The 60,948-nt window shown below is 41.7% G+C and overlaps 1 protein-coding gene across 1 annotated transcript; it reads right to left on the bottom strand.

Annotated features, from left to right (window-relative positions):
* Nucleotides 1-8,456: 8,456 nt before the first annotated feature.
* Nucleotides 8,457-33,987, bottom strand: LOC122119619 (vomeronasal type-2 receptor 116-like). The gene is made up of 9 exons (XM_042693625.1): nt 33,921-33,987; nt 22,267-22,398; nt 22,005-22,075; nt 21,525-21,646; nt 16,188-16,476; nt 14,986-15,795; nt 12,549-12,776; nt 11,433-11,556; nt 8,457-9,376 (listed from the first exon to the last, which is right to left on the bottom strand). The coding sequence occupies exons 1-9, from the start codon at nt 33,985-33,987 to the stop codon at nt 8,457-8,459; spliced, it is 2,763 nt and encodes a 920-aa protein (XP_042549559.1).
* Between the last annotated feature and the right edge of the window lie 26,961 nt (nt 33,988-60,948).

The raw sequence follows: 60,948 nt of genomic DNA, 5'->3' as shown, positions 1-60,948 counted from the left end.
CTGCAACAGATTAACATCGTGCTCTTAAATTCTTAAACAAAGAAGAGAGAATGAGAGATTTTCTAGTAAAATACACTCAGTTATATAGAAAAATAGAAAATATGTGAACAGAAATGTGGAGAGCTGCAGGAGCCGACCAAAGATGGCGCGGCCGCATGGCACGTCCAAGCCAAAGATGGCGCTGGCTTCCACCTTCCGCCTTCCCGATGGCGAGTGCTCTCTGTGAAAAACAACTCCTTATATGGCTATGGCTTGGCTGCTGGCTTGCTTCCGTGTTTGCGACCCTATTGGTATATGCCACGTGGCACCTCGGGATTGGCCATCCAGGAGGCTTATAACCAGAGTGCGGGTGCGGGGCGAGAGAGAAGCTAATAATCAAGGTTCCTGAATAAACTGCTTTGAGAAGAATCCCGGGTCGTGTCTTCCTTGCTGGTCGAGGTGGATGCGACAAGTGGTGGCCCGTAAGGGGACCTAACTCCACAAGGGATCCAGAACTCTTGGCAGTCAGGGCGGTGCACCGGTAAGTTCCCAGGTAAGTGGGAATCTGCGATTAAAGCAGGCATAATACAGGGCTCTTCTCTGTATATAAAGAGAGAGCGGAAACCCGGGAAAAAATAAAGACCTAAAGTGAAAGTCAGAATATAAATATAAAAAATAAAAAAGGGAGTAAAAAAAGATAAAATTTTTATAACGAAGATGGGCGCCGTGACGTCTCATCCAATTTTTCTGGCCCTGAATGAACTCCTACGCTCAAAAGGACTAAAGTTTAAGAAGGGTGTTTTACAGAGTTTCCTTGAAGAATGCAACATTGTAGCTCCTTGGTTCATAGTGTCCGGGAGCCTTACAGTAGCCTCGTGGGAAAAATTAGGGAGGGATTTGGACTTTGCCTATGAACAGGGCACATTAAAGGCAGGAGTCCGCACCATTTGGAAACTGATAAGGGGCTGCCTGGAGGACCAGCGCTGCTGTGAGGTTATAGAAAATGGACAGTCAGCACTGGAGCAGTTACAGGAGGAGAGGTCAGAGAAGGCGATCAGTGAAAAGGGAGACAGTAAACAGGGCAAAAGGGGGCAACTATACCCAGATCTGTCTGAGCTGAAATGGGAAAGAGAAAGTTCCAGCGAGCTAGAGGAGGAAGAAGTGAGAGCACTTATTCAACAGATGAAAAGGAGTCGTATAAAAAAGGGAAAACATAAGCTAAGCCAATCTGTGCTTAATGAGGATGTGGAAAGAACTTTTGGTCAGGCCCCTTTAGATGACGTAAAAGGAACTTCCGGTCAAGTCCCCTTAGGTCCTCCTCCATATCAACATGGAGCCAATGGGCATACCTTTTGCCCGGATACTTGGCGGACTGCCCGAGCAGAACTTGCCTTCCCAGTTTTTCAAGATGGTAATCAACAGAGATTTCATGAGCCTCTAGAATTTAAAGTAATTAAGTCCCTGGCTGAATCTGTTCGGACGTATGGGATTACAGCCTCTTTTACTATAGCTCAAGTGGAGGCTATAAAGAGATACTGCATGACTCCCTCTGATTGGGCAAGCCTAGCATGGGCATGTTTGAGTCCAGGCCAGTACTTGGATTGGAGGGCATTTATGCTGGAATTTTGTAGTGAACAGGCAGCCATCAATCAAGTAAACGTTAACCCGGCTTGAGACAGAGATATGCTCTTGGGACAAGGTCGCTTTGCTAATGCTCAGATAGGATATCCCCCTGAAGTGTATCAACAGATAAATGATGTTTGCATTAGGGCGTGGAAATCACTACCAAATAAAGGGGAAGTTAGTGGCAATCTCACCAAGATCCTGCAGGGGGCTACGGAGCCTTTTTCAGATTTTGTGGCCAGAATGGTGGAAGCAGCAGGCAAAATTTTTGGGGACCCTGACATGGCCATGCCTCTTATAAAACAATTAGTCTATGAGCAATGTACCAAAGAATGTAAAGCCACCATTACCCCACATAAACATAGAGGGTTGGAGGCCTGGATGAAAGTGTGCAGAGAGCTGGGAGGACCTCTAACTAATGCAGGCCTTGCCGCTGCAGTACTACAGTATTCAAATAGGCGGGGGAGAAACTCTGGAGCGACATCTGGAGTATGCTTCAGGTGTGGCAAGGCTGGTCATCTCAAGAGAGATTGCCCAGAGAGAAAAGGACCCGAAAGAGTTGGAGGAGTTACAACAGGTAAACAGCCAGGGCTGTGCCCCAGATGTAAAAAAGGAAAGCATTGGGCCAATGAATGTAGATCAGTCAAAGATGCTAATGGCCAGCCCTTGGGCCTCATCACGCAGCCAAAAAACGGGCAGAGGGGCCCCCGTCCCCAGGGCCCGCAAATGTATGGGGCAATGGAGAGCTCAAACGAGGAAATTCCCCAAGAAGGATGGCCCACCCTGAGGCATCCCAAGAACCGCGGAGAGCCACTACAGGCTCAGCGGGACTGGACCTCCGTGCCACCACCAGACTCGTACTGACCCCACAAATGGGTGTTCAGTTAATAGAGTCAGATTTTCAAGGTCCTTTAGAACGGGGCACGGTGGGGTTACTAATTGGCCAGTCTTCTGTTGCCCTTAGAGGGCTTAAAATTCACCCAGGAGTTATTGACCCAGATTATACAGGTATAGTTAAAATTATGGTAGAAGCCCCAAAAGGCATTGTAGCAATTTCCCCTGGAGATAGAATTGCCCAATTGTTACTCTTACCTAGCCTACATGAAAAATTTCCTGCCATACAGTCTGAGAGAGGTGAAAAGGGTTTTGGCTCCTCCGGAATTTAGTCAGAGTACCTAGCTCTGGATTTAGATCAGAGACCCATGCTTGAGCTGGAGATTGAAGGAAAAAAGATTATAGGACTGTTAGACACAGGGGCCGATTGTAGCATTATTGCAAAAAAGGATTGGCCAAAAGGGTGGCCATTACAGGCCTCAGAACAAACCCTGAGAGGGCTAGGCTATGCCAAAGCTCCTGACTTAAGTGCAAGACCCCTCAACTGGAAGGATGGAGAAGGACACTCTGGAAACATCCAGCCTTATGTTTTAGAATTGCCTGTCTCCCTGTGGGGTAGAGATTTACTAAAAGAGATGAGGTTTTGCCTTAGTAATGAATATTCTCCCACCTCAAAGGAAATGATGTTACAAATGGGCTACTGCCCAGGGCAAGAACTGGGAAAAAACTTGCAAGGCTGTAAAGAGCCTATTGATGTCCACCAAAAACTTGATAGACATGGGCTGGGTTTTTCATAGGGGCCACTGAGGATCAAATTCCCACTACCTGGAAGACGGAGGAACAGGTATGGGTAGCTCAGTGGCCTCTATCCTCCGAAAAGCTTTTAGCCGCTCATATACTGGTAGAAGAACAAGTAGCCCTGGGTCATGTGAGACCCTCAGTTTCACCATGGAATACTCCAATATTTGTGATAAAGAAAAAGTCAGGTAAATGGCGATTACTTCATGATTTGCGTGCCATAAACACACAGATGCAAATTATGGGCCCTGTACAAAGAGAGTTACCTTTGCTTTCTGCACTTCCTGCTCATTGGCCTATTATGGTAATAGACATAAAAGATTGTTTCTTTTCTATCCCCTTGCATTTGGCTGATTGTGAGCGCTTTGCTTTTACTGTGCCCTCTTGTAACCATGAGGAACCTGACCAAAGATATGAGTGGGTCGTGCTGCCTCAGGGTATGGCCAACAGCCCCACTATGTGTCAGTTGTTTGTCGGCAGGGCTATAGCTCCTGTTAAAAAAAGGCATCCAAAACTCAGGGTGGTCCATTATATGGATGACATTTTGTTAGCTCATAAGGAGGAGGCTGGATTACAAAAGGCCTATGCAGAATTGGTTTTTGCCTTAAGAAAACAGGGTCTTTATCTGGCGCCAGAAAAAACACAAACAGGCAGAGTGGTGGAGTATCTGGGAGCTAAGATACATCCCAGGTCGATTGTGCCTCAAAAATTGACCCTGAGAAAAGATAACTTAAAGACTTTAAATGATTTTCAAAAATTGTTGGGGGATATTAATTGGATAAGGGGGTATTTAAAATTGCCAAATTATGAATTAAAACCCTTATTTGACATGCTAAAAGGAGATATAGATTTAAACTCCCCACGAGACCTGACTGAGAGTGCCCGATTTGCTCTCAAAAGGGTGGAGGAGGCTTTAAGTGCCGCCTGTTTAAACAGGCTACAAGATGGCCAACTTTTTGATTTATGCATTCTTCCTACTGAAGCCCAACCAACTGGGGTACTTTGGCAAAAGGGGCCGTTGATGTGGTTACATTCTCATGTTTCCCCCGGAAAGGCGCTGGAATATTACCCTGAGGCAGTAGCGGGCTTAGCTCTACAAGGAATTCAACAGAGTTTACAATTTTTTGGAGTTTATCCACACTCCATCATTGTTCCTTACAATGCCTACCAAGTTCAGACTTTATGTGCCACTATTGATAATTGGTCCATTTTGAGATGCATGTTTCCAGGAGTTATTGATAATCATTTGCCCAAAGACCCCCTACTAAGATTTGTAAAGGAACATCCAGTGATTTTTCCAAAGGTAACTGCCCAAAAGCCTATTAGAGGGGCTATAAACATATTTACGGATGGCTCCAAAACAGGATGAGGGGGAATATGTTGCAGGTAACCAAGACCCCGTGCAGCATCAATTTGTCCCCGGTAACCCACAGATTGTTGAGTTGATGATTGTAATTGAAGTATTTAAAGCTTTCCCCTGTCCTTTTAATTTAATATCAGATTCAGCCTATGTAATAAATGCTTTAAAAATATTGGAAGCGGTTGGTACAATAAAGGCTACCAGTTCTGTTCTAGCTCCCTTTACCTTGTTACAATCCCTTATATGGAAACGCAAGGAACCCTTTTTTCCAATGCATATTCGAGCACATACGGGTCTCCCAGGGCCACTGACAAAAGGTAATGCCTTGGCTGATGCGTACACTCGTGCTGAGTGGGCGCTCCATGCTTCTTCTGTTGACTTAGCAAAATATTTTCATGCCAAATTACATGTAAATGCCAGGACTTTACAAAGTCGCTTTTCCCTTTCTAGAGCGGATGCACGTCAAGTGATAAAGGAGTGCCCCCAATGTATTATTTACCATCAACCCCCTACGTTTGGAGTTAATCCACGTGGTTTAAGACCCTTACAAGTATGGCAGATGGATGTAACTCATGTATCTGAATTTGGCCGTTTAAAATATCTACATGTTTCTGTTGACACCTTTTCGGGTGTTGTATTTGCCACCCCCTGTCAGGAGAAAAGGCTACTGATGTAATATCTCACTGCTTGGAAGCGTGGGCAGCCTGGGGAATGCCAAAACAGCTAAAAACTGATAATGGTCCAGCCTATACTGGGCAGCGCTTTGCTTCTTTTTGCACACAAATGGGTGTTTCCCTGGTGCATGGACTGCCCTATAACCCTCAAGGGCAAGGAATTGTGGAAAGAGCTCATCGCACTATCAAGGAAATGTTACAAAAACAAAAAGGGGGAGCTGGACCCCTGATGGCTACGGCAAGACAAAGAATAGCCATGACACTATTCACCCTAAATTTTCTGAATTTGGATAACGCTGGTCGCTCAGCGGCGGATAGGCACAACAGTTCCACTCCTTCGGCCTTAGGATCGGCTTTGTGGAAGGATGTGCTCACCGGGCTCTGGAACGGGCCTGACCCCGTGCTGGTATGGGCACGAGGATCTGTTTGTGTTTTTCCTCAGAATCGTTCAGATCCAGTGTGGGTGCCTGAACGACTTGTGCGGCGAGTCCAAGATGAACGAAACCCGGAAGAAACAAAAGATTGCGTTGCTGATCATACAGCTCCTGATGATCCAACAGGGACAGGCGGTACTAGGTGGGGGATACTGTCTGCATTCCCGGGGCCCATGCCCGTGAGACATGACGCCTCTCTTTTCCCTAAGTTTTTCACCACAAATAAGACTCTTAACCTTCCCTTTTACCCAGAGGATAAAGAAATGGCAGGGGTTGGTGAAGCTAGAAAAATTAACTTGATGGGCACGTTATGCTTTCGCTTAAGTGATGTGACCCTTAATGGTAGTTGCATAGCCTTGACTCATTCCCCAGCTGCTTATGTTAGATATTGGTATGGAAATCCGAGATCAACTGAGGCTTGGACAAATGCTACTGGATTCGTTGGTACTGTTTTAGGCAGATATTATGAAAGTTTAAAGTTAAGCAGAGACCCGTGGCCTGTAAAACAACCTAAATGGGCCCCTTTTTGCCTGCCTGACCGTATGGGGGAGGCTTGGCCCTGGACAGGTTGCCAATCACGACAGGTTATTTGGGCTGATGAGTCTGAGCATTTTTCATTTTCCCCTAGTGTCTTGTCTGATGCTAGTGTACAATTTAGGGCTGGAATTAATCCCTTTAATAATTGGCTGTTATGTGGTCTTAATGGAAGTTGCTTGCAGGCTGAACCTATAGTTATGCTGCAAGGGGGTCACTTTTTTATAGCAAACATGACTTGTAATTTGATTAGTACTGCCCATACTATAGGTGCCAATTGTCGTTTCAGTAAAAATTATACGGTAATCAGCTATCAGCCTACCCCCGTGTGTGTGGTTTCCCCTTTTGTGTTTTTGGTAATTAACAACATCTCTATATGCTCAGATGATGTGTGTGCTTGTACTAATGAAACCTGCTATTATGCTACCTGCTGGAGTTCTCAGTATCCGTTAGCCATAGTTACACGCATTCCGCGTTGGGTGCCTGTGCCAGTAGATGCTTCTCAAGCTGTAACCTTGTTTAGACATAAGAGAGATTTTGGCATCACAGTGGCCATTGTAACTGCTATAGCTGTGGCTGCTGCGGGTGCGACGGCTGCCGCTGTCGCCATGTCACATACTGTGCAGATGGCTCAAACTTTAAATAACTTGTCGGCTACTACAGCCAGAGCTCTGGATTTACAACAAGTGGCCTTTGCACAATTAAAAGGAGGACTGATGCTGTTAAATCAAAGGATTGATCTTGTGCAGGAACAGGTTGATATCATGTGGCAGTTGGCTCAGCTGGGATGTATTCAAAAATATGAAGGGCTTTGTATCACTGCTATTCAGTACTATAACTATACTCAGGCAGCAAATTTGTCTAAACAACTGTCAAGTTATCTTTTAGGCAACTGGACGGGAGAATTCGACCAATTGATGTTGCAGCTACGATCGGCCATTGTCGTGGTAAACTCCACCCGGATGGATGATGCCCTGTTACAAGATGTTTCCTCCTGGATTTTGACAGCTGTGGATCATTTGAAGGAGTGGGCGGGATTAGGCTCCCTTATCGGTATCCTGGCATTGGTGATCTTGCTGTGCCTGTGGTGCATATGCCGGATTAGGAACTCGCAGCGCAGGAGTATGGCTATGGTGGTCCAGGCTTTCACTGCCATTGAGGCCGGACAGTCCCCCCACGCGTGGCTTGCCACGTTAACGGAATAGCACAGGGTGTGAGGCAAACGCACTGCACTTGGGCAAACGCACTGCACATGGGAATCACTTCCTGGCGTGAGCCCAAGAAGAGCATGTTGGGTTGCAAGTGGGTTGATGCCCAAGGTCCCACCTCTGCAAAAAAGGCATCGGACGGGCCTGGTCGTCACTGGGGAAGGCGCCCCTCAGGCGAAGACCAGTGCAAGGTCCTTTCATTAATGTTTTAGACAGAGGCCCAACCTCTACTCTTACCTGTCGCTTAATAAAACAAAAAGGGGGAGCTGTGGAGAGCTGCGGGAGCCGACCAAAGATGGCGCGGCCGCATGGCACGGCCAAGGCAAAGATGGCGCTGGCTTCCGCCTTCCGCCTTCCCGATGGCGAGTGCTCTCTGTGAAAAACAACTCCTTATATGGCTATGGCTTGGCTGCTGGCTTGCTTCCGTGTTTGCGACCCTATTGGTATATGCCACGTGGCACCTCGGGATTGGCCATCCAGGAGGCTTATAACCGGAGTGCGGGTTCGGGGAGAGAGAGAAGCTAATAATCAAGGTTCCTGAATAAACTGCTTTGAGAAGAATCCCGGGTCGTGTCTTCCTTGCTGGTCGAGGTGGACGCGACACAGAAATATACAGTTAGGTCAGAGAATGGACTTGAGTTACCATAATGAAAACATGGAAATGTTCAACTTCCTATACTAGTAGCTTAGCAATATAGTGATATTCAAGCAGTGATATATGATAGGTAGAAAGAATAATTGAGACAGGAAAGAGAAAGGAAAAAGCACAGTAGATAATGTACTCATTAGGAAGTATGATAGTATAAAGGACAGATTACTCTGGAGGAATCACAAAATATCCATTAGAATGCAAATGTAGGAGGACTTGTTGGGAATGTGCTATGTCTCTAACATAACCAGAGAAATGAATAAGAGAAACTTGTTTGTTCAAAGAAGTCCTCACATTAAACTAAGATGTGATACAGATTGCTCTCAGAGCTTCTAAACATTCTAGGCAACATCTATGTTTATCTTAACATTTGTTTCTTCCAGAACCTGATCTCTCCCTGAACCTGGAGAAAGAATTTCTCTCAGGTCTTATCAGGATGATGTAGCACTTGGGGGCAAAGATGCAACCTAGGAGACCTGCACTGGAGGCCAAAATGGAGAAGACCTCCATGGCCACCATGGCCTTCCCCTTGGTGCTGTGGTAGACAGGCAGGAAGGTGAGCCACACACTGCAGAACACCAGCATGCTGAAGGTCAGGAACTTGGCCTCATTAAAGGTGTCAGGCAGGTTTCTGGCCAGAAAAGCCACGGTGAAGCTGGCCAGGGCCAGAGAGCCAAGGTATCCCAGGACACAGTAGAAGGCAGTGAGGGAGCCCATGTTGCATAAGATGATGATGTACCCATGTTCAGATTGTGCATCTTTGTCCACAAAGGGAGGAGCGATTTGCAGCCAGAGGCCACAGAGGGTCACCTGGATGAGAGTGCAGATGGGGATGAGGAGGTTAGGAAGCCAGAACAGCAGCCACTGTCGCGTGCTTCTCCCTGGAGCAGTGAGTGTGAAGGCCAGAACTACAGTGATGGTCTTGGCCAGGACCGTGGAGACAGCCACAGTGAAGACCACTGCGAATATGGTGTGCTGCAGGATGCAGGAGGCTGTGTGGGGACGGCCAAGGAAGAGTAAGGAGCAGAGGAAGCAGCAGATGAGGGAGATGAGCAGGATGTAGCTGAGGGCCCAGTTATTGGCCTTGACAATGGGGGTGTCTTGGTGCTTGATAAACACCCCAAGAACAGCTGCTGTGAGTGCAGAGCAGCAAAGAGCTGTGCAAGCCAGAGCCATACCCAAGGGGTCTTCATAAGCCAGGAAGCCCTCAGTTTTCCTCAGGCAGTGATTTCTCTGGATGTTGGCAAACTGATGATCTGCACACCTGACACACTGCTCCATGTCTGGTGAGGTGTGAGAATCACTATTAGTTTGTGGTCAGTATTTGTTTTTCTTCTCAACCCCCTTCATTCAAGTAGCTAGCTCATTTTCCCTGATTCACCAGTTGACCTGTATTGAGTTCAATATCAATAGAGTAACTCTCTATATCAAAATGCTTTAGCGTCTAATCTCTTTCTCACATTTCTTCTTCTTTCCCTCCTCTCTTTCCGTTTTTATGTTTTTCTTTTTTCTTTTCTTTTCTTTCCTTCCTTCCTTCCTTTCTTTCTCTCTTTCTTCCTCTCCTTCCTTCCTCCTTCCTTCCCTCCTTCCTTTCCTCTCTCCCTCCGTCCCTCCCGCCCTTCTTCACTTCTTCCTTCTCTAGTTCCTTCCTTCCTTACATCTGTCTGTCTTTCGTCCAGTGCTTGAACTTTGGCCATGGGATGTTTTCCAGAGTATTCATGCTCAAAACTACCACTCTACCCCTTGAGCCACAGCTCCAATTACAGCTTTTATGGTGCTTATTGGTAACAAAGAATCTTACTGAGTTTCCTGTACATCATTACATTGAAGCTCCATCTTCAAATCTCAACTGCCTGAATCGCTTGGATTACAGGTGTAATATATAATTACCAGCATTATGTGTTGCATTCTTGACAGGTCATATCACTCTGGCTCTCTGCTACTCATTCAAGACATAATGGAGAATAGAGAATCAGCCCAACCACTTCACTTTGTACAAGAGGGTCTAATCCAAACCTCAATCTCCTCATTACACCAAACACAAACTTCTGGAGCATTTGCTCTGTGTCAAGAACAGTGCTCCTCCACTGATATGATAAGGTCTGGGAAAGATCAGCTGGAGGAGGGAGAAGAGAAATGAAATGGAGATGATAAAGTACTTCGGAATCTTTTATATTTGAAGAATTGCTAGTCAGCCTAGTGCCAGTGTCAGACATGGAGTGACCATAACAAAGCCCCTTGTATTATTAGTGCATGCTAAATAGAAAATAAAATTTAATTAGAAATGAGCAGCAATAGGCACTCAGAAATGAAAGGCTGTATTACATCCACAATTCCATGATGATTTGCATATCATTTCATAGATCAACAACTGGTCCTTGATATTTTCTTTTTTTCAGTGTTTAGCTCTTATTTTCTCCATTTCTCCCTTGTTTATTAAATATGTTTTTATTGTAAAGATACTGTACAAAGTGGCTACAGTTATATGATTAAGGTAATGAGTACTTTTCCTATCGAGCATTGTTCTCCCTTTTTTGTTTTTTTATTTTTTTATTGTAGAAATACTGTACAGTGTAGTTACAGTTACATGAGTAAGGTAGTGTACATTTCTTATCTAGCATTGTTGCCTCCTCCTTTGTTTTTCCCTTACCATCCCCTCCTTGTCCACCTCCCCAAGAACTCCCCCGACAATGCCAAAGTTGTAAAGTTCTTTTTCAATATAGTGTCTTGTACATCTACTGGTTAAAATGGGTCAAGCTGTATCCCTATTTAAGCAGTTTGTTTTTTCCTTGCCCTCCCCAAATTAGGAAAATATATATACAAGATTCAGGGCACCAGAACCCAATACATTGAAAACAGGGGTTTAACCATGGGGGTGGAACATACCAAAGTAACAAAAAATCACATGGTCATTATAAATACATTAAAAAAGAAAGAAAAACCACTAGTGTTCCTATCTTGGTGTTCATTTCGCTTAACATCAACTTATATGGTCATAAGTACATAGCTTTCAACCTTTTCTGCTTCCCCTAGACATATAGTAGTTATTACAAATAATGGAAACCATGGGTTCTTTAAATACAAAAAATGCGATTGAGGAGAGGGGAACATGTGTATTCTCAAGATGAAGCCTGTAATAGATTAGAAAATACAATCAGAGACATAATGGAGGTGCAGTGGGTGTTTCTTCTAAGGAGAAGTATGGTTAACGGTAGCCTTGGAACTCTGCATGAGGGTGCATGTGTGTTCCTGCCATGTTACTGTAGATCACTCCACTGGCTTGCATGGACTGAAGTTTAGGAAGGAGAGATGGGGAATTTCTCTAACTAACAGACTCACCTGTCACATTAGAAATCTCATTCTCTGGGCAAGGAGTGCAATCAAAACAACAGGTAGCATTTCCCTCCAGAGAGGTCTTTCTGAATCCAGGACCACAGCTCTCACTGCACACAGACTGAGGAGTCTGAGAATATTCAGATGAAAGTTAGTGACCATTTATGCTTTTACCTGACATCTGAGCTACTCCAGTGATTTAGGGGAAATGATCATCAAAACACATAATATTTATATGCATACAGAAAATGAATTTACTGAATCTTCTTACAGTTTCATCTGACATGAGCTGAAGAACATGTGGGGCCTGAACACCCAGCACTCATACTATCGGGAAGTCATGGAGCCTTGAAGTGTTGGATGTTAATTCTAGGAAATTAGGAAATGGAAGTTAATCCTGCATCCTATTCTTGAATTCAGGTGATCTGTTTACAGATGAATAAGAGCATGAGAAGAAAATCACTCAGGGAAATTTCAAACCCACGCTCTAAAGCATGGCTAATTGCTTTGGAGGTGCTGCTGTACCCAGGGCCATTGACATCACTCTTGGCTTCCTAACTGTCATGAAGTGGGTTAATTTTTCTGGCAGATGCTCCTTTCATTACATCCTGTCTCACTAGACTAAGAAGCAACAATCTATCCAACCATGGTCTGAAATCTCCAGGCAGAAGCAAAGCAAGCCCTTCTGCCTTCTCATTTGATTCCCTCAGATATTTTGTCACAGTGCTGGAATGATGATTCACAGGGGTCATTTCACTTTTATGATATTCACTATGCAAACATAGAACAACATATTGGTCATGATATGTTCCCCTGTTCCCTCCATGAATCTGTTAGTAAGAAACTTCCAGAAACAGAAAGTTTTGAAATGTACACCACTGAGCCATAGTTTCATTGAAGAAACTTTAAAACAGGATAAGCTTATTGCTCATTTATATATAGATCATGCCATTATGGTTAGAAAAGACTGACCCTGGGGGAGAAATAAGGATGTGGTGACATTGCCTACAAGCATTGTGATCATAACTTGACTTAGGGAATTGTAAGCTCTTCCTACAACTACTTCCTAATAACAATACATTTTTTTTAAAGGAGAGAGTTCCAAAAGTAGAAATGACCCACCTTGGTAATTCCTATGGGCCACTCTATCAGATTTTCAAACAAAATCAGTTGTTGACCATGTGGCCTAGAGGGAGAAAACTTGCCAACTTTCACCTTTTGTCCCAGACCTTCTGGAAAATTCCAAAAGCTCTTAATGTCATACTCTGCCTCCAATTTCCTTTCCTCATTCAAAACCACTTGATCTCCAACAGGATTGGTAAATTGGATCTTCTTCAAAAAGGGATGCAGCTAAAAGGGACACATTACAGTATGGTGAAGTGCTTCCCAGTGTTATCACAGAACCCCAGAACAATGGATTACTCTTCATTCCCTTCCCCTTATTCACACACCACAGGAATCCAACCAACTGTATCAAATGCAGGCCCACAGCAGACTAAAGTGTTACCAAGTTCTAAAACCTGAGTATCCAGGATGGGATGCAGAAACTCAATTTCAAGGGAATGAAACTGCAGCCATAACCAACCAAATAATGAATTATCATATGATAGACCTCAACGGACTCTCTAAATTGCATTCCAATCACTTATTTTGTGATTCTGATAAGAGAATCAGTCTGAAATATGGGTAAATAATAAACTAAGTAGTATCATAGAATATTTGTGACAACTATGAAAGATTACCTTAATCGACTTAGTTCACTGCATGTGCGTGTATGTGTGTGTGTGTGTGTGTGTATGTGTGTGTGTGTGTGTGTGTGTGTGTGTGTGTGTCTGTGTCTGTGTCTGTGTCTATGTGTGTATGCCTTCCCTGTGGTGGGACCTCACAGCTTAGGCACTCAACTCTTTTTTTTTCTGTTCTTTTCAAAGTAATCATTCTGTCCATTGAGCCACAGCTCCCCCTCTGTCTTTTTGGTAGTTAATTTTAGTCATGAGTGAGCCACAGGTGTGAGCCACTTGTGTCTAGGCAATATTAGGTTTCCAAGAACCAGTCACCGTTAGAGAAGATCTTCACTAGCCATACAATGGACAAGTATATCTAAAATATACTTGGAACTCAAAAGTTAAATACCTCAACAACAAATCCTCAAAGAAACAACTGCCCAATAAATAAGTGGGCTAAAGATTTAAAGAGAAGCTTCTCTGAAGAGGAAAGAAGGATGGCCAATAGACACATGAAGAAATGCTCAACCTCCCTATCACTAAAATGAATGTAAATCAAAACAACGTTGAGATACCACTTCACTCCAGTTAAAATGGCTAAAATAAAGAACTCTAATAACAACAGATGCTGGAGGCGATGTGGACAGTAGGGAACCTTACTGTATTGTTGGTGGGAGTGCAAACATGTTTAACCACTTTGGAAAGTAGAATGGAGGTTCCTCAAAAGACTCCACATAGAGCTCCCCTATGACCCAGCAATCCCACTTTTGGGCATTAACCCAAATGTTTACAAACAAGATCACTCTAAAGCTACTAGCATGACTATGTTTATTGCAGCATTATTTACTATAGCTAAGATGTGGAACCAACCCAGATGCCCATCAGTAGATGAATGGATCAAGAAAATGTGTTATATATGCAAAACGGAACTCTATACCTCCATCAGAAAGAATGACATTGCCCAATTTGTTAGGAAATGGAAAGGCTTGGAAAAAATTATATTAAGTGAAATAAGCCAGGCCCAAAGATACATGGGTTCCATGGTTTCCCTAATTAGCAATACCTAGTATATGTATGAGTCAAGCAGAAAAGGTAAGATAAGGTGATGTTAGGGAAATGAACACTAAGATATGAATTCAAACTTTTTTTCTTTCATGTGATTGTTTCTATCACATTTATAAGATTATTTCTTTGTTGCTTTGTATGTTCCTCCCCCACAGTATAACCCCTGCTTTCACTGTATTTGATGTTAGTATATTTTTTGGAGAGGAAGGGGAAAAACAATCGTTTAAATAGGGATACAGGTGGACCCATTGCAACAATGAGATGTACAAGTCGTTATGTCGAAAACGAACTTCACAGCTTTGGTTTGGGGGCGGGAAGGATAGGATAGGGAAGACAGGGGGGTGGTCGATGGGAAGGGATGGGAAGGGGAAACAAAGGAGGAGGCTACAATGATTGGTAATGAATGTACTCATTATCTTGTCCATGTTATTGTAACCCCTCTGTACAGTATTTTCACAATAAAAAAAACTAGTCACCCTTCATCGGTTATTATAAAAAGGTGAAAGGAGAATTTGAATATATCCTATTGAAAAGGGGATCGCTTTTTCCACACATAGTGAGGATGGGGACAGAAGACACAGCACTTCCTTGTCATGGATGCAGTGTTCTTCAAGAATATTGTCTTCACAGCTCTACTGTCACTTCATGGAGAGCACAACAGACTTTCTTGTATTTGCCAAAATTGTGCCAGACAACCTAGTAGCATCTGCTATGAAAGCTTATATAGAAGTTCTGCATGCCTAGAGTAGGTCACCCAAAAGCAAAGCCATTACCTGTGAAGAGAGAAATGCTGTGAGTTGCCCATTGTGCACTCTTGGCTCTTCCATGAAATGAAGAAACATCTGGTGGAGGGCATGAGCCACAGCATACACAGCATTGTAGATATTGTAACTCTCATCTGACATGGTCATGTCAAAAATGTGCCTCAGCAGCCAATGCAGTGTGGCATTGTATGAACAGTGCCCCAAGTCTCTGCAGTCAGACTTAATCAGTAGGCTATAAACAGACTGAATCCATGACCTGGGAAGGGAGTTATTTGCTGAGTTCTTGGAGAAGGCCTCTGTCAGAATAAAATTGGTGAACTCAGCAGTGTTTCTATGATGGTGAGAGAAGATAAGAGGTGCATGGAAAGAGTCAATCAGAAAATGCCTTTTAGCAATAGTCACATCATCATAGGGTGAGTTCATGACCCAGACTTTGCCTGTAAATACAAAGTGCCTAAATTTAAGAATGAAGCCCAGTAGAAATTTACTGTCCGCATAAATGATAATCACATTGGTTGATAAGTCCATTAGCTGGCGCTGCATCGATAGATCATTTGAGTAATCTGAAAGGACACTGTAAGTGATCATGTTCTCAAAGGCAAAGCAGACTCTACTCTTGCCCATCTCTTCTCTCAATTCTGAGAGGAACCACACATTATAGTTTTCTTCAGTGATGAATAGTCCCACCCAGTTCCAGCTGAAATGAAGCATCAAGGAGACCATGGCCAGGGCTAGACCTGAGTCCTTGGCAGCCATCTGATAGACAGTACCAAACTTTCCATGGTCACTCAGGAGAGGATCAAAAGCCCCAAAGGTGAACTACAGGGAACAAATGGAAACAGCATCAGGAAGAGGATGGTCATAGGCAAATCTCAGTCCTAATGTGAACGACATAACAACTGGTAGTACAGTGGTGGGAAGAAAAGTTTGCTTATCCCATTTGCAAAGTCATCTCCCATGTTCTGAAGTCTTTGTAGACATGTACAGATAAGGCTCAGAACTTTGGGTCATCTTTTCCTCTCTTAACAACCCTCCTTTTATTTGCAGCAATGAAAACGTGTATGTCCCACCCACTTTTGGAGGCTTCTCCCTGTGAGATTATGCATTTGGAAGGGTTTGTGATACCACCTCCTCTTCAGCCTGTTGAGGACTGTGAGATATGGAGTCACTGTGGATATGGCTTCACATCTGCCCACCCCTCCCAGCCTCACCTGTGGAAGTTTGTAGAGGTCCAGCAGTGTCCCTATTGGGACAAATGTGCTTGAGGTTCCTGTGAGTGCCGCTATAGCTTTGCTGTCTCTTCTGCAGGTGTAATTAGGGATGTTTTTATTCCTCCCAGACAGCCAGGTGAGTGGATCCTCTAACAGATCAGTACCTGAGTAATGTACAGTATAGATCTCAAACCCCAGAGTCATGTTGGGTAGCAGATGGGGATTCTTGTTGATCTCTTCCACAGCCAGCAGCAGGGTGTGAAGCAATTGGTATTTCTTTAAGTTGATCCTGCACAGAAATCACCAAATTTGGGTAGGTATACAAGTATTACAAATGATTAACTGCAAATCTCATGACTTTGTTGAATCAAATGTTGATTTCTACACACAGTAATATGTATAGATCCAACGGGATGGCATTCTAATTTGGAGTCTAAGAAAAGTTCTTAGAATTCGGAGAGTTCCTGAACAGGTCTTGATCAGCATACATGAGATGACTATTCTTTTGAGATTGTAGAAGAGAGAGGGAGGGGGGAAGGAGCAAGCTGGCTTTTCCTCTCTGCCCTGTATGGATATGTGAACAACACTGCTGTCTGCTGTGACATAGGAGCAGGCCCAGATCACATGCCAAATCATTTAGTACCTTAAATTAGCTGTGCATATGGAAAAACTCTTAAGAAATACAATTCCAATTGGGAGTAGATTGTCCACCTGAGTTCAAGCAGTATGAGCAGAGAGGCAGGGCCTGCTGTGTTAGGAGTAAATAGGAAAGCAGGCTGCTTTGTTTCTGTGCTCGCTTGCCACATATTTGCCAATGGTGCATCCTTCTGCAAAGAAGTGAATCTTGCCTTGTGAGGAAAGTAAAGAAATCACAGAAGTACAATTAATGGCATGTGATAGAGGCACATTAAGCTGACTCAGAGAATGTCATCATTCAAGGGTATTCCCCAGAAGCAGAGCAGGATGGCAGCCTAGAAAGCTACAACGTAAAGATTGCCTCACTCTACAAAGAACAGATGAGAGTCAGGGAGTGTGGACTGGAGGATACTTCTCTAGTCAAACAAACAACAGCAAAGGATGTGTGAGAAAAGGGGGAAGACGCCATCTCCCTGTTCCTCCCCATTACCAGCCTTAGTTGCTCATTATTTGTAGAAACCCTCTGACATTGCATGGAGGGAGAGAATTAAAGTTAAATCTCAGCACCATCCCCATACACTCAGACCAGTGCTGGGCAAGTGCTTATAGTCTCTACTTTTGGGTATAGACCTTAAATTGTGCCTCTGGAACTAGTTTAGGACAGAGAAGGAAGACACTGCCACAACCTCCCTCCTCCAATCTTGTGAACGACAACAGGTATGGGTACAACCTCCTAGTGATCAGGGCAGAAGATTGGGTCAGAGTTTTTCTTAGAACTCTTTGTCAGGCCTGTCATGAATGACCAATAATCCAGAATAAACTGGAGGCACTCTTTGGTGCTAGCACCACAGCTTCCATTAGAATCTTTCAGGAGGTTTTGGAAGGTCGCTGAGGCAGACCAAATGCCTTCTGCATCAGTTTCCACCATGGATGGAGTAGGCTGACATCTGTCTTCCTACTTAACCTGGTGAAGGCACTGTGGCTATGTGACTCTTTTGTCATCTGGCTCAGTCCAGTCTCGTTGCACAGTGAATAATTTCAGGGAACACTGACCTAGAAGGACAGTGCTCAAGATGGCACCAGGCAGAAACTGAAGTCGCTCTAGGAATCCAGTGTGCATTTGTCTATAGCCGCATAAGCTAGAGTGTAGCTGAAGGGTAGCCACATGACAGTTTGGGCTTTGGGGGTGCTAGATAGCCTGTGTAGATGGTGCTGTTCACCAAGATGGTCCTGTGGCTTGCTTTTTTTTTTTTTGTTGGTTGTGGGGTTTGAACTCTCGGCCTGGTGTCTGACTTCAGCTTAAGACTAGCTCTCTAGCACTTGAGGCACAGCGCCTCAAGTGGCTTTCTTTTGTTTTACTGGAGATAAAAGTCTCACAGACTTTTCTGCCTGGGCTGTCATTGAACCCCTGTCCTCAGTTCTCAGCCTCCTAAGTAGCTAGAATTCTAGGCATCAGCCACCCATGCCCAGCTGTGGCTTCCTTTACAAAACTTACCATGCTGCTGTAGCATTGCATGGTTTTCCATCCCAATTATAATAGGTAAGACAGGGAAGTAAGATGGTGATATTGTCCTACAGCTTAGTGTGGGCTAAGTAATAGCATTAGAACTCTGCCATGACCTTATAGCGAGGACAGCCTCTGGCAGACTCTGTAATCACTCAAAACCTGAGAGAGTCATCTACCACCAGACAATCTGAATTCTATATTAGCTATCACTAATTGTGTATGGTTGTGGGCATCTTGGCTCATGAGTACACCTCTACCACATTCAACCTGAGTCAATCTTAGTTCTCATCCAGCACTGTATTGCTCTTGATTGCAGTGGACTGAGGATGCTGTACTCAGGCAGGATAGACTAAGGAAAATGAGGCCTGGTTAATGCAAGCTCAAAGCTTGTCCATCTACTTCCCTTAATATTAAGGGAATGAAGTCATTTAGGGGAAAATAGAGAAGAATAGATTAGTAAAAAATGAGGTATGGGAAACTCACAGCAAACAGAGAGCTATTCATCCATCTACATAACTTAAGATTAAGGGACCAAAGTCATTGAGCACAAAAAGAAGCTGGATAAATTAAGGAAAAAAATGAGTCCTAGAGAAGGCAACTCAAAACATGTGATTTAGAAACAGGGCCACCATCTTTACTTTAAAGAGAGGCAACAGTTTGCATTGCTTCCTGAAAGATGCATTTCTCATCATATGAATTAACAGTTGTCTTGTAGGGCAAATGCCTTCCCCCCAAGATGCTTCCCCAAAACTTAAGCAACATCCTACCCCAAATATAGACAACAGCACGCCTTCCTTCCCTCAAGGATAATTATCTGTAAAGAATGGCCAAAACATACAGAAACTCAGAAAGTGAAACACTAGGTGTGATTAGAGCAAAGATGACAAACCTATGTTTGTGTATCTTTGAAGTCAGACGTCCTGCATTTACCATCTGAATACCTATGGCAGCCCAAGAGCTGTGTGTCTCTCCTCAGAGTGTGTCTTTGCCTTTCTGTTTCCTGTTTGTCTACCTACTTGTTTGTTTGCTGCCTTACTCAAGAAAGCTCTGCCACATTTTCTTCCTGTTGTGACTTGTCTAGAATTTCTTCTACTGCAATCAAAGTCCAGGATCCCAAGTGCCTACTTTTAGAGGGAAACTTCATTAACCATTAACTGTCATCTGTTTTGGTGATCCTGCTGTTTGGTATTCCAGGTGTAGTAGAGTTCTGGTGGCCACAGATGTGTCTAACGCCTGTTCCAGCACACAGATCTTGCTATTGTAAGGCAGAATCCATGCACAAGGCCATTCCCTGTGGATGAGGCATATGGGCCCCCTGTGCACCCAGAAGAAGGCATATTTGGACCCATGACTCATTGGGGTTCTCGTGAGGTTGTTACAACCACAGACTTTTTGTCACTAAAATTGCCTTTGGTTTTCTCTGGTACTGAAGTGGTTTATTGCCTCACAGCTGACTTCTCACAGGTCCTTGGCTCCCACTAGTGTTGACATTGTGGAAGTCACTACAGACTCAGGAACACTGACGCCGGCCTGGAATTTCTGGAAAGACAGGCACAAAGCCAGACCAGTCAGACTGTTATAATTTGGAGACATTTCAAAGGCCAGATGGTATCACATGCCAATATGAATCAAGAATGTTCCAGAACAATGAGTTCTCCTAGCATTCAATATAATCATTTTAGGGAAATTCTCATAGAGAGAATCTCAACTCTCATGGATGTTTGCTGATGTCATTGTGTACAATGTAACTGAGGCTTGACATTTAGAATGTCAGTAATACTAAACATGAATTGGGAACTGGTGGCTCAGGCCTGCAATTATAACTACTAAGGAGGATGATATAGGAGAATTATGTTTTGTAGTCACTTTGGGCAGTAATGTCTGTGACAAATTTTATGTGCAAGCAACTCCATGGAAACTGGTGCAGAGCTGTAGGTCAAGTGGTAGAGTGCCAGTCATAGCAGAAAAAATGCTAAGGGACAGCCATCAGGACTTGAGATGATGCATGAGTACCAGAGTGTATGTGAACTTGCACACACAGACACACAGACACACAGACACACAGACACACACACACACACACACACACACACACACAGCTCAATTAGAGAATAGACAGAGAAGAGGATAGCTGTGACATCTCCCTCCTCACATGGGTTACCTTTCTAATGCTGGGTTTACACATGAGCCCCATCTTTCTCACTCACCTCCTCACCACATTAATTTGGATTCAATATCTCTCATAAATCTCTCATGGAATAAAGTATTCCTCTCCTGAACAAACCCCATACAGGGTGTTTCCACACAACTTGTCTGAGAAGATTCATCCATGACTTCCCTAGTTTACAGAGAATTCTATAGATCTGACAGTAGTGAGCTCACCTGGGTAAAATGCATGAATGAAAGTGTGTATAAAACATATGAAAAAGCCAGGTACCTTTGCTCATGCCTGTCATCCTATCTACTCAGGAGGCTGAGATCTGAGGATCAGGGTTCAAAGCCAACGAGGGCAGAAGAGTCCATGAGACTCTTATCTGCAATAAACCACTAGAAAATTGGAAATGACACTGTAGCACCAGCAATCGTGCACTTGTCTTAAGCTGAATACCACAGGGACAGCATCCAAGCCTAGAGTTCAAGACCCATTACTGACACTATATATGAAAAAAAACATTCAAATCTAGTTTAGGAAGTAATGAGCAGGGAAAAATAAATAAGTCTAGAAACATGTTAGAGAACAAGGAATGGAAACAGAGTTTCTGGGAATGACATAGGAGACAGGCCAAGACATGGATAGCAGGACAGAAGCTTACTTACATTAGTGAAGGGGAAAAAATCAAATCTGTCATCCATCTCTTATTACTGATCTGTCCAGCAGCTCCCCATTCCCACAGCTTTGCTGACATGAAATAACCCCAGAAGCAGAAAGTGCATGTCTATCCTAAGAAACATTGCCCTGAAGGCGGTCCAAACATTGGTCCTGTTTTGAAAAGTATAAAGAACAGAATGGATTGAAGATTCCCTGGTCTTTGCCCTATGGATGGGGACATTGCACTTTAGTGTCTTTGTATGCACTCTTGGTCACCCCAGTGACCCTGAGTAACAGTGATGAGTGGAGGAGTCACAGTGATGGTGGGGTGGTCGGACATCTCTGGAAGGGGAGTGGAATGGAAGACAGACAGAAAACTCTGTACCCTTGGAAGAAAGAAAAATATTCATTGGGAACACCTGAAATGAAGTAGAGCTGTTGTAGTGAGGGCAGTGTAGAAGATGCAGAGCACATCAGTGATTGTGTCCAAACTTTCCCCACCTCTGACTGTAACACAAAGAGAAAATTCAAAATTTAAGAAAATCCAAGAAATCACTTACTGAATATTCTGTTGCTGCAGGGTAGGGTCATCCAAGCCTTGAACGACCAATTCCCAAGAATAGAGGGAGTAAAATCCAGCAATGACCACATCTCCCCTGCTGCATGCCACAGATTTGTCTGTGCAAATGCGTCTGCCATCTTCAGAGAAAGTGATCAGGAGAGGATGCTGGAGGAGAAGCAGTGTCAGAGCCACAGGGAACATTGCTGCTGCTTTGACATGGAGCTGTGATTCTGTATGCAGACTGTGCCTGCAGCGTCAGGGTGGTGTCTAAATGGATCTTCAGTTTTTGTGGCTTCTTGTTACCTGGAAGGCCTCCACTGTCCTAGAGGAATACAGAGCCTGTTCTGCCCTCTGGCTCTGCATCTGGGGCCCAGCTTCAAGGTCAAAACAGAAGTTAGAAAACATGTGAACAATCTTCCTCTCCACATCGTCAAGACCATGATTTCATCCAAGACTGTAGATAATGAAACTCCAGGGATGGATTCCTCTCTTGTTGAGTTGTTCACACACTTGTGTGAAAGCAAAACGTTGAAAAGAAAAAAAAGCACAACCAATCAAGGGTCACTAGGGATGATGGGAATTGATGACAGCAGTGGATGCCATGTGAAGATCAAATGATCATAGAGCGCCATGGCCAGCAAAGGTCCAGTCAGAGTTATTGGAGCACTGTGAAAGATGATAATTGGGAGGCCAAAACCTAGGGAAAAGGGAGACACAGAAGTTTGGTGAAATGACCCATTAGGTTTTTATACCAACTGCACATGCACAAGAATCCAGAGGAGCTAAATGTATTTATTTACTGCTGCTGGTGTTACCAACAGTGTCCTGGAATTCTACCATTACAGACCAGTACTTCAAGGTCAATGCACATATCCAATAAGAAATTTGTGCTGTGAACCTTGAACTTCTTCAGTGCTTGCATGTTGTTGACCATCATTCTGTACCTATCAATATATTGGCAGTCCATTGTTAAAGAGAGATGTTCTATGATCTATGACTTTCTGGGAATGTAGCAGGCCTGCATACTGAGGATCCTGGTAGCTGTGGGTGTATGGATGGGTCTTGCTCTGCTGTGTCCACATCATTTCCTGAGTGCTCCGGGAATTCTTGTTCCCACTTGGACAGCTGTGTGGTGCCAGCACCCAGGCCCAGAGTTTAAGACCCGAGACTGACAAAAAAATAACAGCATCAATGATATTATTCAGAACTTCCTATTTTTGTCAAGCTATGATCTCTGTCTTCTGTGTTGTTATTTCTATTTCATATCCTTCATCTTTCTGTACTTCACAGTGAATTTCCAGCTTGGCCACCTAAAGAAATGAAAATGAGCTGATGTTCTTATGGGTTTTGTTTATTTGGTGCTGGTTCTGATAATTGAAGCCAGGGTCTGGGTGTTGTTTCTGAGCATTGTTTTTGTGTAAAGTGAGTGCTCTGCCACTTGAACCACCTATATATTCTGACTTTTGTTGGTTTACTGGAGATAAAAGACTCATGAACTTTCCTTCCCAGGATGGCTTTGAACCATCATCCTCACATATCAGCTCTCTGAGGAGCTAAGCTTACAGGCCTAAGGCACTGGTACTCAGCTAAGTGTGAGCAATTTTAATGTAACTTGTGACTGTTTAAACACAAACTGTTACAACTGTGTTTGCATTGGGCTCGCTGCTCAGGGCAAAAGACATGAGATCAGAATCATTCTGGTACGTTGTCCTCTTTGACAAAGTAAACATTCATTTTATTTTGCTGAGAATCCAGGAACAGGTGCCTTATATCTTAGACTTTTTCCTTAGAAATTACTTTATACTAACTTCCTTTACTATTGGAGTATGATGAATGTATAAGGGCAACTACCTATTCATTATTAGCCCCAAATTGTAAGTTTATACTCAATAAAGGGCAAAAAGTTATTGGATTTGAAGTTTCCTTTTCTCTAGTGGGTAACTGATCAGAGACTTCATACAGTTTGATGTAGACATTTGATATGTCAGTCTAACACCCATTCGCTTTATTTAGTTAGGCTGTTTTGGTTCTCCATGAAGCTTTATTGTAGTAAAATTCATTAACATCCCTGTGTTGAATACATAGTTGTCCAACAATAGCAGCCATTACATAAGTACCTACAGAACAGTGAGCACTCTCTTCTTTGAGTCATTGTAAATGGAATAATCTGTTGGGCTTCCAGACATTTCTATCTTTGTGCAGATACTTTTCTGTTTTTCAGGAATGGCCCAGCAGAATTAGAGACAACACTGTGTGTGTTTCTGTCATGCATGTGTGGGTGACATCACTCCACTGAGCCACAGCTACAGCATTGAATGATGTCAAGATCTCTGCACTCAGAGATATGGGCCTGCTTGTCCGTTAGACTCCTGACTGTATAACACAGTGGTGGCCTGACAATACTCCCACTTCAAGCTCCTCAACACTTTTGATGTCTTAAGGGACTCTTCTGAATCATTCTTGTTCTCATAGAATTGTAAAGAACACTGAAAGACATGGAGTCTGGCGTATCAAATGTTTTTGTCCTCTCTTTCGGGATCTTTTTCTCTTCTTATAAGTGATTCCATTTCTCTATCCCGAACAGTACATTAAAAAAAGGAGAGAATGAAGATGTATAAATGACCCACCTTGGTAATTCCCATGGGTCACTCTATCAGATTTTCAAACAAAATCAGTTGTTGGCCATGTGGCCTAGTTGGAGAAAACTGGTGAACTTTCACCCTTTGTCCCAGACTTTCTGGAAAATTCTAAAAGCTCATAATGTCATACTCTGCCTCCAATTTCCTTTCTTCATTCAAAACCACTTGGTGTCCAACAGGATTGGTAAATTGGATCTTCTTCAAAAAGGGATGCAGCTAAAAGGGACACATTACAGTATGGTGAAGTGCTTCCCAGAGTTATCACAGAATCCCAGAACAATGGATACACAGAGATTATCCTTCATTCCCACCACATGATTCACACACACCACAGGAATCCAATCAACTCTAACAAATGCAGGTATACGGTGGAATAACTTGTTAAGAAGTTTCTAAAACCTGGTTATCCAAAATGGAATGGAGATACTCAATTTCAAGGGACTGAAACACCAGCCACATCCAACCAAATATCATTATTTGGTTAGAATTTATATTAGAATTCATTTCTAATATGACAGACTTCTATCACCTCTTTATAATGGATTCTTATCACTTATTTTATGATTGTGATCAGAGAGTCAGTCTGAAAAATAGATAAACAATAAACTAAGTAAATTATAAAATATTTATGACAACTGAAAGATTAAAGAAGACTTAGTTCATTGTGTGTGTGTGTGTGTGTGTGTGTGTGTGTGTGTGTGTGTGTGTGTGTGCCTACCTTGTGCCTCAACCACAGGGCCAAGGCACTCAACTTAAGGTGTTTTTCTTTTTCTTTCAAAATAAGCATTCTATCCATTGAGCCACAATTCCACCTCTTTCTATTTGGTTTTTAATTGTAGTCAGGAGTAAACCACAGGTGTGAGCAACTTGTGTCCAGACAATCTTAGCTTTTCAAGAACCAGTCTCCCTTGATCAGTTATTTTAAAAAGGTACAAGGAGTATTTGGATATATGCTATTGAAAGGGGATAGTTATTCCCCACAGAATGAGGATTGAGACAGAAGGCACAGCATTTCCTTGTCACGGATGCAGCGATCTTCAAACCATTGTCTTCATAGTTCTACAGTCATTTCATGGTCAGCACTATAGGCCCAGTGTCTCTGGTATTTTCCAAAATGGAGCCAGATGACCTAGTGCTATCTGCGATGAAACCTTCAATAGAAAGTCTACATGCCTAGAGCAGATCACCCAAAAGCAATGCCATTACCTGTGAAGAGAGAAATGCCCTTGTTTGTGCATTGTCCACTCATGGCTCTTCCATGTGATGAAGAAATATGTGGTGGAGGGCATGGGCCATGGCATACATAGCATTATAGATGTGGTAACTCTCATCTGACATGGTTATGTCAAAAATATGCCTCAGAAATAAATGAAATGTGGCATTGTATGAACAGGGCCCCAAGTCTCTGCAGTCAGACTTAATCAGTAGGCTATAAACAGACTGAATCCATGACGAGGAAGGGAAATTATCTCCTGAGTTCTTGCACAAGGTCTCTGTCAGAATAAAATTGGTGAACCCAGAGGAGTTTCTAGGATGGTGAAAGAAGATGAGAGGAGCATGGAAAGAATTAGATTTGCATATGAAGAAACTCTCAAGAAATACAATTCAGTTTGAGAGCAGATTGTCCACCTGAGTTCAACCAATATCAGCAGAGATGCAGGGCCTGCTGTGTTAGGAGTAAATAGGAAAGCAGGCTGCCTTGTGTCTGTGTTCAATTGCCACACTTTTGCCAATGAGGTACGCATCTGCAAAGAAGTAAATCTTCCCTTTTGAGGAAAGTAAAGAAAACAAAGAAGAGCTGGGAAGGTGGCTCACTGGTAGAGTGCTTGCCTTGTATGTGGTCCTGGGCTCAACTCTTCAGCACACATAAGCAGAAAAAGATGGAATTGGTGCTGTGGCTCAAGTGGTAGAGTGCTATCCTTGAGCTGAAGAGCTGAGGGACAGCAACCAGGCCCAGAGTTCAGGCCCCACAACTGGCAAATAAGGAAAACAAAGAAATACAATTCATGTCATGTAGTAGAGGCACACTAAGCTGACTCAGAGAATGTCATCATTCAAGAGGATTCCCCAGAAGCAGAGCAAGATGGCAGCTGACAACGAGAGAATATAAAGATTGCACCACCCAACAAAGAACATATGAGAGTCAAGTGGTGTGGACCAGAGAGTACTTCTCTAGTAGAACAAAACAACAGGAAAGGATGTATGAGAAAAGGTGGAAGAAGTTATCACCATGTCCTCCCCATCAACAGCATTAGTAGCTCATTATGGACAGAAACCCTCCAACATTGTAGGGAGGGAGAGAATTAAAGTTCAATCTCAGCACCATCCCTGTATCCTGGGACTAGTGCTGGGGAAGTGGTTGTAGTCTCTACTCTTGTGTCCAGACCTTTAGATTGTGCCTCTGGAACTGGTTTAGGACAGAGAAGGAAGACACTGCCACAACTTCCCTCCTCCAATCTTGTGAACAACAGCAGGTATGGGATACAACCTCCTAGTGAAGAGGGCATAAGAGTGGGTCAGGGTTTTTCTTAGAACCCTGTGTCAGGCATGTCATGTTTGGACCGAATAATCCAGAATAAACTAGAGGCATTGTTTGGTCATGGCACCCCAGCTTCCATTGGAATCTTTCAGGAGGTGTTGGAAGGTCCCTGAGGCAGAACCAAATGCCATCTGCATCAGTTTCCACCATGGGTGGAGTAGGCTGACACCTGCCTTCATGCTTAGCCTTGTAAAACCACTATTTCTGTGTGACTCTGTTAACACCTGGCTCAGTTCCAGTCTTGTTGGGCAGTGAATCATCTCAGGCACCATTGCCCTAGAAGGACTGTGCTCAAGATGGAATCAGGATGAAACTTAGGTTGCTCTAGGAATCCAGTGTGCATTGGTCTACAACAGCACAAGCTAGAGTGAGGCCTCAGTGTATCCACATGACTGTTTGGGCTTTCTGGATGGGATATTAAGCCTGAGTGCATGGCAGTATTCACTAAAGTGGTCCTGTGGCTTTTTTGCTGTTGGTTGTGGGGCTTGAACTCTAGGCCTGGGATCTGACCCTGAATCCTTCAGGTCAAGGCTAGCTCTTTTACACTTGAGCCACAGTTCCACCACCAGTTTTCTTATGTTTTAGTGGAGATAAAAGTCTCTCAGCCTTTTCTGTCTGGACTGGCTTTCAACCCTAATCCTCCAATCTCCGCCTTCTAAGTAGCTAGGATTACAGGTGTCTGCCACCGGTGCAAAGATTGTGACTTACCTGACAAAACTTTCCATGCTGTTGTAACACATCCATGTTCTCCATCCCACTTGTCATGGGTAGGACAGGGAAGCAAGATGGTGATATTGTCCCACAGTTTAGTGTGCCCCAGGAGATAGCACCAGACTTGTGCCATGACCTCATAGCAAGGACAGCCTCTGGGAGAGCTCTGTAATCATCTCAGAACCTGGGAAAGTCATCTACCACCAGAGAATCGGAGTTCTACTCTAGCTATCACTAATTGCATATGGTTGGGGCAATCTTGGCCCATGAGCCCACCTCTACCACATACAACCTGGGAATATCTTAGGGCTCACCCAGGGCTGTCCGGTCTTTTTTTTATTGTGAAAATACTGTACAGAGAGGTTACAATTACATGGGCAAGATAATGAGTACAATTCTTATCACCCCCTGACCTCTCCCCACCAAAGTTGTAGTTTGTTTTTGACATAACGACTTCTACATCTAATTGTTGCAATTGGTCCACCTGTATCCCTAGTTAAACGGTTTGTTTTTCCCCCTTCCCCTCCACAAATTATATGGACATCAAATACAGTGAAAGCAGGGGTTATACTGTGCGGGAGGGACATACAAAGCAACAAAGAAATAATCTTATAAATGTGTTAGAAACAATCTCATGAAAGAAAAAACATTTGAATACATATCTTAGGGTTCATTTCCCCAACATCAACTTATCTGACCTTTTCTGCTTGACTCAGACATATACTAGTTATTGTAAATAAGGGAAACCATGGGACATAGGTTTGTTTGGACCTGGCTTACTTCAATTAATATAATTTTTTCCAAGCCTTTCCATTTCCTAACAAATGGGCAATGTCATTCTTTCTGGTGGATGCATAGAATTCCATTGTGTATATATACCACATTTTCTTGATCCATTCATCTACTGAAGGGCATCTGGGTTGGTTCCATATCTTAGCTATGATAAATAATGCTGCAATAAACAGAGTCGTGCTGGTTGCTTTAGTGTGGTCTTGTTTGTGAACATTTGGGTAAATGCCTAAAAGTGGGATTGCTGGGTCATAGGGGAGCTCTATGTGGAGTCTTTTGAGGAACCTCCATACTGCTTTCCAAAGTGGTTGAACAAGCTTACACTCCCACCAACAATGCAGTAAGGTTCCCTTCTGTCCACATCCCCTCCAGCATCTGTTGTCATTAGAGTTCTTGATTGTAGCCATTCTAACTGGGGTGAGGTGGGATCTTAATGTTGTTTTGATTTGCATTTCTTTTATGGCTAATGAGGTTGAGCATTTCTTCATGAGTCTATTGGCCATTCTTCTTTTCTATTCAGAGAAGTTTCTCTTTAAGTCTTTAGCCCACTTTTTTTACTGGACAGTTGTTTGTTTGAGGATTTGTTGTTGGAGGATTTAGTTTTTTGAGTTCCAGGTATATTTTAGATATGGGACCCTTGTCAGTTGTATGGCTAGTGAAGAGCTTCTCCCAATCCATGGGCATTCTATTGATCTTGTTAGCTATATCCTTTGCCATGCAGAACCTGTGCAACTTCATGCAATCCCATTTATCCAACCTTTCTTTGATTTGTTGTGTTTCTGGGTCTCTATTAAGAAAATTTCGTTTGGCCAAGATTTTGTGGAGAAGTTTTGCATCGATGTTCATCAAAGAAACGCTTCTATATTCTCTTTTTTTGATGAGTCCCTGCCTGGTTTTGAGGGTTATGATGGCTTCATAGAATGAGTTCGGTAGTGAACTTTCTCTTTCAATTTAATTGACCAGTTGAAGGAGTATTGGTGTGAGTTCTGCTTTGAAATCCTTGTATAATTCTGCTGTAAATTTTCCGGTCCTGGGTTTTTCTTTGATGGGAGGTCTCTTGTTGCTCTTTCTATTTCAAGGCTTGATTTGTGTCTTTTTAGTTGGTTTAACTCATGCTGGTTTGGTTTTGGGCATATCGTTTTTTGCTAGGAAATTGTCCATTTCTTCCAGATTCTCAAACTTATTATCATAAAGGTTTGAGAAATATTCCATTACAATGTTCTGAATCTTGGTGGTTTCTGTGGTGATGCTTTCATTCTCATCTCTGAGTTTGTTTATGTGGGTGTGTTCTTTTTCTGATAAGATTTCTCAGGGTCTGTCAATTTTTTAACTTTTTTGAGGAACCAACTCATTGTTTTGTTGATTTTTTCTATGTTTTTTTTTTGGATTCTAATTAGTTTAATTTGATTTAATTTTAATTATTTCTTCCTGTCTACTGGATTGGGGTTTATCTTGCTGCTCTTTTTCAAGGAAGTTAAGATCTCTCATTAAATTGTTGGTTTCAGATGTCTCCAATTTGTTGATGTAGGAACTCAGAGCTATAAACTTGCCTATGAGTGCTGCTTTTGCTGTGTCCAGAGTAGTTGGTAATTTGTGGGTTCATTTTTGTTGAATATTATGAACATTTGAATTTCCTTTCTAATCTATTCCATGATCCAATGGTGATTCAACAGTGTGTTGTTCAGCCTCGATGTGTTATAGGACCTTCTTTGGTGGCTTTTGGTGTTGACTTGTAATTTTAATTCCCTTGTCTGAGAGCATGCAGGCCATAACTTCAATGTTTCTGAATTTGGATCAGTTTGCTTTTTGACCTAAAATGTAGTGTATTTTGAAAAATGTTCTGTGTGTTGCTGAGAAGAACGTTTAATCTGATGCTGCAGGGTGAAATATTCGTAGATATATGTTAAATCTAGTTGATCTATGCAGCTGTTTAGATTTGCGGTTTCATTTTTGAGTTTTTGCTGAGTTGATCTAACTAGTGAGGATAGTGGTGTGTTAAAGACTTCAACACTTAATGCCTTTGGATCTATGTGAGATTTGAGGGAAGGAAGTGTTTCTTGGATAAATTAGGGTGCTCTATTGTTTGGTGAATAGATATTTAGAATTGTGATATCTTCCTGAAGGAGAGATCCCTTAATTAGTATGTAGTGATCTACTTTTTCTCTTCTCACTAATTTAATTTGAAGTCTATTTTATGTGATATTAGGATTGCAACTCCCGCATGTGTATGGAGTCCTTTGCTTGGTAGATTTTATTCCAGCCTTTCACTTTCATAATATGTTTGTTTTAATTGGGAAGGTGTGACACCTGAAAGCAGTATAGAGAAGGATCTTGCTTTTTAATCCAACTCGGCAGTCTATGTTGCTTAATTGTAGAGGTAAGTCTGTTAATGGTGAGAGTTAGGACTGAGAACTGTTTGGTAGTTCCTGCCATGTTATCCACCTTCTTAGGTGCTGTGACAACTTGGTTCTTCACATGGTTCTTGGATTCTCAGTTTGGGTGAAGTTTCTTGGCCTTTATTGTGGTCTTGTTGGTTTTCTATATGTAGGACATCTTTAAGTATCTTTTGTAGGGCTGGTTTGGTGGGGATCTGTTGTTTGAGTTTTTCTTTGCTATGGAAGGTTTTCATTTGACCTTCATTATGAAGGAGAGTTTAGCTGGGTACAGTATTCTTGGTTGATAGTTGTTTGTCTCTAGGTTGTGGTATACATCATTCTAGCCTCTTCTTGCTTTAATTGTCTCTGCTGAGAAATCTGAGGTGATTCAAATTGGTTTCCCTTTGTTTGTGATTGATCTATTCACCTTGACAGCTTTAAGAATCCTTTCCTTGAGCTGAATTGATCCTGTGCAGATTATAATGTGATGGTGGGATGTCCTGTTCAAGTCTCGTGTATTTGGGGATCTAAAAGCTTCTTGTATCTGAACAGGCCTACCTTTTTGTGTATTTGTGAAGTTCCCTGATGGGATACTGTTAAATAAATTTCCTAGACCATTAACTTCTGTCTCTAGTTGCTCCTCTACATCTATTATTCTCAGCTTAAGACTTCCGATGGTGTCTACCAAATACTGAATCGATGTATCACATTTCGTGGATTTGTCTTGGATAATTGTATGCTCTCTCTCTATAATATCTTGGCTGTCTCCAATCTCTGAGATTCCATCTTCTGTATGGTCTAACCTACTGTCAAGACTTTCTACTTTTTATTTATTTCATTCCTTCTAATGGTTTGGCTTTGATGGCTTCAAATTCCTTGTTGGAGCTTTGTTTTAGATATTGTATGAACTTCTTTACTTCCTTAATTTGGTGTTCAGTGTTTATTCTCAAATCACTTAGTTGATTGGTTACAGTTTCCTTGGACTCCCATTCCTTCTGTCCAGCTCCCATTGAGCGTTCCCTTTGTGGTCTGTCTGGATTCCTTCAGCTGTCTGTTTATGGATTCCAATATACCTCTATTGATCTTTATCCATTCTTATCCTGCTCACACAATTCCTGTCTTACTCTTTGATTAGCTTCCTCATGCTCATACAATTCGTGTATTTTTCTTTGTTCTCAGCCTGCTCATGCAATTCCTGTCTTTCTCTTTGGTTGTTCTCAACCTGCCATGCAATTCCTGTAGTAATCTTTGATTAGTTTCCTCATGCTCATGAAATTCCTGTATGAAATTTTGGTTAACCTGATCATGCTCGTGAAGTTCCCATATTAATCTTTGGTTGCCCTCATCTTGCTTCCTATCATGGTCACACTGAATCCTCTACACATTTTCATACCTTTCATTCACCATGTTTACCAGTAGTGTTTGTAGAGCTTTTTGGGAACTCTCTTCTGGATTTTTCATTAAATGTACTGTCACCTCATTATCATGAGTGGGAATTGAGATACCCGGACTTGCCATTTTTCTTGTCTTTCTCCGGCTTGTTCTGTCCATTTGGTAGGAAAGTAACACCAATTTTGTGCTAGAACACTATTTTAAGGCAAGCATCAACCAGAGTCCTGTAGTTTCACTTTAAACTGGCTGCAGATAAAATCTAGTTCAACAGATACAATCTATTCATCATCAAACAACAATGGATTAATGGGCTAAGGATATCAAAGAAGGATTCAGATGACCAGAACTTAATAGGTTTAGGGAGAATTGTGAGGAAAAATAGGATTAGAGGAATGTTTTGAGGTAAAAGGAAAGAGTGAATTTAACCAAATCCTAATCTCAGAGAGGGAATGGATAAGACTTAATGAAATGAAAGAGATAAAAAAAAAAACAAGAAATAAGAAAAACAAACATTTAAATTTAAAAATTTAAATACTTAAAATTATAGAAGAATAAAGAAATGATAATGGTGAAGAAAGGGATAGGATGAGAGAAGGAGAGAGATAAGAAGGAAAAATGAAAAAATAAAATTTAAAAATGGAATACCTAAAAATTATATTATTATAAAGAAATAATACTAGTATTAAAGAAGTTAAGCCTATGATGTTGTGAATTAAGTAATAAATTCCTGGATTAAATATGTACACAATGAGGGAAACGGTGTAAGAACCAATGACGGGTATATATTTGGGGATCAGCAGAATAGCAATTAAACACTCAAAAAAAGAAAGAATAAAGGACTAAATGGCTAAAAGAGATTTCACATACACACACCTGAAATAAATATTATGAAAGAAAAAAATGATAAAAAACATTTTTTTCAAAAATTTATAAATTAAGTAGAAAAAAGAGTTCTTTAATTTTTTTTTGGTGGAGAGAGATCTTTTATTTCCCCGCTGTCTGTAACCAGTCTCTTGGTGGAGTCTCTGGTCTGCTTGTGGTGCTTTGTTTTCCTATGGCTTGATTGGTTTCTTAAGTTTGTTAGAGCAAGCAGAAAGAAGGTGTGCCTGTCCCAGGACTTTGTGATTCTCCTCCCATTCTAGTTGAGTGGGAGGGAGTTCTGCTTTGAGTATCAGAAAAGCTGGAGATGTCTGTTTCCTCTAACTTGGAGTTGCTGTGCTGAGGCTAGGTTCTGGGTAGGATTGAGGCCTATCAGCAATCAGTAGCTTTTCTCTGAGGGGCTAGCTCCTAAGACACACATAGAGCCCAGCCTGGAGCCATTCTCAAGGTTTATGTTTACTGAGTTTCAATTCTTTGTGTTTTACACCTTCTGCTGTCTAGGCTGCAGTTTGAGGGGCGGCCTCTGCCTCTGTTTACCCAGTGAAGAAAGTCACTCTTCCCGAAGTGTAGCTTCCTCTCTCTGAGTGGAGCTGAACCTGGCAAGTCAGGTCAGGTTCTTGTGACCTGTTGAATGGCTCCTATGGTTTTCTTTTAAGGCCTGAGTTGGAGCTAGCTGCTCTGGCAGGGCAGTTGTCATTAAAAAAGATGCAGATATTCTCCGGTGGTGGGGGAGGGCCTAACTTCCCACTGCTGCTCCATGAGAAGGATTGAGGTTATCTTGCTTCTACTCATGCCAGACTCCGTTCCTGGGCTGTCCCTGGTCTGCGAATAGCATGATGAACATTTCTGCTCCTTGTCAGTGCTTGCTGCTGGTGAATAGAAGCTGTTCACACACTGTGTCTGGCGCCTTTGTCCTGGATCGTCTCTGTTGATATGGTGGCAGTGGTAACTGCCGCCGTCATCGCCACTGCCACCCCCGCTGTGGCTACAGTCAAGTGCTCAGATCTGTCTTCTTGACCAGGCTGCCTGGATTTTTCCTCTCTGACCAAACTCTCTGTAATGTGATGGCACTTTTGGTATGATTCTCTAGCCTAGGACTGTTCACTGGAACACTAAAACTGCTTTCTATGAAAGACCTTCTTTAGCCTCCAGCATCTCCTCAGCCATCTTACTCCAGAGTGATATTTTGGATTTGTACTATTGAAAAGTTGAGAGCTTATATCACACAAAGTGAGCATGAGGACAGGAGTCAGAGCAATTCCTGACCACAGATGCTGTGTTCTTCAAGTCACGTCATGGAGAGCATGACGTGGTAAGTGTATCTTGTATTTTCCCTAAAGGCGGCAGACTACCTAATTCCATCTGCTATGAAAGATTCTAGAAAGTCACTGTGCCTGGAATATATCACCTAAAATAAAAGTCATTACTTGTGAGGACAGAAATGCCCTTGGTTGCTCACGGTGTGCTGGTGGCTCTTCCCTGTGATGAAGAAGCACCTCGTGGAGGGCGTGGGCCACGGCATACATGGTGGTGTAGATATTGTAACTTTCTTGTGACACGACCATATCAAAAGTGTGTCCCTGCAACCAAGCCACAGTGGCATTGGATGAAGACTGCCCCAATTTTCTATAATCAGACTTAATCAGTATGCAATGAACAGCCCAAATCCATAACCTAGGAAGTGAAATATCTCATGAGTCCTTGGAATAGTTATCTCTTGGGACAAAATTGGTGAACCCAGAAATGTCTGTATGGTGGTGAGAGAAGATGAGAGGTGTGTGGAAGGAGTCTAGCAGGAAGTATCTTTTGCTAAGGGTCAATGTCATCATAGGGTGGGCTCATGACCCAGACTTTCTCTGTAATTAAAAAATCCCCAATTTAAGAATAGAGCTTAGTAGCAATTCAGTTTCTCCGTAAATGATTATCACATTGGTTGAGGATTCCATGATCTGGCGATATCTTGGTTGATCAGTTGATAAATCTGATGGGCTGTTTGTCAGGATCATATTCTCAAAGGCAAGACAGACTCCATTCTTGTCCATCTCCTCTCTCAATTCTGAGAGGAACCACACACCATAGTTGTCTTTGATTATGAGCAGTCCCACCCAGGTCCAGCCAAATTGAAGCATCAAGGAGACTATGACCAGGGCTAGAGCTGAGTACTTGGCAGCTATCTGATTGACAGCACCGAACTGTCCATGGTCACTCAGGAGAGGATCAAAAGACCCATAGGTTAACTAAAGGGGGAAAAATAATCACAACAGCAGGAAGAGGATGGTCATTGTCAGGGTCACAGTCCTGATGAGCAGCCAACAACCGCTTGCAGTGGTGGGAGTGAAGGTTTGCTGATCCCACTTGTTTTTGGTCAGTTGTGGGGCTTGAACTCTGGGCCTGGGCACTGTCCCTCAGCTCTTAAGCTCAAGGGAAGCGCTCTACCACTTGAGCTACAGCACCATGTCCAGTTTTCTAGTGGTTTCTTTGAGATAGGAGTCTCACAGTCTTTCCTGCCCTGGCTGGCTTTGAACCGCGATCCTCAGATCTCAGCCTCCTGAGTAGCTAGGATTACAGGCATGAGCCACCAGTGCTTGGCTTGCTTATCCCACGTGTAATATGATCTCTCATGCTCCAAGATTTTGGTAAAATTATATGAATCAGAATCAGAGCCTGGGCTCATTCTTTGCTCTCTTATAAACTCTCCCTTGATCTCTTCCAACAAAGATAATGTGGATGCCATACCCAATGTGGGGATTTTTTTCCTTTGAGGCCATTCAGTATGTGAGGCTTATAATACCACCTTTTTTCTCCACTTCTTCAACCTATTGAGGACAGGTTCAAGGTGGACTTAGCTTCACATCTGCCCTCCCCTTCCATACTCACCTGTGGAAGCTTGTAGAGGTCCTGAAGTGTCAAGATTGGGACAGATGTGCTTGAAGTTCCTGTGAGTACTGCTAAAACTTTGCTGTCTCTCCTGAAGGTGCAATTAGGGCTGTTTTTATTTTTCCCAAACAGCAAGGTCAATGGATTCTCTAACACATCAGTTTCTACATAATGTGAAATATAGATCTCAAACTCCAGGGTCATGTTGGGTAGCAGATGGGGATTGTGTTGATTTCCTGAATGGCGAGGGTCAGGGACTGAACTAATTGGCATTTGCTTAGTTGAACCTGCACAGATGTCACAGAGATTCAGGTATGTAAACATGTATTACAAAGGATTAAGTTGAAATCTCAATACTTTGTTGAATTGAATGGTTTTCTGTACACAAAGTAATATGTTTGGACCCTGTCTTCAAAGAGGATGGAATTAGAATTTGGGTCATTAGGAAGATAATGAAAATTGGGAGAGTTCCTGAACCAGGATTTGATCAATAAACATTAGATTGCTGTTCTGAGATAGAGAGGGAGTGAGCTGACTTTTCCTGTCTGTCATTTGTTGATACATGAGAAGCACTGATATCTGGGCCATAGAGCTTGTCTAGTTCCCACACCAAGTCATTGAGTACCTTGAGGTAGGACTGTGTATGAAATATATGAAGATTAGGTCTGTATCTGAAGTAAATGAAGTAATTTTTGAGATACTAGTTGGCAAAAACAGCAATTAGAGTCGGGTGCCAGTGGCTCATGCCTGTAATTCTAGGTAGTCAGGAGGCTGCGATCTAAGGATCACGGTTCAAAGTCAGCTGGAGCAGAAAAACCCACCAGGCTCTAATCTCCAATAAACCACTAGAGAACTGGAAGTGGTGCTGTGGGTCAAGTGGTAAAGTGCTTGAGTTGAGCTGAAGAGTACAAGGACAGTGCTCCGGACCAGAGTTTAAGCTCCACTACCGACAATAATAATAAAAATTATAATTATAATTATATTTATAATAATATCATCATCATTATCATCATCACCAATAAGGACATTATCTGAGGAAAAAGACAGTCTCCTGGAACAAAATGTCTGTCCTGGTGGGGAGGGATCCTGGGGATGAGTGATCATCCCGATGCCAGTGGAAAACTTTATCCATAAGAGGGATGGTGTCAGATCCTAAAGGGAGTCACTTTGTGCTTGTCCTTTCAAAACTAAGCACAGCTGGGAGGTCAAAACAAAATAGTTGAAAAGTATGTCTATTTGATGCCCATATCTGCTTTCCTTCTAACTGGGCAGGAATTTATATGTATTACCTATTATTTTTATATAAGGTAAGTTTTTGTTTTTAAGGCTATGGTTGTGAAATTGGGGATAGCTTAAAATTATCCAAAAGGGCAGCCTCTACTCTCTGCTCAAGGCTATGATTGGAAGTAAATTTTTGATATGGAAGCAGATACATATATTCAGCTGGTCTGATAAAGAGTGTAAGGCTGTAGTGTTAGTAAATCAAAAGCCTCTTCTCACAAGCCCCAAATAGGACATCTGGCCATTTGGCTCTAATAGAGCTCACACAGAGATGTAAAGCAGTATTCATATACATTCTAAATATTCTTTCTTGGTATTGTAAAACCCCAATTAATCATGGATCTAAGATCTTGTCCCCATTGAAAGATGTCTGGGAAGCTTCACAGAAAGCTGATATGCACTGTAATGGTCACCACAGTTGAGGTTCTCCAGTCAACCAGGGACATGCTTTTGCACACCAGAGTGCTAAGCAGGCTGTAGTGCTCTGTTTTAGGAAAATGGCTTGACTACCAGCACACCTATGTTTATAGAAGCATTATTCACCACAGCTAAGATATGGAACCTATCCAGATGCCCCTCAGTAGGAGAATGGATCAAGAAAATGTGACACACACACACACACACGCACACACACTCACATGCACACACACACACACACACACACACACACACACACACAGACTCACTGGAATTCTATGCCTCCAACAGGAAGAACGAAGCTGCCCAATTTGCTAGAAAATGGAAAGACTTGGAAAAAATCATATTAAGTAAAGTATGCCAGACCCAAAGAAATATAGGTCCCATGGTTTCCCTTAATTGTAATTTTGGTATATGTCTAGGCTAATCTTATCAGATGATCTGAAAAGCTCAAAAGTTATGTACATATGACCATATAAAATGATGCTCAGAAAAATGAACCCCAAGGTACAGACACATGAGGTTTTTCTTTATTGTTTTTAATGTACTATGTGACATTTTGTTTCTTATGTTTGTTCTTTCTCTTATGGCATATCCCTGTTGTCAATGTATTTGATTTAGGTACCTTGAATCTTGTATATACATTTATCTAATTTGGGGAGGGGAAGTGGGAATAACAAAACTCTGAAAGAAGGACACAGGATGACCCATTGCAACAATGATATTCACAAGAAACTATGTTGGAAATGCACTTTATGTAATTGGGGGAGAGAGGAGTGAGGGAGGTGGGAGAGGGAAGGGATGGTAGGAGAAAAAGGAGAGGTAACAATGTTGGACTAGAAATGTACTCATTACCTTACTGATGTCACTGTAACCCCTCTGTACAGCATCTTTACAATAAAATAAAAAGTTTTAGGAAGAACTCCCACCCAAGAATGGCTTGGATCCCTTCTATGCTCAAATTTCTTCAGATCAATTTTTACCTAAATGGAAGTGACCCTGTTCAGTTCTTCTCAGTATTCCCACAGCTGTGAAATTGTCTGTTGTTACCTCTTGGATACACATTTCTAGAATAAAAATTTTATATCTTTATCCCCAATCTCAGGTTTCAGATTCATGTAGACACGAGGTCTCACAGGGCTTCTCTACCTGTAAACCTCTAAAAAACTTGAGATTCCTCTTCAAGATTAATAAAAGGAGAGTTAACCACATTGCCTGAATGGTATGATCAAGTTTCCAATTTTAAATTTCTGTGGACTCAATTATAAATAGCATTCTTTAGTCTCAGAACAATTGTTAAAGCTCCTTCATTAAGCTTAGGATGTATAAGAAGTCATCTTTTCTAATGACTATTTCCTGGGCTGAATTGGAACGTAACCCATTTTGACGGTGGGCCCAATTTTATACAAGGGAGGTTATTTCTGGCTAACTTCCACTCTTGGGCAATTGAGCTCAAAGACTTCTCTCTTCTGGAAATAGCATTCTCATACTTATTGTAAATGGGATGGGAAAAACTCTCCTGCAGAACAGGAAGACTTTAGCTTTCATTCCTGCAGCCCAAGGAGGAACCGGCAGAACTGTAAAGGTTAAATGCTGTGTGTATATTCCAGACAACTCAAATATCTCCCCAGCCCCTCTGGTTCTACACATTCAAATTGATACTAAGTCTGACTCTGCTCTTAGTTTTAACCAATGCCTTGCTTAATGGTTCTCTGGAACGACTTGTGGGGAAATTTGTTATTTATCTTTATGGCATTAATAGGTAGGGGTGTATTGATCTACACCCCTACACCTTATATAGCTTCTGAGGATTATTACGCTTCAGAATTTCTTGTCTGACTTCTTTTCCAGTTTTTGGTTAAAGAATGCTCCTAATGTTGTCCCAAACTGACAATTCAACAACAGAACTTCCCATGTCACCCATTGATAAGATAGGACAAGACTTCAAATATCAATGTCCCTGCTCAGCCTCATGCCGTGACAGAAACAGATCTTCACCAATCATTGTCCTTTAAGATTAAGGGACCAAAGTTATTTGAGGGGAGTGAGGCAGGATAACCTCGGAAAACTGTGGCAGGGTAAATAATTGACAGTAATTTAAAAAGCTAGCAGCTAGTACAGAAGATTTTTACCCATCTACATCTTTTATGATTAAGGGAACAAAGTCATTTCAGGGGAAAATGAAAGATAATCCAGGGAAAATGGGGCATGGAAAATGATTACCAGACATGACCAAAAATACCTCAAGCTTAAAAGTAATCCATCCACTTCCTTTAATATTAAGGTAAGAAAGTCATTTTAGGGGAAAACGAAGCAGGAGAAATTGAGGAAACATGGTACATAGAAATACAGAAGCACTATCTTTGCTTCAAAGAGAGGCCACAGGGTGCATTCCTTCCAGTGAGGTGCATATCTTACCCCAAGAATTAATATTTGTCTGGCAGGAAATATATCTACCTGAGAAAATGCTCCCCCAAAACGTAAGAAACATTACTCCTTTCTTTCTTTTTTTTCATTGTAATGGCTTCCTTTCTTTTTCTTTTCTTTCCTTTTGGTGAAAATATCATACAGGGGGTTTACAATTACATAGGTAAGATAATGAGTACATTTCGTATCAAGAATTGTAGCCTCCTCCTTTGCTTCCCCTACCCATCCCTTCCTATGTCCCACCTCCCCCCGTACCCACCCCTCCCCTGGGAATGTTGCAAAGTTTGTTTTTCTTTTTCTTTTTCTATTTTTTTTATTGTGAAAATAATGTACAGAGTGTTTACAATTACCTGGGCAAGAGAATGATTACAATTATTTTCAAGCATTGTAGCCTGTCTCTTCCTTTGTTACCCCTCCCCATCACTTGCCATCCTCCCCCTCTCCCCTACCCAACCCTTCCCCCTCCACTAAAGTTGTAAAGTTCGTTTTGACATAGCGACATGTACATCTCATTGTTGCAATGGGTCCACCTGTATCCCTATTTAAACGATTTGTTTTTTCCCTTCCCCTCCACAAATTATACCAACATGAAATACAGTGAAAGCAGGGGTTAAACTGTGGGGGAGGGACATACAAAGCAACACAGAAACAATCTTATAAATATGTAAGAAACAATTGCATGAAAGCAAAAACATTTGAACATTATCTTGGGGTTCATTTCACCTAACATAATCTTATCTGACCTTTCTGCTTGTCTCAGACATATATTAGTTATTGCAAATAAGGTAAACCATGGAACCTGTTTCTTTGGGACTGGCTTACCTCACTTAATATAATTTTTTCCAAGTCTTTCCATTTCCTAACAAATGGGGCAATGTTATTCTTTCTGATGGAGGCTTAGAATTCCATTGTGTATATATACCACATTATCTTGATCCATTCAGCAACTGAGGAGCATGTTGGTTGGTTCCATGTCTTAGCTATGGTAAATAATGCTGCAGTAAACATAGTTGTACTGGTAACTTTAGTATGGTATTGTTTGTGATCATTTGGGTAAATGCCGAAAAGTGGGATTGCTGGGTCATAGGGGAGCTCTATGTGGAGTCTTTTGAGGAACCTCCACACTACTTTCCAAAGTGGTTGAATAAGATTACACTCCCACCAACAATGCAGTGAGGTTCCCTTCTGTCCACATCCCCTCCAGCATTTGTTGTTATTAGAGTTCTTGATTCTAACTGTGGTGAGGTGGTATCTCAATGTTGTTTTGATTTGCATTTCTTTAATGTTTAGAGAGGGTGAGCATTTCTTCTTGTGTCTATTGGCCATCCTGCTTTCCTCTTCAGAGAAGTTTCTCTTTAAATCTTTAGCACATTTATTTATTGGGAAGTTGTTTCTTTGAGGATTTGTTGTTGGGGGATTTAATTTTTTGAGTTTCAGGTATATTTTAGATATGAGACCCTTGTCCATTGTGTGGCTAGTGAAGATCTCCCAATCCGTAGTCTTTCTATTGATCTTGGTAGCTTTGCCATACTTTGCCATGCAGAAGCTCTGCAACTTCATGCAATCCTATTTGTCCAACCTTTCTTTGATTTGTTGTGTTTCTGGGTCTCTATTAAGAAAATTTCGGTCTGTGCCAAGGAGACCTAGGGTTTCTCCTATTCCATCCTGTAATGTTTTCAGAGTGTCTGCTTTGACTCTGAGGTCTTTGATCCATTTGGAGTTGATTCTGGTGCAGGGTGACATATAAGGATTTACCTTTAGTTTTCTACAAGTAGTTTACCAATTTTGCCATCACCATTTACTGAAGAGGCTGTCTTTCTTCCCTTCTATATTTTTTAGCTCCCTTATTGAAGATTAGATCGCTATATGTCTGTAGGTCCATTTCAATTCTATTCCATTGTTCCTGAGGTCTGTTCTTGTGAATGTATCAAGCTGTTTTTATTATTATGGCTTTGTAGTAGAGTTTGAAATTTGGTATTGAAATTCCTCCAGCACAGTTCTTTCTGTAACGGATCGGTTTGGTATTTGGAGTCTTTTGTTGTTCCATATGAATTTTTGGGTTGCCTCTTCTATTTCCTTGAAGAATGAGGTTGTAATATTTATATGTAGCCCATTGAATTTGTAGATCGCTTGGGAAGCATTGCCATTTTCTTTTTTTGGGGAGGAAGGGTCCGGTTTGGGGCCTGAACTCTGGGCCTGAGCCCTGTCCCTCAGCTCTTCAGCTCAAGGCTAGGACTCTACCACTTGAGTCACAGCGCCACTTCTGGCTTTTTTCTTTTTGCTTATGTGGTGCTGAGGAAACGAACCCAGGGCCTCATGCATGCAAGGTAAGCACTCTACCACTGAGCTACCTTCCCAGCCCCAATATTGCCATTTTCAGATGTTGATCCTGCCAATCCAGGAACACGGGAGGTGTTTCCACTTTCTAAGTTCTGTTTTGATTTCCTTTTTCAGATTTTTAAGGTTTTCATCCTAGAGGTCCTTCACATCTTTGGAGAATTCCTAGTTATTTTATTTTTTGTGGGTCTATTACAAATGGAGTTGCTTTCCTGATTTCAGCCATTCTTTTCTGAATGTTAGCATACAGAAAAGCCATTGATTTTTGAGGGTTAATTTTTTTTGGGGGTCCGGTTATGGGGCCTGAACTCGGGGCCTGGGCGCTGTCCCTCAGCTCTTCAGCTCAAGGCTAGCGCACTACCACTTGAGCCACAGCGCAACTTCTGGCTTTTTTTTTTGCTTATGTGGTGCTGAGGAATCGAACCCAGGGCCTCGAGCATGCAAGGCAAGCACTCTACCACTGAGCCACCTTCCCAGCCCTTGAGGGTTAATTTTATACCCTGATACTATCCAATGTTTAAAGTCAGCTTGAGTAAATTGGGATTGGAGTCGTTAGATTGTTTTTTTTTTATTGTGAAAATACTGTACAGATGGGCAAGATAATTAGTACATTTCTTATCAAGCATTGTAGCCTCCTCCTTTGTTTCCCCTTCCCATCCCTTCCCATCCCCCCTTTGCCCCGTCTACCAAATCTCTCCCCCCCTCATGGGATTCGTTAAATAGAAATAATTTCATCTCCAAAGTGGGAGAGTTTTAATTCATCTCTCCCTATTTGGATCCTTTGTATGTTTGCATCTTGTCTTATTGCTGTTGCTAGGAATTCTAATACTCAATTGAAGTGCAGTGGAGAGTGGACATCTTTGTCTCATTCCTGAATTAAGAGAAAATGGCTTCAGTTTTTCACCATTAATTATAATGCTGACTGTAGGTTTGTCATATATAGCCTTTATTGTGATGAGGAATGTTCCCTGGATTCCTAGTTTTTCCAGAGCCGTCATCATAAATGGGTGTTGGATCTTGTCAAATGCTTTTTCTGCATCTATTGAGATAACCATGTGGATCTTATGCTTGCTCTTGTTGAGATTGCCAATGCTCTTCCTCTATTTATTCCCTACAGTATAGACTTTCCTGTTTTTCTTGTCTTTTTTTATTTTTGAGCTGGTTCTGTGGCTTGAGGTCTGTCCCTGAACCTTTCTGTTCAATACATTCTAACACTTGAACCATAGCTCTACTTTCTTTCCTGTGTATATTGATCCTTCACATTCATGGGGACAAAGTGTTGGTGCAGCTGGGCATCGGTGGTTCACACCTGTAATCCTAGCTACTCAGGAGAAAACCACATTTGGCTCTGTGGTTCAAGCGGTACAGCCCTCGCCTTGAGCTGAAGAGTGCAGGGACTGCGCCAAAGCCCAGAGTTTAAGACCCGCGACCAATTCCCCCCCCCCAAAAAAAGTGTTGGTGCTTCTAATCTGTTATCTTCTCCTGACTCCTCCTTCAAAAGACAATATGCTGAGGATTCAGAGGAAGATGGGAGAGGGGAAGCTAGAGGCTAAACAAGCTCTCACATAGAAAGCAGTTTTAGTGTTCCAGTGAACAGTCCTTGGCTAGAGAATCACACCAAGTGTGCCATTACAGTACAGAGAATTTGGCAGAGTGGGAAAATCCAGGCCAGGAGACATATCTGGGCACTTGCTTGTATCTGTGGCTGCGGCGGCAGCGGTCGCAGCAGTGGCGGCAGCGGTCGCAGCAGTGGCAGCAGCAGTAGCTAACATACCAACAGAGAGATTTTGGGACAAAGGCTCCAGATGCGATGGGTGAGCGGATTCTACTCACCACCAATAAGAAGTGACAAGGAACAGATATCGTCATCCTACAGATCACAGACCAGAGACCACACAGGAACCAGGACTCTGGCGTGAGTAGAACCCTCACATTCTCACTCCTTCTCAGGGAACAGAGGAGGGAAGGCCACCCCTCCCCCACCACCTGAGATCTCCATCTTTGATACTGACAAAGGCCTGGCTGAGTAGCTAGCTTCAACACAGGCCTTGGAAGGAAACAATTGGAGCCATTAGCAGGTTCCAGGACACTGACCTGACCTGCCAGACTCAGCTCCAACCAAGGGAAAGTCATACTGCCCAAGCAGAGAGAGCTCTGACCCCGGAAGAGTGACTTTCTTCACTGGGTAAACAGAGCCAGAGGCTGTCCCTCCCTACAGCAGCTGAGACAAACAATTGAAACTGAGTAAACATAAACCCTGAGAATGGCTCCAGGCTGGGCTCTGTGAGTGTCTCAGGAGCTAGCCCCTCAGGGAAAAGCGACTGTTTGCTGAAAGGCCTCAACTCTACCCAGAACCTAGCCTCATCACAGCATCTCCAAACTAGAGGAAACAGCCATATCCCTCTTTTGTGATAGTCAAAGTAGATCTCCTTCCCTCTGAACTAGACTGGGAAGAGGATCACAAATCCTGGGTAAAGCAGAGCATTTTTCTGCCTGTTCAAACAAACTGACTTATGAAAGTAATCAAGACATAGGAAAATCAAACACCACAAGCACACCAGAGATTCCACCAAGAGACTGGTTATGGACACAGGGGAGATACAGGATCTTCTCATTCCTCCCCGCCCCCCCCAAAAAAAGAATTCTTTTTTCTACCTAATTTTTAATTTTTATAATGTTTTCTATTAATCTTTTTTCTCATAATTTTTATTTTAGGTGTGTGTGTGTGTGTGTGTGTGTGTGTGTGTGTGTGTGCTTTCCTAAAATCTCTTTTAGCCTTTGGGTCCTTTTTAAAATTCTTTTTTAACTCTCTTTCTTTCTTTTTTCTGTGACTTAATTGCTGTTCTGCTAACCCCCAGATATTTACCTGTCATCAATTATTAGTCCTTATTCCCCATTGTGTACATACTTAATCCAGAAATTTATTGCTCATTTCACAACCTCTTAGGCTTAACTCCAGCTTATACAGCTTACAGCAGTTTTATCTCTTTAACCTATATAATTTTCAAGTAACCAATTTTAAGCAGTTTATTTTTTAGTTTTTCATGTTTCCTTTCTATCCCTCCCTTCCTTTCATCTTATCCTTTTCTTCTCAAACTTCTTTACACTTAAATAATTTTAAGTGTTTCACTTTTTAAATTTAAATTTTTGTTTTTCCACTTTTTCTTTCTTTTTTTAAATCTCTCTCCTATGATCTGTCAAATCCATTTCCCTCTCTGAGATTAGGATTTGGTTAAACACACTCTCCTTTTACCTCTCCACATCCTATTTTTGCCCATATTTCTCCCTAAATCTAATAATTTCTAGTTTGCCAAATCCTTCTGTGCTGTTCTTAGCCCATTTATCCGTAGTTGTTTGATGTTGAATAGATTGTATCTGTTGAACTAGATTGTATCTGCAGCTTTTTGACTTTGCAACTACAGGATTCTGGTTGATGCTTGCCTTAAAATTGTGTTCTAGCATAAAATTGGAGTTACTTTCATACCAAATAGGCAGAACTAGCCAGAGAAACACAAGAAGGAGGCAAACCAAAGATTAACAGTAATCTCATGAGCATGAGGAAGCTACTCAAAGATTAGTACAGGAATTGCGTTATCAGGTTGAGAACAGTCAAACAGAAATACAGGAATTGCCTGAGCTGGCTAAGAACAGTCAAAGAGAAAGACAGGAATTACCTGAGTAGGCTGAGAACAGTCAAGGAGAAACAAAGGAATTGTGTGAGCAAGCCGAGAACAGTCAGAGAATTACAGGAATTGTGTGAACGTGAGGAAGTTATTCAAAGAGTAATACAGAAAGATCTTCACTAGACATGCAATGGACAAGGGTCTCATACCTAAAATATACCTGAACTTAAAACATTAAAGCCCACAACAACAAATCCTCAAAGAAACAATGCCCCAATAAATAAGTGAGCTAGAGTCTTACAGAGAAGCTTCTCTGAAGAGGAAAGAAGGATGGCTAGTAGACACATGAAGAAATGCTCAACCTCTCTAGCCTTAAAATGCAAATCAAAACCACATTACGTTTCCACCTCACCCTAGTTAGAATGGCTATAATCACGAACTCTAATAACAACAGATGCTGGATGGGATGTGGACAGAAGGGGACCCTACTTCATTATTGGTGGGAGTGTAAACTTGTTCAACCTCTTTGGAAAGTAGTATGGAGGTTCCTCAAAAGACTCCACATAGAGCTCCCCTATGACACAGCGATCCCACTTTTGGGTATTTACCTGAATGATCACAAACAAGACCACACTAAAGCTACTAGCACAACAATGTATATTGCAGCATTATTTACCATAGCTAAAATACGGAACCAACCCAGATGCCCCTCAGTAGATGAATGGATCAAGAAAATGTAGTATATATATGTACATATATACACACATATATACATACATATATACACATACATATATACATATATATGTATATATATATGTATATGTATATATATATACACACGATGGAATTCTAGGCTTCCATTAGAATGAATGACATTGCCCTGTTTGTTAGCAAATGGAAAGACTTGGAAAAAATTATATTAATTGATGTAAGGTAGGCCCAGAAACATAGGTCCCATGGTTTCCCTTATTTGCAATAACTGGTATATGTCTGAGAAAAGCAGAAACGGTAAGGTAAGTAGATGTTAGGAGAAATGAACCCAATTCTCTGCTCCCCCAAGTCCCCTACTAGAAGTAAATCCCCTTAGTTTGGGACATTTCAAGAACCTCCTCCCCATTCCCTCCCACGATGACCAAGTTTTTATTTCCCTTAAAGCTTCTCACATCCCTTTTTTTAAACCCCAAATGAATATCTCCTTTTTCCTGCTACCTGCTGAGAGCTAAAGTCCATTATCCTTCAGCTTCTTTCTGCCTCCCTCCTGATTCCCAATCACTTTCCCACAAACCCCCATTTTAGGAATAAAAAAACCCTAATGGCTCCTACTGCTTGCTTCAGGACCCTGAAAAATTAATCAGAGTCATCTCAACTGTTCTCATTTATCCAACCCTTGGGTCCCACATCTTCTCCAACTCCCCAGTGTTTTCAGTTTTTGATTTAAATGACACTTTCTTTATTATCCCCTTACACATCACCTCAAGGCCCATCTTTGCCTTCACCTAGGAAAGACCCAGATACTCTCCAGGCTCAGCAAATAACCCAGACAGTATTGCCTCAAGGATTTAGAGACCACCACCATTATTTTGAACAAACCCTTCAATAGGAGTTGACCAATCACAACCTGTCCCTTAGTTTTCTTCTTCAATATGACCTCCTTCTCTTCAGCCTTTCAGCTGAGACAAATACCAAACAACCTGATCAGTAGTTGTTCAAAGGGTCTATATCCTCAGAATCCTCCCCTAAGTGTACCATTTTTAGTTAATTATTTGTATGTTTATTGTTTAGACTTAAATTCCATAAACTAGCAAAATCTGCCATACTGTTACATATATAACACATATTGTTTGTAATAAATATGCAAAGATACAAAATCTCTACTTGAATTTAATTATTCTTCAATTTGTTCTCATTTCATTCTTACCTTCAGCATTACAGTGTTAAATCAGTCTTTCTAAAGCATTGCTTTGATTTTTGTTATCACCTGATTTTAAAAAAGTGATGATTTTCTACCACCTGAACTTTTCTTTCTTCAGATCTACAGTTTTTCCTACAGCTCTTTTTGCTGTGGTTTGAATGTGTCTTCTCCAATATGACAGTATTAAGAAGTGAGGCCTTTCCCATTTGATTAGGAAATGGAGGGACAAAGTGAACAAATGCAGCAGTTGTGGCAAAGGAATTATATAACTTGTGTGTGGGAAAAGAGGGAGAATCTGGGAAAGAGCAAAGAAAGAGGTGACATTGTCCAAAATGAAATGTATTCTTTACCTGACTTATGTAACTCTAACCCCCTCCTCCCCACATATATCCCCTTTATAATAACATAAACAGGAGAAGTGAAAAGATGGCAGAGGAGAAGCTGGAGGCTAAACAAGCTCTCACATAGAAAGCAGTTTTAGAGTTCCAGTGAACAATCCTAAGCCAGAGAATCACACCAAGTGTGCCTTCACAGGACAGAGAGTTAGACCAGAGAGAGAAAATACAGGCAAGGAGACAGCCCTGAGCACTTGCCAGCAGTGGCGACCACAGGTGCCATACTTGAATCACAGAGAGTCCAGGATGAAGGAGCCAGATGAGGCGGGCGAGCGGATTCCACTCAACACCAGCAAGAACCGACAAGGAGCAGACGTCTTCATCCTGCAGTTCCCAGACCAGTGATGCCCCAGGAACCAAGACTCGGCATGAGTAGAAGCCTGACATCCTCACTCCTTCTCAAGGAGCAGAGGAGGGAAGACCACCCCTCCCCCCCCCCCCCAGTACCGGAGATCTCCATCTTGGATACCGACAAAGCTTGGCAGAGCTGCTAGCTCCAACTCAGGCCTTGGAAGTAAACTAGAGTCATTTAGCAGGTCACAGGAGCCTAACCTGACCAGCCAGACTCAGCTCTACCCAGGGAAAAGGCTTTCTTCACTGGGTAATCAGAGCCAGAGGCTGCCCCTCCCTTTAGTAGCCTCGACAATCAACTGAAATTCAGTAAACAGAAACCCTGAGAGTGGCTCCAGGCTGGGCTCTGTGAGTTTCTCACAAACAAGCCCCAGGGAAAAGCTACTGTTTGCTGAAAGGCCTCAACTCTACCCAGAACCTAGCCTCATCACAGCATCTCCAAACTCGTGGAAAAAGCCATCTCCTCCCATTGAACTAACCTGGGAGGAGGATCGCAGAGCATTTTTCTGCCTGTTCAAAGAAACTGACTTAAGTAACCAACCAAGCCACAGGAACACAAGCAGACCAGAGACTCCAACAAGAGGCTGGTTAGGGACACAAGGGAGACACAGGATTTTCCCCAACCCTTCCAAAAAAAATCAAAGAATTTTTTTTTGTTGTACCTTTTATAAAAAAATTTTTTTTCTCTAAAATTTTTTTTGAATCTTTAACTTTTACCTTTTTTGAAATAAAATGATTTCTAGTAACTTTTTTTTCCTCTTAGAATTATATTTTAGGGGTATAAGTGTATGTGCGTTTTTCTTCCTTTTTTGTTTTGTTTTGTTTTTTTGTTTAGATCTACTGAACTTCTGATCTTTTTTCTTTCTTTCTTATCCTTTTCACCTGTTCTTCTCTTTCATTCTTTATGTGACTTAATTGCTGTTCTGCACATCCTCAGATAAACCCATAGTCGATTATTAGGCCTTATCCCCTATTGTGTACACACTTATTCCACAAATTTATTACTCAATTCAAAACCTCTTCGACTTAAAATCCTTAATAGCAGTACTACCCCTTTATACCTATATACTATTTTAAGTATTTTTATTTTTAAGTTTTTCACATCTCCTTTATATCCCTTCCCTTCTCTCATTATATTCATGTTCTTCTCTGAATAGTTTGTTTTCGAATTTGTATAATATTTTTAATTTTTACCTTTCTATTTTTTCTGGTCTCTTTTTGTTCCCTTTCTCTTTCTTCTTCTTTTTCTCTCTCTCTCTCATCTATTTTCATCCTATCCAACCTATTTCCTGCTTTGAGATTAGGACTCCCTGTGCCTTCCCACATCATTCTATTCCTATTTTTTACCCACATCTCTTCCTAAACATAATAATTTCTGGTTTACCAAATTCTTCTTTGGGGTTCATAGTCAATTAATATACGGTTGTTTGATGTTGAATAGATGTATCTGTTGAACTAGATTGTATCTGCCGACTATTGACTGTGCAAATACAGACTTTGGTTGATGCTTGCCTTAAGATACTTTTCTAGCACAAAACTGGTGCTAATTTCATCAGATATGGGCAGAGTAAGCCGGAAAAACACAAGAAAAATGGCAAGTCTGGGTATCTCAACTCCCACTCATGATAACCAGGGAACACAACAGATAATGAATAATCCAGAGGAGAGTTCCCAAATAGCTCTACAAATACTGCTGGCAAACATGATAAATGAAAAGATTGAAAACATACAAAGGACTCTGTATGAGCGTGAGAGGGAGAGAGAGGAGGCAATGTGAAGGTTTATACAGGAATATCATAAGTGTGAGGAAGCTACTCAATACTGATACAGGATTTGCGTGAGCAGCTTGAGAATACTCAAAGAGAAAGGCAAGAATGGAGTGAGCAGGCTGAGAACACTCAAAAAGAACTACAGGAATGGCATGAACAGGAGGATGCTAATCAAAGACTAATAGAGGAATTGAGAGAGCAGGATGAGAATACACAAAGATCACTAAAGGCATTCATGGAATCCATTAACAAAGAGCTGAAGGAAGTCAGGGAGACCACAAGGGAATGCTGAATGGAACCCAACAGAAGGAATGGGAGTCCAAGGAAACCATAACTAATCAACTAAGTGATTTGAGAATAAACACTGAACACCAAATTAAGGAAGTAAAGAAGTTCATACAAGATCTAAAACAAAGCTTCAACAAAGAATTTGAAGCCATCAAAGCTGACCAACATGAAGGAAAAGAAATAAAAAATAAAGTAGAAAGTCTCGACAGCAGGTTAAACCATGCAGAAGATCGAATCTCGGGGATTGAAGACAGCCTAGACATTATAGAGAAAGAACATACAACCATCCAAGACAAATCCAAGAAATATGAGAGATCTATCCAACACTTGGAAGACACCATCAGAAGGCCTAATCTAAGGATAATGGGTGTAGAGGAGCACCTAGAAACAGAAGTTAATGGTCTAGGAAATTTGTTTAACTGGATTCTAGCAGAGAACTTCCCAAACATGAAAAAGATAGGCCTATTCAAATACAAGAAGCTTTTAGAACTCCAAATAGACCAGACCAGAATAGGACATCCCACCATCACAGTCTAATCCACACAAGATCAATTCAGACCAAGGAAAAGATGTTTAAAGCTGTCAAGGGGAAAAGATCAATCACCTTTAAAGGGACACCAATTAGAATCACCTCAGATTTCTCAGCAGACACAATCAAAGTAAGAAGAGCCTGGAATGATGTATGCCATGCCCTAAAAACAAGCAACTATCAACCAAGAATACTGTACCCAGCTAAACTCTCCTTCATAACTGAAGGCCAAATAAAAACCTTCCATAGCAAAGAAAAATTGAAACAATACATGTCCACCAAACCAGCCCTACAAAAGATTCTTAAAGAAGACCTACATATAGAAAACCAACAAGACCACAATAAAGGCCAAGAAACTGCACCCAAACTGAGAATCCAAGAACCACAGGAAGAACCCAGTTTCCGCAGCCCCTAAGAAGGTGGATAACATGGCAGGAACTTCCAAATACCTCTCAGTCCTATCTCTTAACATTAACGGACTTAACTCTCCAATTAAGCGACATAGACTGTCTAGTTGGATTAAAAAGCAAGATCCTTCTATCTGCTGCCTTCAGGAGTCACATCTTGCCCATAAAAACAAACACATTTTCAATGTTAAAGGCTGGAACAAAATCTACCAAGCAAAAGGCACCCATGAACAGGCGGGAGTTGCAATCCTAATATCAGATAAAATAGACTTCAAATTAAAATTCGTGAAAAGAGATAAAGAAGGTCGCTACATACTAATTAAGGGATCTCTCCTTCAGGAGGATATTACAATTCTAAATATCTATTCGCCAAACAACGGAGCACCAAATTTGTCCAAGAAACACTACTTTCCCTCAAATCCCACATAGATCCAAAGACATTAATTATTGGGGATTTTAACACACCACTTTCCCCACTAGATAGATCAACTCGGCAAAAACTCAACAGAGAAACCGCAGATCTAAACAACTGCATAGATCAACTAGATTTAACAGACATCTACCAAATATTTCACCCAGCAGCATCAGAATACAAGTTTTTCTCAGCAGCACATGGAACGTTTTCTAAAATAGACCACATTTTAGGCCACAAAGCAAACTTTTCCAAATTCAAAAACATTGAAGTTATACCTTGCATTCTCTCTGACCACAAGGGAATAAAATTAGAACTCAACACCAAAAGCCACCAAAGAAAGTCCGGTATCACATGGAGGCTGAACAACACACTGCTGAATCATGAGTGCGTCAAGGAAGAGATCAGAAAGGAAATTCAAATGTTCATGCTATTCAACAAAAATGAGCACACAAATTATCAGCTCCTCTGGGACACAGCAAAGGCAGTACTCAGAGGCAAGTTTATAGCTATGAGTTCCTACATCAACAAATTGGAGACATGTGAAACCAACAATTTAATGAGACATCTGAACCTCCTTGGAAAACAGCAGCAAGATATTCCCTAATCCAGTAGATGGAAAGAAATAATTAAAATTAAATCAGAATTAAATGAATTAGAATCCAAAAAACTATAGAAAGAATCAACAAAACAAAGAGTTGGTTCTTCGAAAAAATTAACAAAATTGACAGGCCCTTAGCAAATCTTATCAGAAGAAGAAGAGAACACACCCAAATAAATAAACTCAGAGATGAGAATGGAAACATCACCACGGAAACAACCAAGATTCAGAATATTTTAAGGGAACACTTCTCAAAATTTTATGCTATTAAGTTTGAGAACTTGGCAGAAATGGACCTTTTTCTAGCAAATATTGACATGCCAAAACTAAACCAAGATGAGTTAAACCATCCTAACAGGCCCATATCAAGCATTGAAATAGAAACAGCAATAAGATACCTCCCAGCTAAGAAAAGTCCAGGAGCAGATGGTTTTACAGCAGAATTCTACAAGGCCTTCAAAGCAGAGCTCCCACCAATACTTCTCCAACTCTTCAATGAAATTGAAAGAGAAAGTTCACTACCGAACACATTCTATGAAGCCATCATAACCCTCATCCCAAAACCAGGCAGGGACTCATCAAAGAAAGAGAACTATAGACCCATTCCTTTGAACATTGATGCAAAACTTCTCAACAAAATTTTGGCCAATCGACTTCAACAATTCATGCAAAAAATCATACACCACGATCAAACAGGATTCATTTCAGGGATGCAAAGCTGGTTCAATATACACAAATCAATTAATATTATTCATCACATCAACAGGAGCAAGAATAAGAACCACATGGTTATCTCAATAGATGCAGAAAAAGTATTCGACAAGATCCAACACCCCTTTAAGATGAAGGTTTTGGAAAAAGTTAGGAATCCATGGAATATTACTCAATACAATAAAGGCTGTATATGACAAACCTACAGCCAGCATTATACTTAATGCTGAAAAATTAAAGCCATTTCCTCTTAACTCAGGAATGAGACAAGGATGTCCACTCTCTCCACTTCTCTTCAATCTAGTATTAGAATGCCTAGCTACAGCAATAAGACAAGATGCAGACATAAAGAGGATCCAAATAGGGAAAGAAGAAATAAAACTCTCCCTCTTTGCAGATGACATGATCTTGTACTTAAAAAATCCCATAGACTCCACTCCCAAATTACTCAAGCTGATTCAAAACTTTGGCAAAGTAGCAGGGTATAAAATTAACCCTTAAAAATCAATGGCTTTTCTGTATGCCATCAATGAGAAATGTGTGGCTGAAATTAGGAAAGCAACTCCATTTGTAATAGCCCCACAAAAAATAAAATGTCTAGGAATTAACTTAACCAAAGAAGTGAAGGACCTCTATGATGAAAACTTTAAAAACTTAAAAAAGAAAATCAAACAGATCTTAGAAAATGGGAAAAAACTCCCATGCTCCTGGATTGGAAAGATTAACATCGTGAAAATGCCAATATTCCCAAGGCTGTCTACAAATTTAATGTGATACCTATCAAAATTCCAACCTCATTCTTCAAGGAAATAGAAGAGGCAATCCAAAAATTCATATGGAACAATAAAAGACCCTGAATAGCAAAAATGCTCCTCAACGGAAAGAACACTGTTGGAGGAATATCAATACCAAATTTCAAACTCTACTATAAAATCAAAACAGCTTGGTACTGGCACAAGAACAGATCTCAGGACCAATGGAATAGAATTGAAAACCCAGAAATGAACATACAGACCTATAGCCATCTAATCTTTGATAAGGGAGCTAAAACAATAGAATGGAAGAAAGACAGCCTCTTCAGTAAATGATGCTGGCAAAACTGGTTAACTACTTGTAGAAAACTAACTTCTGTTTCTAGGTGCTCCTCTACACCCATTATCCTTAGATTAGGCCTTCTGATGGTGTCTTCCAGGTGTTGGATAGATGTATCATATTTCTTGGACTTGTCTTGGATGGTTGTATGTTCTTTCTCTATAATATCTAGGCTGTCTTCAATCCCTGAGATTCGATCTTCTGCATGGTCTAACCTGCTGTCAAGACTGTCTAATTTGTTTTTTATCTCTTTTCCTTCTAATTGGTCAGCTTTGATGCCTTCAAGTTCTTTGTTGAAGCTCTGTTTTAGGTCTTGTATGAATTTCTTTACTTCCTTAATTTGGTGTTCAGTGTTTGTCCTCAAATCACTTAGTTGATTGGTTATGGTTTCTTTGGACTCCCATTCCTTCTGTTGGGTTCCATTCAGCATTCCCTTTGTGGTCTCCCTGACTTCCTTCAGCTCTTTGTTAATGGTTTCCATGAATGCCTTTAGTGATCTTTGTGTGTTCTCTACCTGGTCTCTCAATTCCTGTATTACTCTTTGATTAGCCTCCTCCCGTTCGTGGGATTCCTGCAGATCTCTTTGAGTGTTCTCAGCCTGCTCACACCATTCCTCCCTTTCTCTTTGAGTATTCTCAAGTTGTTCACGCAAATCCTGTATCAGTTTTTGAGTAGCTTCCTCACGCTTATGATATTCCTGTATAAACTTCTGGGATGCCTCCTCTCTCTCCCTATCACGCTCATACAGAGTCCTTTGTATGTTGTCAAACTTCTCATTTATCATGTTTGCCAGCAGTGTTTGTAGAGCTATTTGGGAACTCCCCTCTGGATTATTCATTATGTGTTCTAACCCCAGATTATCAAGATTGGGAATTGAGATACCCGAATTTGCCATTTTTCTTGTGTTTTTCCGGCTTACTCTGCCCATTTGAGATGAAGATAGCACCAGTTTTGTGCTAGAACACTATCTTAAGGCAACCATCAACCAAAGTTTGCATTTGTACAGTCAATAGTCTACAGTTACAATCTAGTTCAAGAGATACATCTATTCAACATCAAACAACTATATGTTAAAGGACTTCGAACCGCAGAGAAGAATTTGGAAAACCAGAAATTATTAGGGTTAGGGAGAGATGTGGGTAAAAAATAGGAATAGATTGGTGTGGGGAGGCACAGGGAGAGTTAACTATGTCCTAATCACAATGCAGGAAATAGGTTGGGTAGGATGCAAGTAGAGAGAGAGAGAAAAAGAAGAAAGGGAAAGGGGAATGAAAAGAGACCAGAAAAAAAATAGAAACGTAAAAATTAGTGTTATTATAGAGATTAAAAGACCATCTATTTAGAGAGGAATGTGAATATGTTGAGAGAAAGGGAGGGACATAGAGGAAATGTGAAAAACTTTAAAAAAATGCTTAAAATATTATATAGGTATAAAGAGGTAATACTGCTATTAATGAATTTAAGTCTCAGAGGTTTTGAATTGAGTAATAAGTTTGTGGATTAAGTGTGTACACAGTGGGGGATAGGGTCTACTAGTTAACTACGGGTTTATCTGAGGATGTGCAGGACAAGAGTTAAGTCACATAAAGAAGAACAAAAGAGGAAAAGGTGGAAAGGATAGGAAAGTGAGAAGAAAAGATCAGAAGTTCAGTAGAGCTAGACAAAAAACAAAAAGATAATTAAGAATGAAAGAAAAAGAGAAAGAAGACGAGAAAAGAAAGGAAAACATACATTCACGTATTCCTAAAATAAAAATTATAAGAGGAGAAAAAAAAAGTTACTGGAAAACAATTATTTTTTCAGAAGAGGCAAAAATTAAAGATTAATAAAAGTTTTAGAAAAGGAAAAAATTTTTTTTGTATATATAAGGTAACAAAAAACACAAAAAAAAACCAACAAAAAAAGAAAAGAAGAAGAAAAAAAAAGTTCTTTGATTTTTTTTTTCTTTTTTTTTTTTTTGTTTTTGTCGGTCGTGGGGCTTGAACTCTGGGCCTGGGCGTTGTCCCTCAGCTCTTCAACTCAAGGCGAGCGCTCTACCACTTGAGCTACAGCGCCACTTTGATTTTTTTTTTTCTTGGGAGGGGTGGGAAGAATACTGTATCTCCCTTTTGTCTGTAACCAGAGTCTTGTTGGAGTCTCTGGTCAGCTTGAGGTCCTGTGGCTTGATTGGTTTCTTAAGTCAGTTTGTTGGAACAGGCAGAAAAATGCTCTGCTTTACCCAAGATTTTGAGATCCCCCTCCCAGGTTAGTTTACTGGGAGGGTGATCTGCTTTGCGAATCACAAAAGAGGGGGATGCAGTGATGAGGCTAGGTTCTGGGTAGAATTGAGGCCTTCAACAAACAGTTGCTTTTCCCTGGGGCTATTTTGTGAAAAAAACTCACAGCACCCAGCCTGGAGCCATTCTCAGGGTTTCTGTTTTTCAATTGATTGTGGTGGCTGCTAGAGGGAGGGGCAGCCTCTGGCTCTGGTTACCCAGTGAGGAAAGCCACTCCAATGGCTGGCGCCTGAGCTGGGTGACTTTTCCCTGGATGGAGCTGAGTCTGGCAGGTCACTTCACCGTTAAGTTCTTGTGACCTGCTAAATGACTCATTTTATTCCAAGGCCTGAGCTGGAGCTAGCCGCTCCTCCGAGTTTTGTCGGTATCCAAGATGGAGATCACCAGTGCTGAGGGGGGAGGGGTGGCCTTCCCTCCTCTGCTCCCTGAGAAGGAGTGAGGATGTCGGGCTTCTACTCACGCCGAGTCTTGGATCCTGGGTCATCTCTGGTCTGCAAAGTGCAGGATGAAGTTGTCCGCTCCTTGTCGGTTCTTGCTGGTGTTGAGTAGAATCCGCTCGTCTGCTGCGTCTGGCTCCTTCGTCCCGGACTGTGTCTCAGGTATCCCATGGGGTACGTTTCTAATGCTGGGTTTACACATGAGCCCCATCTTTCTCACTCAAATCCTCAGTTGACTTCAATATCCCTCACATACCTCTTATTTAATAAAGTATTTCTCTCCTAAACCAATCCCAAACAGGGTGTTTCCACACAACTTCTCTGAAAAGATTCATCCATGACTTCTCTAGTTTACAGAGAATTCTGTAGATCTGAAAGTATTGAGCTCATCTGGGTCAAATGCATGAATGAAAGTGTGTATAAAACATATGAAAAAGCCTGGCACTTTTGCTCATGCCTGTCATTCTAGTTACTCAGGAGGGTGATATCTGAGGATCAGCGTTCAGAGCTAGCCAAGGCAGAAGAGTTCATGAGACTCTTATCTCTAATAAAGCACCAAAAAATTGGAAGTGGCACTGTGGCACAAACAGTAGAGCACTTGCCTTAAGCGGAATAGCACAGGGGCAGCATCGAAGCCCAGAGTTGAAGCCCCATTACTGACAATATATGTGAAAAAAACATTCAAATCAAGTTTAGGAAGTTATGAGCAGGGAAAAATAAATAAGCCTGGAAAGATACTGGAGGACAAGTAATGAAAACAGAACTTCTGGGAATGACATGGGACACAGCCCAAGACATGGACATCAGGGAAGACGTTTACTTACATTAGTTAAAGGGAAAAAAATCAAACATGTCTTGAATCTCTTATTACTGATCTGACCAGCAGCTCCCCATTCCCAGAGCTCTGCTGACATGAAATAGCCCCAGAAGCAGACACTGCATGTGTATCTTAACAAAGGTTGCTATGAAGGAGGTCCAAACATTGGTCCTGTTTTGAAAAGTGTAAAGTACAGAATTTATTGAAGATTCCCTAGCCTTTGCACTATGGATGGGGACATTGCTCTTTAGTGTCCATATGGACTCTTGGTCACCCCAGTGACCCTGAGTAACAGTGATGAGTGGAGGAGTCACAGTGATGGTGGGGTGGTTAGACATCTCTGGAAAGGGGAGTGGAATGGAAGACAGACAGAAAACTCTTTACCTTTGGATGAAAGAATAATATTCATCAGGAAAATCTGAAATGAAGTAGAGCTGTTGTAGTGAGGGCAATGTAGAAGATGCAGAGCACATCAGTGATTGTGTGTGGAGAGCTGCGGGAGCCGACCAAAGATGGCGCGGCCACATGGCACGTCCAAGCCAAAGATGGCGCTGGCTTCCGCCTTCCGCCTTCCCGATGGCGAGTGCTCTCTGTGAAAAACAACTCCTTATATGGCTATGGCTTGGCTCCTAGTTTGCTTCCGTGTTTGCGACCCTATTGGTATATGCCAAGTGGCACCTCGGGATTGGCCATCCAGGAGGCTTATAACCGGAGTGCGGGTGCGGGGCGAGGAGAAGCTAATAATCAAGGTTCCTGAATAAACTGCTTTGAGAAGAATCCCGGGTCGTGTCTTCCTTGCTGGTCGAGGTGGATGCGACAATTGTTTCCAAACTTCCCCCACCTCTGACTATAACCCAAAGAGAATATTCACAATTTAAGGAAACCCAGGAAATCATTTACTGAATGTTCTGTTGCTGCAGGGTAAAGTCACTCAAACTTTGAATGAAGAATTCCCAAGAATACAGGGGGTAAAATCCAGCAATGACCACATCTCCCCTGCTGCATACTACAGATTTCCCTGTGCAAATCCTTCTGCTGTCTTCAGAGAAACTGACCAGGTGTGGATGCTGGAGGAGAAGCAGTGTCAGAGCCACAGGGAACATTGTTGCTGCTTTGACCTGGAGCTGTGATTCTGGATGCAGATTGTGATTTCTGTGTCAGGCAGGTGTCTAAATGGATCTTCAGTTTTTGTGGCTTCTTGTTACCTGGAAGGCCTCCACTGTCCTAGAGGAATACAGAGCCCATTCTGCCCCCTGGCTCTGCATCTGGGTTCCAGCTTCAAGGTCAAAGCAGAAGTTAGAAAACATGTGTACAATCTTCTTCTCCACTCCCTCATCACCGTGTTTTCATCCAATTCTGTAGATAATGAAACTCCAGGGATGGGTTCCTTTCTTGTTGAGTTGTTCACAAATTTGTTTGAAAGCAAAAAGTTGAAGAAAAAAAAGCGCACAAAATCAAGTGTCACTAGGGATGATGGGAATGGATGACACCAGAAGATTCCATGTGAAGGTCAAATAGTCATAGTGTGCCATGGCCAGAAAAGGCCCAATCAGAGTTATTGGAGCACCGTCAAACATAAGGATGGGCAGGCTCACAATCCAGGGCCAAGTGAGCCACAGAAGTTTGCTAAATGTACCTATCAATATATTGTGGTGGTCCACTGTTAGATAGATATGTTTTATGATCTGTGACTTTCTGGGAACATAACAGGCTTGCCTACTGAGGATCCTGGTAGGTGTGGGTGTATAGATGGGTCTTGCTCTTCTCTGCCCCCATCATGTCCAGAGTGCTCTGGGAATTCTTGTTCCCACTTGTACAACTGTGTGGTGCCAGCTCTGTCCATGTCTCCCTACCTGTCTTCTCTATTAATTCCTCATAATAGAAGTGAAACCAAGGTCACAACATAGGGTCCTGCTCTGCACAGAGTTCACTATGGTGGCTGGTTCGGTGAACTGGCTGCATATATTTATGAGAAAGGGCTTGGCAAATGTAAGTTGGAAAAGTAAGGATGAAAATGCTATTTGGTATCTTAGCCAGCAAGACCTTGCAAGAACATCAGTGCTGGGGCCTAGCCTGACTTGGGTTCTGAGGTATAAATCTTTGTTGCTTCTATACCCAGGATTACCAGTATGAGCCACCTGTGGCTGGCTCAGAAGAGAAACATTTATCTTGTTCTCTTCATCTATTACTCTATTTCTGTTAAATCTGCCCAAGAGAACAGGCCCTCCCCACTTTCTCTTCACCTGCCTGAAACCAGTAATCAGCTGTCAGTCACCTGACTGTGATTCAGCAACGGACCACACACTCTGTGGTCACTTCTTCATCCACAGAGGTCACTTCATGAACCACCCTGGTCAGGCCTCCGTAGGTCAATAATAAGTTCCCCAGACTCTGTGGTCATTTCCACATTCGCTGTGGTCCTGGCTAAGCACAATTCCCCTTCTCTCTCTCTCTTTTTCTCTTTTTCCTTTTCCTCTGTCTTTTCCATGCTTTTCTATCTCCTGCATGTAGGCTGTTTGCCTTTTCTGCCTGAACCATGTGTCAGGTTTCCTTGATGTTGAAGCTAACAATATCTACTTCATTGTCATTTATATCTACTCTATTCCTCTAAGTCTTCTTCACCCTACATTTCAAAAATGAGAGAAAACTTGGGGATCTGTGTTGGGTGTTAATGCATCTCTCTCTATCTTTCTGTCTGTCTGTCTGTCTGTCTGTGTGTAGCAAATGTGTTGTGCTGAGGAGTTACCATTATGTAAGTCAGGTAATGAGTACATTTATGTTTTTATAATGTTACTCCGTTTGTCCCTCTCTTCCCCATCCACAAGTTGTATGCTTCATTTTTCACATGGTGTCCAGTATATACCACTGCTGCATTTGTCAGGGTGATTAACTGAACACAATGATCTCCACTTTCTCCCCTATTTCTGACTCAAACATATAATTGCATGCTCAAGACTCCAT

This window comes from Dipodomys spectabilis, unplaced genomic scaffold, assembly GCF_019054845.1.
Source record: "Dipodomys spectabilis isolate Male_0828 unplaced genomic scaffold, ASM1905484v1 ptg000173l, whole genome shotgun sequence".
NCBI classification, from domain to species: Eukaryota; Metazoa; Chordata; class Mammalia; order Rodentia; family Heteromyidae; genus Dipodomys; species Dipodomys spectabilis.
The sequence above is the reverse complement of the archived record's forward strand: the minus strand, read 5'-3'. Positions and strand labels throughout refer to the sequence as shown.

Excerpts from the sequence above, each read along its gene's own strand:
- LOC122119619 (XM_042693625.1), bottom strand. The coding sequence starts at position 33,987 with ATGACGGCGGCAGTTACCACTGCCACCATATCAACAGAGACGATCCAG. Across the intron at positions 16,477-21,524 it reads TATTTTTCTTTCTTCCAAGG|GATCAACTTAAAGAAATACC; the intron begins GTACAGAGTTTT and ends ATTTCTGTGCAG. Across the intron at positions 11,557-12,548 it reads GGCCCATAGGAATTACCAAG|ACTCCTCAGTCTGTGTGCAG; the intron begins GTGGGTCATTTC and ends GAATATTCTCAG.